The sequence below is a fragment of the Papilio machaon genome, chromosome 9, assembly GCF_912999745.1.
Source record: "Papilio machaon chromosome 9, ilPapMach1.1, whole genome shotgun sequence".
NCBI lineage: Eukaryota > Metazoa > Arthropoda > Insecta > Lepidoptera > Papilionidae > Papilio > Papilio machaon.
This window is the reverse complement of record NC_059994.1, coordinates 221,881-288,725: the sequence shown is the minus strand read 5'-3', so window position 1 is coordinate 288,725 and position 66,845 is coordinate 221,881. Positions and strand designations below refer to the sequence as shown.

Genomic DNA, 66,845 nt, shown 5'->3' with positions numbered 1-66,845 from the left:
TGTACTCATTAAAGGCACATTATAGTTACGAATTAGTAGTAAAAATTTAAAAGCAAAAAAAAAAAACAGATTAATATTTTTCTACTAAAAAGTTTCATTGTAGATATGGCCAGTATAGATTATGCGTTTCACTGTTACGTTGCAAAATAAAAAAAGTAAAGTATTTTCACTTCTTTGTTATTTTGTAATTTTCTTTTTGTTTCTTTGTAAATCCATCGAATATCAAAGACAAAGTCAAAGCATGCGAGACTGATGCTGTAAAAGTGAAGGATGATTCCTTTAAAAGGAAATATTTGTGATACTAAGACGGATTTTGAATTCTGCTATTTTTATAAACACTAAGCTTAGCTTGTGAATGTTGTAAATCCGGATATTTTTTATCACTATTTGTTACCAACGAATGTTTTGTAGTTTATATAAATATATACTACATCTAGTCTTATCAAATCTATTTATTAATATTTTTATAATTTATCAATACTGCAAAAAAGCCATTTTCGTAAAAATATTGTTTATTTTGTTTTGTGTGTTCTTACCTTTATTTTTGTTTAGCTTAAGTGAGCTTTTAATTCAAAAATTCTTTTCTAAATTAAAATATTCACAATGCGAGCTTAGATTTGACGCATCTAATATGAATTTAGTTCATTAGGCAATAATTGTATTTTTTATAAGAGCTTAGTATATTTCTGCATTTTATAAATTATGGCAATATGTAAGCTAAGTTGACTTTGTTTTTATCTGATAATGTACAATAAAAAAAAAAACACCAATAAACCGATTACATAACATATTTGTAGTTTTCTAACGAACATTTAAACTTACATATTTAATAGGAATGTTGGTTTGTATACAAAATATATACATATACTCTTCGTGTTTTTTGTAATATAATATTTTTTTAAATATATGTAAAATAGAACAATAAATGTAGATGTTAACTTTTCTTCAGTTGAAGTAGACGCGTTCTTGTAAATTGCTACCTTAAGTTGCCGTGTTTGGTGTTAGAATTTAAGTATATAAATATGACATTTATAAAACTAGTTTTAAATACATAAATAAATACTATATACACATATATAACTGTGTCATTATGTATTTAATAAATGTCAGAAATGTTTTCAAAAAAATAATTTTAACACGGAGTGCAAATTTTTGTCTTGCGCTAAATTAACTTAAAATTACATTATTGTACATAATAAAGTGTTTGATGTTCATTATGTAATATATTAATATATGTTATATATATAATATATAGCGCTTGTAGTTATCGCTATAGTTCTAGGTTGTAAAAAGACGATGTAATATTACCGCGGACTTTGATTGCTGTCACACTTGTTTTCATATATATTGTGGGCTTTTTTGTCAAAGAAGCGATGACAATATCTATTAAATCAATTGTCACAGCAGTGAAATTCTACGGTTATATTAATAATTATGTAAATTAGCTCTCGAGTAATGTGCAGCGTGATTTGACAGGATTTTGCAATAGATATTTTTACTTTTTGATAAATCGTATTTCTTTTTTTGTACTTATGTTATAAATCATTAAACTTTATTTTTCAACAATGTATTTTGTTTTCTTTTTTTTTTTGCTTTAATTATATTGTTTGTTAGTTGAAGCAACGTTTTTACTAGTCGTATTATTAATCAAGTTAACTTTTTTTATTATATAAATAATCTCTATTTAAATACTGTTAACAATAGTTAATCTACTGTATTAAATCTAACTTGTAACTTCTCGACTGTGAAATTAACTGAAGCAATTTAAACATAATCAGATTTCTCTAATTCCGTACAATTTACTGACATATCAATATTTAAAAAACGTTTTCGGAACTTTCTTTTTGACATCGAAGTTTTAATATAGATCATTTGGTAAGAAAATATTCTTCTTTGTATATTTTTTTTAATTAATAATATATAATTAATAATTAATAAATAATTTCATTAAAAAATATATGTACGAAGTTGCTTTTTAACACAATCAGTTGAAAATCAATAGCAATAATTCACTTTACCTCATGAAAATGAGATATTTATTGTTTATTATGGAATTGAATGGAATGGACGTAAGTTACAAATTGTACTAAAACTTTTATACAATATGAAAGCACAAATTTTTATAGCTTTTTTAATCGTTGTTAATGTTTGCAATAGAAGTATTCGCCTGTTTTATTTTTTTACATTTTTATTACATTAATTCAATGCGGACGATTAGTGTTGTAAAGATAATTTACGGTTGTTTTCTGAGATCAAAATATCTGTATAAAACATATCGTCATCCCTGTCATTATCTTTGACAAAACAGAGATGACAATATGTTTTAAACGGGTATTTAGGTTTTAGAAACACATGTTAAGTTCGTAATAAATTTGTTTATAATATTTTATAATCTTTAACCTGTATAATTTTTAATTCCTATTTGATTCGTATTATAACTGAGAATATAATGTATGAGGTGAACCCACAGTATGGTCGTAGTCAACTTTTTCATTGGAGTTGCTTAGAAAAAATGTTAATATCTATGTACAAGACATTAAAGTTAAATAAATTAATGTAAAATAAAAATTAGTGTTTTCTTTTATATTTGTTGTAGAAAGGTAACAGTTATCGTACATTTGATGGTGTATAAAAGATTTTATTCTACTTGAGATATCTAAATATATAACAATACCTTAGTTAAACAAAATAACATTTAAAATATGTCAGAAATAACCTATAATCCATATTAGAAAACAAGTCGAAATAGACAGCGGCCTCGATTCTTTCTTAATAACGCCGGAGCCTAAATAAATGATGGAAATCGATCCAACGTAATACACATCATACGATGTTGTGGCAGCTCCGAAAATAACACCATGATGATGTAATAATTGTAGAAATTTTGAAAACACAACCAATTTAAAGAGAATTTACGTAAGCAATTTACTAACTTAATTATAACAGGCGTCAATAAACTAATCAATACGAGAACGGCCTACGGGTAAAAATAAAAAATAATCAATTATTTTACAATCTAGTCTAATAATCTGGTTACAGTTATTCCGCCTGAGAAACCTTTTTAATAGATAAAACTACAAGTGCCTCATTATCTATTCTAAATGGTATTTAACGCATAATAAAAATATGAGTAATACAATTGACTTAAATTGAAGAAGAGTTTATTACTTTCAGACGTTACGATATTTTGACGTCACATTTTGTGATTCGGTCATCGCCCCCGTGTAAACGGTGACGTAGACGTTAAGTGCCCACTCTAAGAAATAAAGGTCTGTGTGACAGGGTAACGAACTCTATATAAACTCTGCAAATGCGACTACGAAATCTTATTGTAATTGCCTTTCCAAACAAGTAATAGATTATTAAAAGATTTTAATACATAACTATTATATAATTACTAGTATATAAACCTGATTTATAATAATTCCTATGAAATCTTACCACAAACTAATGCTTTAGCTAGATCCGATTTCTAAAATGCCCTAAGTTAAATTGCGCGTAATTCGGCCTCTTTCTGCCGATGAAATATGTTCACATATCATAAGGAATAAAAACGCCTCCGTACAGGATGTATCTCCCGAGCTGTGTCCCCCCCCCACTCTTCTGCGCCACTCCCGCTTTGATAAACATAATTATGTTATGATAAATCAAATTTATATACAACATAAAATATAAATATATGCTTTTGAGAGTCTGGAAGATAGATAAATTTTGGTTATTTCAATTTAATTTCATACCTAATAATATGAAACTTGTGGTTGTGGACGTAGCTCAGGGGTTAAGCACTTGACTTGCAATCTGCAGGTTCTGGGTTCGAATCCCGCCATGTCCCGCAATGTGTTTTTCGATTCTCGATTTACAAATGTACATTTTTCCGACGTTCTTACGGTGAAGGAAAACATCACAATAAATTTTATTTTGGTTTTATTTCTGTTACCAGTACTCAAAATGATTAAATTGACAAAATGTCAGTAAGCATTCAATTCTAGAATTACTTTGCTCATTCAAGTGTAATATGATAATATGTTTTAAATATAAAATAATAAATCCAAAAGAAAACTAAACCTCTATTAATCTCACGAGCGAAGCAATCAACAAAAGTAACACGACCATGAAATACCCAGCGCACGGCGCACAGCGTAGGGTTGCCGCATTTACTTCTAATCAATGTCTGACAATTAAATGACATTTTAATATTTCTTCTAACTGTTATTATCATTAATCAGCGAATAAATCATATGTATACATGTAAGTTGACATATTTTATATCAAATTTTAGATTTATTGCAAACATAGAAGATAAGCAACACAGAAAGTATTGTCCTATGTTAGACTTTCCCGAATCAAGGCTTTGGTGAACGCGTAAATAAATATAATTTCCAGAAGTGATAGACATAGACCGAAAACATGCGTTCTAATATCTAATTCCATTTAAAATATTATTATTTCATCAAACATTAACTCTAAACAAACAAAACATTAAAATAAATCATGTAAATTAGGCAAGGCATTTAAGTAATTGTCATATTCCTGTTACTTAAAACTAAAAAAAAGAACTCGAATAATTAATTTAACACGACAATATATTTCAATAGTGTGACAACCCTAGCGATCGCCGAGTGCAGCCTACCTCGCTGCAGCCTCGCACCGGTGACCCAAAAAGCTCGGTTCACGGCCTCCTCAGGGACGCGCGATAAGGCTTTAAACTCATTAGTTAGGGCTCTAGGTCACATTTCTCATTCCCTAGATATAACGTAATTATGCAACGTCGCTTCCTCTCCGCTGATCTCTAGCGATAACTTGAAGCATAAACGTCAAGGCTGCATTCCCATGCAAATATATACAACACTCATATCTCAACGCCAATATTAAATAATATTCTTTAGACATTTATTCCACCGGGCGAGCCGATCATTCGTGCAAATACTGCTGTGTGCTCTTCAGCTGTTAAAACAATTATGATTAGTTCGTTTATTTTGTTTCTATTAATATTACAGACTGTTTACAGAAATATTTATACGCCTACTTACATGTGTAGTAAAAATTTGTTATTTATATGTATGAAATACATAAAAATATTAACACCTTCTAATTACGAAAGTTGACTAAATTATCACAACAAACGTGGGCGAAGTGTACGCGTAATAAAAATGTTATTATACCTAGAATTGAACGCCTCAGTAGTTGGGAAGTCGAAAGGGTTTCCCACGTTCCTAGTTCCTATCACATGTTATATACTACGGCAGGGATGGCGAACCTTTACTTCTCAATGTGCCATCAATTCATTTTTACTTTGTAATTCTTCGAAACGTTCGCATCTTATTCAATACACACTTTTTTGAAGTGCATATGAATTTTGTATTCATTGACGTACCTAAAATTTCGTGCCCGTACTCTGTGTCGTACACTTCAGTTATTATGAAAGGAAAAAAAAATTGTTCTTTTACTATTTAATCGTTTAATTAATAATATAAAATTTAAAATATTAACTAACTTAAAATAATTATAATTTGTACAATGTAACCTTCAAGCGGAACTATCAAAAGCCCGATCAGTCCCGCGATGTGGGGCTGTCGTTCCTGACCCGAATACCAGTTCAAGGTGCACGCATCCCCTGTGCCCGATGCATTCAGTGCCGTTCTACCGCAACGGATAATTTCTACAATGTCTTCCTAGTAATAACATCTGCTTCAATATTCTTTCTGATAAATTCTGTTCATTATGAATAGTGTACGTGGCACTTATTAGGCCAGCGAATTTTAGTAGAAGATTTTAACAGCTTAGTTTTTTAATAAGATCGTCTTACTAATAAATATAAATAACTAAACTTATAATACGTCTAGTCTGTAGTGGCGTGCTGTGATTTTCGAAGCCAGAAGAACTACTGTATGGACAGGTTTCATGGTAACTTGATGTTTGCATCGTAATGTATTAAGGTATGTTTAAAATTCAGGTGGCAAGGCATTAGCCAGATATGGTAGTTGCTTATATGTTGTTTTATCCTATAGAAAATAGAGGTAGTGTAGCGTGGCGGGGCTCGATTAGGGGCAGGTCGGTAGGGGTAGGTCTCGCTGACCTATATCCGGCGGGTCGCGGTTCAAGGGCGCTGCACTCCGGGCGACCTCAGATCGATACCGTCGTGCCCCAGGTAACCGCATTTGATTGCATAAACATTCCAACATTGTTTTTATTTCTTTTTAATACAATTACTAACATACAATTAAAAAAATATTTTTAATAGCCTTGCGCAATATAGTGTTATCTAAAGCTGTGAAATACGATACATAAATAAGGTAATATATATAATGGAAATAAGTAATCGCCAGTGCCGCCTGACCTGCGCCATTTCCTGCCTGCTTGGATTACCTTATTCGTTATTGGTTGTAAAAACTGATATGTGGAACCAATCACTATAAAACAAACTTAATGTTTAAGAAAAACAGCTAACGCGTAAGATTTATAAACTTACTTTTTTTAACAGTGGTAGAGACCAGAAACAACAACATCTGTTGCACGAATTGGTCGGCTCGCCCGGTGAAATACCACGACCACACAGAAGACAGGCGTGCAATGGAAGTAATTCCGCGTTTCGTCTGATGAGTGTGGTGCCGGAGGCCTAATCTTAGTCCTCTTTCCCTTCCCACCTTTTTCTTATAAGGATAGGAAGGGAAAGGGAAGTGGATTAGATGGAGGAGGAGATGCATAGGACGGTTAAATGTTCTCTTTTTGTGCGTCTCCTCCTTCGTCGATTGAGGGTAGGCAACTCATCTGCAATTGCGAACCTCTATGGGCAGGGGTCGCTTCGCCATGTCGGCGAATTCATGTGACCGCTTGCTCGTTTGCCACCTAGTTATATAAAAAAAAAACCTTAGTATATCGTGGTCGTCAAAGCATTTATTAGTTAATTATATTTTTGTGTATTCAGATGTTGCGAGAGGTAAGGCTCTACCTTATTTAAAGTACAAACCAGGAAGTGACTCTTCCCCGTTGTTTCAGCATAATATCTAATACTGGAGAGAGGTTCGGAGTCTTCTCTAAGCCAGGGATGTCTAGGCCATAGTCAACAACGCTGGCCCAGTGCGGGTTGGCTGACTTCACGCATATCTTTGAATTTCTTTACAGATATGTGCAGGTTGCATTACGATGTTTTCCTTCATCGTATGAACGTCGGATATTTATTATGCATACATGTGATTTGTATAATGTACATATGTAAATTCAAAAGTCGAAACACACATGGCGGAAATCGAATATGAAGTCGTAGCTTTATCGCTTAACAACAGCGCCACCAACGCTCTAAGTGGTGCCAAGTAAAGCTTATGAAAACTTAATCTCTTTTAAAAGATGACTTGAAACAAACATGAGAAAGATGTTCAGGGCAGATTGTATGGCGACTTGCCCCGGAGCCCCGCACCCTCTGCGCACTTGACCCGCTTTGCGGCTCGCCGCCTGTGATGGAATGCTCTCATGATCTCTTTAAATGTCAATCTATTTTCTGTTCGCATGTACCTTCAGGGTTGGTAACAATCACTTGAGAGGTTGTAAAATTACCAAAATTAAAAAATAATTTAAGATTTGAACCATTGCAATGTAACACTACAGAAATCTATATAAATAATAGAATTGCATTTTATAAACTGATAAGAAAGCAATATATATAATGTAATATATAGAAGATATACAACATCATATAGGAAAAGAAGTTATAGATCACATAAGTTTATGTTTACGCTCGAGCTCAGATAAAACTTCCGCTATAGAAACACCTCGATATATCCTTTTCATAATTAATTGTAGTTTTTCATACATAATATTAGAAAGATTAATAAATAATGATCTAAATTATCGAATATCTAAATTCATTACAATATCTAACAACGAAATGGAAACGACACGAAGGATATGAAGAAAGTATAAACAATTGCTGCTATTGTCATAGATGTTATTAATTCCAATCATAAGAATATTGTATACATTTTAAAATGAAAACATTTTCGGGCAACCGAAAATGTTTTCATTTTAAATTGTGACAGCAATGTCGCAAAAGCTTAAATTAAACCAATGCCTTTCACTTCCTAAATAAGTTTACTAAATGTCATCCATAAAATAGAAAACTTTATATTGGTAATTCTAATATCTTGTAAAATATGAGAACTGTCAGTGATATAATTCCTGCAGGAAGACGAAGAGTAAATAAAATGGAGAGGCTGAGACAAGGCCTTCCAGATCTAGGTAATCAGGTCACGAGCTAGGGTCCGCCTGCAGTCTGAATGACATTTAAATACTGTCTCTTAGAACTCGAGTTTAATGTCATGTGATTTGACTTCAATTGGAATGAACATCACCCGATCTAGGCACAGGGTTAAAGCACATATTTTAGGTTACAAGAAAAAAAAATACAAATGATTTTTAAAATTTTACGACTACAGGTAATATCAAACATCGTTAGATAGAAGCTGAATCTGTTAAACAAATGCAAATAAAAGAAACTCTTTTATGAGCTTCCTATGGAGTTACTTCCATTCTACTTTATCAATAATCTTATCTGTATTCCGTTCCGCAGTAAGACGTAGCCTTGCCATCAACCATAACCTCAACCTTCACTAACATTCAGCAGATCAAATGAAACGACAATGTTTACGACAATCTCCATAAAAGTTTACTGCCATAGGCGCTACTCTGTGGCTACCTTTGATGATGTGTCTCAGCAAATCTTACGAATTATTTAGTAAATTTTATCGACTGGAAGCAGGTCAATGTCAACTTATGAACATCACAACATAGATAATTTGCGTAGAGTATTCGTCTGCTTACAATACTGACTTAAAAAAAACATGACAATTTTGGACATTATAAACACTATACGAAGTGTTCCGAAATTATTAATATAAGTAAAATTGTCATAACATATGCTATAAGTCTCTTTGTTTTATAACCACGTTGTTGTTGGAGTTTTTTATTATATGCACATAAAAAAGAATGTTTATTTGTTTGTTTGTCACTATATAACTTAACTCTAATTGACTCAGATATTTTGATTTTGATACTTATTTCTACCTTCTATTTGTTTATAGTAACATCACTACTTAACAATCTAATGATTTTTTTTGGCTGCTTGTTGCGTCTACAGCAAATTACTTTTATTTAGCCATTCAATTAAACTATGAATAATTTAGCAATTTTTGTTAATCTCATAAGTACATAAGCACGTATTATGTAGGAATTAATTCTAGAATTTCTTTTCAATGTATTATTGTCCTAACTAGGTTACCTAAGATCGAGCGGTTGTAGCATAATGCCACGCTTGAACAGATGTGCGGAGTCGGCTATTGAGAGGAAACTGAGATACTAGCAGAAGTGGGTCGGCAGGAAACCGCCCTGAGCCAACTGACAACTATTCTACATTCGACATATCTATGTTTCATCACATTCTTTCATTTATATACTTTGTTATTAACTAAAAAACCAAACGTAGCCAGATATTAAGGATTTCCCTTTAGGATGAAATTCCACTCAACTCTTTTACAAAATTACATTTTCATGGACAAAAATTACGACAAGTGTAACTTACAATCATGTAGGCGTATGAACATAAATTCAGATTATATCGAGATCAGTTTCACGTGTAAATAAATATTTAAGTGTCAGATCGTTTGTTGAATCGCATTACAAAGGCAAATTTCAGTAACCTTTTTGAAAAGAAATAATAGTCTTTCAGGCCTTTGTCAACTACTTACACTGACAATTTATCATAGCTTTTTAGTCTTGAACAAGACGAGAAAATTAAAAAAATTGTATTTTTACATAAGTCCACTAACCTACACACGTCATTCGAAGACTGTGAACTGACGTGTACTTCAAAAGTCAATTACTGCAATGATTTAAATATGTATTAATTGGAAGATAATGTACCATCTAAAAGATATATATAAATATTGCAGTTGAAATTCTAATGATCTTTAAAGGATTAAACGTCTAAGATGCATTCATTCGTACTTTAAATGTAAACTATAGGACTTAGGAAGTTTATATGAGTCGTAAAATAGTACATATACTAAAATTTAAGAGAAAGACGTAAATCAAATGAAGCGTGCGTATATTTAAGAAATAAAACAAAAGAATGTGTCTAACTTAACAGAAAACGTATTAATACGCCATTTGTAATCATTCTAGAAAGCTCTTAATTAAGAAATTACGTAGTTAAATAACAAATAATTATATATTTAATAATAATTTCCCAAAGGTATGATGAGTACTTTAATATAATATTTATTATCTTAAATCTTTTTAAGCCATCACTTTATAATTTCAGTTTTTTGGCTACGAGAAAATTTATGTTGAAAGCGGATAAAAAAATTCTTGAACTAAAGGATTTCCCTTCCTCGAAATGTTTGTTGAAATAAATAAAATTCCTTAATGTAGATTTCATTAATTTACCGTTTCTTTTTATCATTGTATCGGTTATGTAAATAAGCAAAATTATTATCAATTAATATCACTTAATATCAGAGCAAAATAAAACTATTTATATGTAATTGCATAGTTCAAAATGCTTTAAGTTATTCATTACATCAATTAATTTATTCAAATTCAATACCTCATATGTTTATAAAATACTAGCTTTTACCCGCGACTCCGTCCGCGCGGAATAAAAAATAGAAAACGGGGTAAAAATTATCCTATGTCCGTTTCCTGGTTCTAAGCTACCTGCCCACCAATTTTCAGTCAAATCGATTCAGCCGTTCTTGAGTTATAAATAGTGTAACTAACACGACTTTCTTTTATATATATATAAATAATAGGTACCTAATGGTTGTATTCACTCATTTGATAAAGCAGCAATTTTTTATCATTTTGCACAAAACAACAAAGTAAACAAGATTTTGTCTAGTCTATCGTCATAAAGTAGAAATTACAAGTGCTATGTTGTCTTATCTCAGTCCTTAACTCATTAGTTGTTGCAAACATCTCCAACAATCACTATCACTCGTTTACGTCTCATCTGACAACATTTTATATGAATTTATTTATTCTTTGTCATTCAAATAATCTTTATATTCCGTTCATTTTTGTAAATAGAACAATAAAAGTATTTTTATACCTTACATGAAAAACTGTAGCTTCGTAAAACAAGGCCTTTGTCATAGATCTATGGAATATGGTTTATGTTAATTGCTTTCTTATAGTTCTATATACTTATGAACAATTAACTTGTTCAGCTATATATAATTTAACTAAAAACCTATGTGAAATAATTTTCAAAGCTATGAACCCCATAGATAATGATTGAAATAAATTTAATAATTTGTTGAAAGATTTATTAATCTCACATTGAAATGCACAGCAGTGACACATTCTCTATTTGATTGTAATTAAGGCTGGGAACACACCACGCGCAAAATGTACGAAAAAAATTACCTAACAATGTTTTCAATAGCAGATATCAAAATGATAGAAATTAAAAAAACGAACAATTCTCACACAAATTTGAACCTGTGTTTCACACTTGTTTAACCATGATGTTAATTTTTACATTATTATTTGTTGAAATTGTGTGTCTCAGCCTTAAAGAGTTAAGAACAAAGTACGTTGACTCTGTGAGCAGAGTTTGCCGACCGCCGCAGAGTGCGGGCCTCGATGTGCTGTCAATATTGGTGTAACAGCTCCACGCTACTCGTCAGATGGAACACCGAAGATCCTCTGTTACCAATCGTTTAAACATAAAAGAATACTGCTACAGGTACGGTGTGGGAAACATTATGGACGTATCGCTTTTGGTAAAATTATTCTATAGGTTTTCTTAGTAGGTTTGCATTGCGTCTTCTCGATCCTTTAGTAATCAGACACTTTTCGTCGAGTAAACAAACTCTTAGCGCATGGGAACACCCTTCAAATTCTGACATGAAGCTATGAAAATATAGCGGTATACAAGTAAAATAATAATTGAAATGTTCGGAATTTACAATGATAAAATATAGATAGTATTGATCACGACAACTGGTTAAATACTAGGAAAAAAGTTAACATGCATAAGTTATTTGCATTTTTATTTAATGTTGAAATAAAAAAAAATAAACTGGATTGAATTGTTTATTATATATAAGAATAATTAAGTGATTATTTATGGATTGAGTAGTAATGAGAATGTTTTTGTTTTCTTGTGTAGTTTACTATCTAACGATGTTTCTTGTTAAATCACTGAGCTGGGTCCTCGCGATACAGGCTGCGCCTAGTGCGAGGATCCTGGATAATTCACTGTATTTTTTTGGATGTCAATAAATATTTTTTCATTTTTCATTTCATTACAACAAAGCCTTACACTTAAAAAAAAAGATATCAAACAGAATCCGTATAAAATTCTATTTGCTTGCTGTCAACTCAAAGAGGTGCGCGAAGATTTCTCCTTCGTGGTAACAAGTTTAAACAAAAACATACTCCCCCGGGTCGTTGGCTCCGTCATCGAATATCCTTTAGGAACACAACTTGTGTACCTTTGAGTTATAAACATAGAACAACAGTGCGTATGTGTTAAAGACCTTTTGTTATACGAGTATGATCGTTGTGTTATGTGGAACGAACTCCGCAAATAACTAACAATGGATAAAAACATCTACTATTGTATCATGTACGCCACATTTAGCAATCTCTACAATAGTTGCGGCCAAATATTTGTAGAGAAATGTAACCATATTTTTCTCATCGTTTTATTAAGAATTGTACTAGTTTCTAAAACTCTAGTCTGCTGGAATTGAATAATAGATTTGCTAAAGTTACTGGTATGTTGGTAACAATATTATAAAGCGCATTTATCCTTATAATAAAAGAGGTAATTACCAAAAACATCTTTCTATCTCTAAGTTGGTCCCTTACTAAAATATAACTTAACCGATGGTATTTCAAAGAATTTAATTTAAGAAAATATTTAATATCGTGTCAGGCAACTAGTCATACATCATAGAGGCTTTACTACCATAGGTGTGTGGTATAGGCATCTGACGGACGTGCACAAGCCTACGAACTGGGCGGGTCGTTAACCCCGTGACATATGCCGTTCATAATGCGACGTTTTATTGTTTTCTGATATATTTGGTCTTTCTTGATACTTTCTCTAAAGAATTATAGCTATTTATCATCAATGGAGCTACATTTTATTGATGATTAAATTGTTGTGTACGAAACAACACAATTTTCTAACTAGTATCTTAATAGGAAAAAGTACTATTTTAACGTTTTCGTAAGCATGATTACGTGCGATATTATCATTGACTAATATAGAAAACGGCTAAAACACTCAGGTATTTTTGTCGGCACCGACTAGTGAGCGAAGGGCCGCGTCCGCGAAATAATACCAGTCCCACTCACACTGATGAAGGCCCCCGATGGACTCGATTTTTTTTTATATTATAACGTGTTTTCGCCGTTTTCTATATTAGTTAATGATTAAATGTGTTGGTTTCTCGCTACCCACATGCACCACAATCCAGGGTACCTTAGTCTCTTTGAAATAAACTGAGAAAATAGAAATGTTTGAGCAATGGAAACCCAGAATAACACAAGCTCGGCACATCGCACGCGAGACTGCGGCAAACGTGATGTTCAGCCAGTTACACGGATTTAAACACATGGAGCTGTATGAGAGGGACTTTATTTAACGTGAAACTTGAATTTTAACAAATTCGCATACGTCACGTATCATTATTACTATTGACAGTATTCCGAAGTTTTGTATTTAAGTAAAAACGATACCTAATTTATAGGGATTTCTTACTCATTTTAATATTTCTATAAAATATATAACGACCATTATTGTAATCTTACTTCGTACTAATATTATAAATGCGAATGCTTAGATGGATCGATGTTTGTTGGATGGTATATCCAAAGTGGTTCAATGGATCTTGCTTAAATTTGGCACAGATGTAGACCATAGTCTGGAAAAACATTGGACACTAATTAAGTTTTTCTTTTTTTATTTCCGCAAGGACCGAGTCTAGTAATTAAATAATTTTACTTCTGTATGAAAAATTTACGTATTTGCGACAATATTATATGTTTTTATAAAATAAAAGACTACTAATTCGTACTTTTCCGTCGGTTCAACACACAAGTCAATAAATCAGTTTTAATCCTAAGTTATAGTATGTGTGGTGCGATAGTACAACTAAGTGAGCCATTAGAGTTAGCCGAGGCCCAGTTTACGAGTAACACAGCTTAACTTAATCCCCCATTTTATATTAAGCGCTTAACATATCTGTATAGGACGATAATCGTATTGAGAACGTCTTATGTACTTAATAAGTAGAATTCTAAGACGCTGCCCTCTGATATTGACTCAACAATTTATTACGTTAATATTGGATTAAGTTAATTTCTGTGATTTGTTTGATTTAAATGTTATGTTCATTTAAAATAAGGATTTTTGTACATTTGTAATGCTAACTTTACCAAAATGTATATACTTTTTTTAAAGTAAAATAAGTTCTAAAATAAGTTCTAGATTAAAAATATCCTTCCACGTTTAACAAAAAGCATGAGATGGTCAATGCAATGAGTGGATGTGACAGTTTATAGGACAGAGTAAAATTGTTACTCTCCTCGCTTACGTAGACAATAATATTATTTTTTGCAATAAAATTTCGAATCACAGCTTCAGTCAGCATTCTACCAGCACTGGCACGACACTTTAAAATCGTAGAGGTTTAAAAACAACTTGGGTTTTATTAAAATATGTAAATTCGTAGTAAGTACTTTTTGATTTCGATTCTTCTATTCTTTCTTTCGGATTAAAAAGTTAGTCTTTCCTTATTAATTATATCACAAAGTATAAACTTTATGTTATAAAAATTAATTTCATTACGACACTAAAATAAACCAATTTTCTTTAAATTAAATATTTCTTCATCTTGAATTTAATAATTTAACAAAGATAATATCAAATATAATAAATTTTACTTCACAATTAAGGAGATAAGTGACATTTTCGGGCCGGAAATTTTATTATCATGCGAAAAACTGAGATTCAATTGACTAATGCTTAAATTGTTTGGCAAAGTTCGCACATATAAGGCTTAGCATACACTACAGTAATGAGCGCGCTATACTTAATTGAGGCTTACATAGATTTTTCATTACAGAATAGACGATGCAGTATAGTTTTAGCGGGAAAGAGTATTAAAAAAATGACCTATCATTAGTATTGTAAATATAGATCACATCACAGATAACTTAGTTTTTGTCTATGCAATCACTTTAATGTATCCATACCCTAACATCTTATACAAAGTTCGTTCAACCCTTTGCAAGTGTGTTGTAAAAGTTTTGATTGAAAAACCTCGGGATAAGAGGTTGTTTTTCACTCGTACCGATATCTCTTTGTATTTATCGGCCAATACCGCACGATGGCGATAGGAAAGCTAACATATACTTACAAGTTAAATGGTAAGAAGTTTTCGGTTAAGTTTGTAATGCCAAATGACTGGGAACAATTTCTACTGCACTTTAATTTTTTTTAATATTAGCTAAAGTTTTGTTGATGAGTAGTTGTAGTTTTTTTTAGATTACATTACCTTCCAGACATAGAGGTGTGCATTAGGTCACAGCCAGTGCTTGCCTCCTCTCGGCCGCGATATACGCCTATGTATTTCTCGCCCCGTAAAAATGTCGTAAACCCAAAAAAGGCTCAGTAAATGAATGGCCGAGTCCGGTATTATCGTCCATTAATTTTTACCGCCATCTTAAAAGGACCCGTTTACGATCATAGACTGATGGAGACAACAACCACTTTCAGGCTACATCTCCTGAAAATTTCTTATGATTGAGTACTTAGTTGGTATTGATTTTTTAAATTGTGGCTTCAGAAAATTTTTATTGTAAGCCAAATTCTAGACTTCCTCCACTTTCCATAATTTTTTATAAGAAACCTATATAGTAAATGGAAGAAGATTTAGCACAAATGGGGATATACAGAAAAACACCCTTTTTCTGTAAACCACCTTTCCTGCCTATTTAAAACATCTGCAACTTTCAGATGTTTATGATTACTGATGGCCATTTGCCACCGTGTACGAAAAAAATCAATTTCTGTTACTGGGATGTCTTTGTGCTTTCACTGAACAAATCGCATCTACATCATGACCAGTCCCAAGCCACTTTTTAAACCCTTTGCAGTATTAACTGCGGCACGGATTAATCCCTTTAAACTTACCTTCTAATTACTCGTTGAACTTAAAAGGACCAAAGAAATCGTTGTCTGAATAGAGCTGGATAATTCGGATTCAATTTGCGGCTCGTTCAATATAATTTTAGGGACTTCGTTTCCAATTAAGGTTCGTAGACGGCAATCAGGGATTTCACGATTTTCACGTAGAATTTTAGATAGCTTTTTTTCTCTAATTAACATGAGGATTTAAGTCAATAAGAAATCAATTATTTGGTATGTTAAATGAAAAAGAAACTTGTCTAATACCTAAATTTTCGATCTTTCTGTTTCACTACTATACTTGTCTATGGTTTAAGGACTGGTTTAATCATTCAATTATTTACGCAGTCATTTCGTAAGTCTACAATCTATATTATAGATTAAACACGTGTAAGAACTTAATTCGCAAAACCAAATCGTTCATTGAAGACTTAATTTGAAGCCTAAAATGTTACAAGCTAATGTTACAAGCTTTAAGGACAAAGTTCAGTGACCAGTGAAAATATTGATCCTATTTCTTCTATATCAATATTTATCGAACATGAGACAAGAAATGGACAATATAAATGGACAAAAAACCTTCTCCACAAGTTTTTTATGGACTGTATTGGACCGGATCGAAGGGGTTTTGTTTATTCTCCCTCATAACTCAACAGCGGTACAATATTGTTCATATTAATCAAATTGCGGCATGTTTTTGACTTCGTACGTGTAGACAGATCGTGATATTGTGCTGATTTAGTCGTGGGAACATAAATATGTTGTCAATTTTCTGTGCGTGACGTGCTGCATTGTGACGTCATGCTCATTGAAGCAGAAATTTAATCACACTGATACGTACGTGGACGTGGAGGTTGACATTTTACCCGTGAAATGGAAAATCTGACTTTCAATCGAGACGGTACTGACTCACCTGATTCATGATATTTGTTAGTTACAATCCTTAACTTTTCTAAAACCACTACTTTATTAAATACAAAATAAAGTCTATTTTTAAATTATTTTAATTTCTTTCTATCGTTTAATAATTGTCTAATTTTGATAGTTGAATTTAAAATGCAAAAAATCTTCTGTGGAAATTAGTTCGGTCTGTATAATTTTACTCTAAAAGGAGGTTGTTAAGCCGTTACTGGAGCTATTAAGAAATAAATAGACAAGTTCATGGTTTATATTTAACGAATATTTATATATTTTTCATATATTATTTACAACGATTTACAATAAACACATTTTATACATAAATATTAAAACAGATTTATACAAATTATACCTAAAAAGGTGGTTAAAGTTAAAAGATCTTACTGTATGAAGATCTATCCCAAATGGCACTTACTTAGATAAGCACTACATACAAAATGTTTCTCTTTGGATTCATTTTATTCCAAAGAAAATACTTACAAGTTATTTACAATTTACATATGTCTTATAAAAACTTAGAACTTAACATAGACATCATGGTAACATTTCAATAACGATTTGAAATTTTTAATCAAAACAAAAAAGTACAAACGTAATTAGAATCGAAATAACAACTCAAAATATAACATCAAAAAATATTGGAACTGAGATCCAACAAATATGTCACACGGATAACGTGACGTCAGTTTCAATGATATGTTAAAACGTTTGTATCGATAAAAAGTGAATTGAATAAAGCAATTATTTACTCAGTAACACACTATTTATGTTCATCCTATATTAGACGGAAACATAATAGTTTCTCATTATTAATTAGAGTGGTACAGAATTCGAAAACATCGATAAAAAGAATTTCTTGAGTTTAAATGCCCTCATAAAATTTTTATGTCATCAACTTATCATTCTGTTTCTATAAAGATAATATAAATTAAAGCCTCATCTGTACATTTCTTTTTCACTTAACTGCTATAAAGGTCTCGCGAACATCAGTCGTTCACTTCCCTGTCGTCTCATGATCTCCGCTGCTGCGGGAGTCGCGACAAACACCGCAGTTTGACCATTCAACTCCATAAAACTCGCTCTCTTGCGATTCTGTCCACTTAATCTTCTATCTAGTCTTGTATCAAAATGGTCTTCCGCTTCACTTTGATCGTAATCAACAACTGGTTCTTTAACTGCCTCTATTCTTCGCAAATTCTTCTTACCACCCATAAAATATGTTTGTGACACATTGACATTTGGAGTAGATATTTGTCGTGTTAGTCTGCCCCCGGGCCCCATCTTCTCGACTGGAGGAAAGTGCCTTTGAATATTTTCAGAAAATGATTGTCTTCGAGCGTTAAATCTTCGCACGTCCAATGGTTGGTGACCGAAGGAAGCTCGTCGAAGGAAACGGGTTTCAGGTTCAGTTCTATACAATTTCGGATGCGGTTCCAGGTTGTGGTTCGATTTCAAGGAATCCTCGTAACTGCAACTAAAATATTATAATTAGGCTTCTTTTGAATATTTTACCTTTGTCTATAGGTAATATACCGCAAATATTGACCGAGAGAAAGTACTACAAAGGAATTTTGTTATCCCCTTAAATAGCATTTACCAGAAATAATTTACAAAACGACCAGATACAATATTACAGTTAGCTACAATTAAATCCTATCGTTCGTGTTAGGCTGATGTAGAAATTTTAAATATTTATAAGAGCGATTATTAATTTCAAATCGAATTCTTAGTTATACTAATAATTGTGTATGGGTATACTGACCCGCTGCTTTCCTCTGAGGTGTGCGTGGTGGAGTGACCGCATGGGCAGCGGCCGGCCTCCGCTATCCCCGAGTCCTGTCCACTGGAATTCACTGACGTTATCGAAGTGTCCTGTCCTTTCCTAGTGCGGAACGTGTTCGTGTGTCAGTCAATGTTGGTTTGTTCATTGAGTTAATGGTTAGTGTTAAAGTTATGAAGAATCACCGACATCGTCATTATTAGAAGATTAAATTCTAATCTTTAGTCCATGCAATACACCAAATACCAATTAGCTTTTTTCATTATGATTTTCATAATTATCAAATGTTGGTGAATTTAAGGCGAAGTGTGACTTGGGATAGTTTATGTGTCATTTGTTAGAGTAGTTTCTTGGTTAGAGTAAGAAAAGTGTAGTTTGTAAAAATAAAATGTTTGGTAAATAAAATAACCATTTGTAAGTTTGTAGTCAACAGAGTCAAAAGGTTAGGCGCAAGTCTCTTAATATTGTTTATGAGAAATACTGATATCAGTTTCCAAATAATTTACAAAAGTAAGTGAGAAGAAAGCCCCAAGCCCTTTGACTCAGTTATATCAAAGCACTAGAACATGGTCTCACCTCTTCTGCAATGGGCGTTGATTGTACTTTATGCATATTCTCTCATGTTTCTGACCGAACACATCGGAGCTTTCACCGAACTGGTTTTTAACGCACTTCTGATGGGCCTTGCCGAACTCCTCGACCGTGTTACCATGAGGACACGTGTTCTTCAACGTGCTATGGTTGAGCACGTCGATATAGGAATCGGCCTCGCTATACGACTGGTTAATCTCCTGGCACTGGTTGCCTCCGGATGGAAAGAGGCCGCTGAATTTTGTAAGGTGCTCAGTGGAGAAAGCATTAAGGCGTTGTTGGGAATATGATTTGTGGCGTTTTCTGTTAGGGCAAAAGATAGAATGGGAGTCAATCATCTAGAGTTATAGACCGGGGCTAAGTGATCATTGAAAGAAAACTCTTTTGGATTGAAATTATAATTTATTTAAAGTTACAATTTAACAACGAAATTTAAATAAATAAATAATTAAAATTAATTTATTAGTACGTGCTTTTGGCTGGTTTAAATGAAATAATGATGGGCATGCTTTCTTTTGTGATGATGGTGGTGTCTGAAAAGCAATGGTAAAAAAATTGTTACTTACCTCATAACTAGTAAATTATCTATAAAACCTTTTTAAACTTAATTTCATGGGACAAAGTTAGTTAATAATTTGTTTTCCGCCAAAACTATTTTTGGGATTTTTAGAGATTGACATTTAGAATCATATTATTTTTAAGAGAATTGTTAAACTGATTTGAAATCTCTTTAAATTAAATTATGACCAAGAAACGTAAAGACCAATTGTTAAAAACTTATCTATTGTATAGGGTAAAATATTATAAACACCATGTATATAAAAGTATTTTTTCCATAAAATTTAATCCATTAAATCATGACTTTGGTACATCTCGATAGTTTCAAGGAGAATTTAAAGATGCAAATATAGAATTGAATATTAGTCGAATGAAAGGCGACCAGCGAGCGACTACAAAGTTCCAAAGGAGCAATAAACGGAACTCCAAAGAATCTGTATAATGCGAACTCTTAATGGCCCTCACTGAGATTGCAGTGTCTACGATACTTTGTTGACTTTCATTTTATGATCTTGGAAATAACGTTTATTGTATGCAATTGAATATGTATTTAATTGTCTTTTGAAGCTCACGATCACTCTCGACTTCATGGATATTATTCAATTAACGAGAAGTTTTCTTTTTGTAAGAGAAGGGGGCAAGTAATTTTACATCCAGAATTCTAATAAAAAAGTAAGATGAATTGTTGTAAAGTTAGAAGGAAAAAGTAAAAAAATAAAAAATGTCTATTAGATAAAAGTGATTATTAGATATTAAAAAATTGTGTACAGTAAAAATAGAGAGGAATATTTTACCTTATTCTTCGATATTTTGTACATATAATTTGTTTAAGGCCGCCGTACATGGACAGCTTTTGTAGCTTACAAGCAGTCGGCGTTCTTGTACAGCGACCTTAACCATTAGTAATGTGGTAATCGTGTCATGCGATGAGTGATGTGTAAATAAGTAAATAAATGTTGGTAATGGCGTAATATTTAGAGTTCAGTTTGTGTTACCTCTTGTTGGTCCTGACGCAGAGTATGCAGACGGCGGTGGTGCAGGCACCGATGAAGACTAAGCAGCCGAGTGCGACCACACCGATCTCCATGGTGCTGAGCAGCTTGCCGCTGCGCGCCTGCACTGTGCTCGTGTCGCCCACACTCAGCAACTTGAAGCCACCAACCTCGCGACGCTCAGACGCCTCTCGTTTCATTATCAACCTAATGCGAGGAAACGTAAAGTTAGTGAATGTGGAATATTGTTACTTGAAATAGAATCGAATAATTAAAAAAATACTCACTTTTGTAAAACATCCATATCGATGATGGCGTTTGACAAAGGATCAACGCCATAAATATACAGATCGGTTCTGTAACAAAAAACGTTATTTTAAATATGCATTCGTCACATAATTCTTGGTCACTAAAGTTAGCACTAACTAAGGAAACGTAAAATAAAAACTTACGCGTGTCCATCCATGGAGCCTTTGAAGCTAGGCTCGAGTCTTCGCACTCGGATGTCGTAGCCCGTCATATTAGAAAGGGATCTCGTTATATTTTCCATTTCTTTTTCCACTTCAGTCGGTTTCGCACCAACCACAAGTATCAACTGTTTACTTTCATCCAGTACGTATACCTGTTGTTATTAAAGTCAATAAATGTTGTAAGCATTTTACCGCTATACAGAAAAATAGAAACTCTATTTAAAGAAACTAAAGAAAAGAAAGAAAAGAAAAAAAGAAGAAACATACGAAGACGTTAGCGATAGCAGATCGACCGTCATCAGCACCGCCGCGGTCAGTGGCCTTCACATCGAAGCCGAACACTTTGCCGGCGTCGTGCGCAAAGCTGCCCGCGGTCCGCACCGCGCCGCTGCGGGGGGACACCGCGAAACGTCCACCAGCCGAGTTCATCACCTGGTAGCGGATGTCCGAGTTCAGCCCGGTGTCAGCGTCGATAGCCTACAGAAAGATTTACCAATACAAAATTAAATGTGTTTAAACGCTATAACAAATATTAAAAAAATAATTAGATAATACCTGCAATTGAATCACTTCATATCCAAAAGGAGCAGTAGTCGGAATAGCTGTAACCATCGGTCGACCTCCATTAAGGAACTTTGGTGCATTATCATTGACATCCTTTATTCTCACTACTATTTTAACATCATATTTCGTCATTCCCTCCAGTACGTCATCTGACACCGGATAGATCATGTGCGGCAGTTCTCGGCTGATCTTTTGTCTTTCCGCTCTAACCAAAACCTCATAAACATCTTTCACTTCTCTATCTGGACTTCGGACTAAATATAATGTTCCATTGCGTGGATCTATTACAAAAGTTCTTTTTATGTCTGTATCATTTTCATTTAATATGAAATACCTCATTTTAAAGTTTTCGTAATGTTCCGTCAAATTTAGAGTAACAAGTTCCACGGGAGTGTGAACATTTTCTTCGATCTCGAGTTCATAATACCTTGATATGAAAACTGGTTTATCTGATACTTCAATTTCGTCTGGTACGTCTTTTACTGTCAACATAACTATGGCGGTGGAACTTAAACTCGGTGAACCTAAATCTGATGCGACAACTGTCACGTTATATACGGATTGGGATTCATAGTCCAACCTTCCCGTTGTTGTGATTATTCCTTCTTTTGAATCTATTGAAAATATATTCATTTGATTTTTTCTTTGCGGCAAGCTATAAAGTATTAATCCATTTCCATTGCTTATTAAGTCGGAATCATTTGCATAGACTCGTGTTACTACGCTTCCAATAGGAGTATTTTCTTCTAAGGTAGTTTTATACACAGGAATCATCATGACTGATTCAAAGTTGTGATTAGAAATATTATCAGCTTCTGGGTGTTTCCATTCTAATAATTCGTCGTAGGCGTAAAACTTAGGCGAATTGTCATTCACATCTAAAACCTCTATTTCTACACTGACCGATGAAGTTAGCTTTTTTTCATATCCGTTATCTCTGGCTACTACAGTAAGAATATACTTATCTTCTTTTTCTCTATCTAATTCACCATTTATACTTAAAACTCCGTTTAATGGAGAAATTTCAAACGGTAAATCTTTACTGTCTGGTTGTAAGAAGTAGGTTAAATTCGCATTTTGTGCAAAATCAGCATCTGTAGCGTCAACTTTGCCAAGAACTCGTCTACTATATTGAGCTTCATCAACATTAAAAGAATACCACGATTTTTTAAACATTGGAAAATGATCATTGATATCTTTGACAAATATTCGTATTGTAATATGATCACTAAGCCCTCCGCCGTCTATGGCGGATACATTTAGCCTAAATTCAGCTTCTGGAGGTAATGCTCTAGCCACAACAATATGTCCATGGCGCTCATTGATAACAAAATATCTTCGTACTTGCAACGCATTTCCAGACAATGCAGTTGGTGGTATAAAAACTTCAGACATAAATTCATAGCGAATTTGACCATTTGATCCACTATCCATATCTATAGCATTCAATTTCAATATTGTTGATCCAATCGCTATATTTTCGGGAACTAAAAATAAAGGCCCTGCTGCATCGACAGCTGTTGAAAACTTGTTCTTTGGTTTAACTTCTATTTTTGCAACTCCACTATTAACGTCATTTTTCTTTTCTTTAAATATTTTCACGTCTGTTCTGCCATGCGTCTCTAATAAATCTACACTCTCTCCTAATGGAATAATGATTTGGTTGTACTTTGGTTCATTATCGTTTTCATCGAGAACTGTAATAGTTAACTTTGCCTCAGATTTAAGACTTCCCTTATCTCTGGCAACAACTTTTAATAAATATGAACCCCTTTCCTCTCGGTCAAGTTTATTGCCAACATATGTAACAACACCACTCAATTCATTTACAGCAAATAGATCGTGACCATCTCCAAACAAGGTATACGAAAAAATTGCATTTTGACCAAGGTCAGCATCAGTTGCTCTAATTTTGTTTGTCATTTTCACTTCCGTCCCCTTTTTAGCGTTCTCGGTAATAACGCCTTCATAAATGGGGTTGTCAAATATTGGAGGATTGTCATTTTCATCATCAACAAATATATTCACTTGATAAATTCCTGCGCCTGATACGATTCCTTTGTTAAATTCGGCAATAACTGTCATTCTGTAAGAGTCACGCTTTTCTCGATCAAGCGGCTTTTGCGCATAAATGGTGCCATCTTGACCTGTACAAAACGCAAAATATTAATACATAAACATTTCATCATAATATAGACTTTCTAAAAATAACTATAGGTCCATACCAATTGCGATATCATCTGTGACATCTTGTTGATTGGCTATGATATATCTTATATTTGTAGGTTTATTCATTGTAGTACTGCTACTATTTATGTTGAAAATTTGTCCAATCATAGCTCCTGCTAGATTTTCTTTAACATGAAATGTGATCGGTGATTGGCTGCCCCTAAAATGATAACTTATTTGTCAAAAATCATATATTTACTTTACCAGCTATTAACCTTTAACTGTGGACATCAAAATATTGTAACACTACCATGGACGCGAGGTCTCACGGACCGCTATAACTTCAAGTAATATTTTTAAGAAAACTGCCATTTTATTTGATTTTTTTATTTTTGACGTACCTAAAGATTATCAAATTAAAAGACATACATACATATTATAATGTAATTTAGCTTATATTCATTTATTTTCTTAATAATGATGTAAATCACATTTAGGGCACTTTTCAGTCTTAAATTGCCTTAGATCAAATTAAAGACTACAACTTAAAAAAAAAATAACTTCTTGAAAAAAAACCACATTAATCTGTAAGTATATACTATACCAAACATAAAAAACAAAAAATCAACTTCTAAACTTGAAACATAAAAATTCTGACAAAGGCCCAATATCAGTAAAATTATTGACAGTCATTATACAAAGGCTTAGAACACTGAAGGCATATAGCCTTTTTACAGCCAACACAAGTGTAGTTAGTCTTCCTCTTTAGTTTAGGTGGACAGATTCGGTAGGTCTTTCGTTTCGAACACTCGATTTCTAAAGTAGGGGGCTCCGTAATAGGCAGGTCTGCTCCTAAAACGCGCTTCAATGTCATTTGCAATTCCTTTGGAAAATTTAAGGTTTAAATGGATTACACATCTTTGCATATGTGGTACGACCAAGGAGGCTAATTTCTTGAGAAAATTCCCTCTTTCTATTGCTTTGCGCCGATGCTGATTATATAGAATGTGAGTATTCACTGCACACAAGTCCAGTGTCCTATAGAAAATGACCATAGGCCACCTTCTTGTTCTACGGCTACTACTATATAAAGAACATTTCTTGTCAGTCTCGTCTACTCCTCCTTTAGTGGAGTTATAGTAGTGAATCATTTCAGGTTTGATGTCTACAGCAAATGCTAAACAAGCGGCAACGTTGTTTTCATCTTCGGATTGATCTGACTCGAAAAGCATTTGATTAATTTCATCTTCAAATGAAGGATCGTCAACGCGTATTTTTTTTGACATCTGTTGGGCCGTCCCACGTTGACCTTGAAGTTAGTTTAGCCGCAGAAGTACTCGGTTTTATGTTTTTTGATATTTTTTTTGCTTATAACCTATAAAAAATATAATCGCAGTCAATAAATGTTTGTATTGAAAACGTGGACCCGCGGTCTCACAGACCGCAGGCGAAATTTAAAACAAAATTTCTCACCCAAATTGCAGCCAGCGATGCAACTTCTCCTCTTCGCAGTCGTTTCGCCACTAAAGTCGAAGCTACTAAACGTCACAAGAGCGAGGAGTGAGGGGAAGTAGGGTAAATACAATTTTCAGAAACGAGAGCGGTCTGTCAGACCGCGCGTCCATAGTTAAAGGTTAACATTGTTTAGATAAGAATAAAATCACATGTGCCTTATGTAGTAGCTAAACTTACTTCAACAGGAAACCTCTCTCGTCGTCCGCATCCACAACATGTATGGTCGCGTTAGTGGCTATGCTCAAATTGATTCCTTCCTGCATAGCGACCGCCTCAAAGTCGTACATAAGACGATTGAACTTTGATAGATCGTGAATAACAGTTATCACTCCAGATCTTTCTTCTACGGCAAATGGCACTGAAAAATCGAAAACCATACATTATTTGAAATAAAAAGTTTAATGTTTCATTAGTAAATACGGAACAATTTATTAAAAAATTCAATATAGTAATTAAAATTACCTCCTTCTTCATATCCATGTAAGAGATCATATGAGACATCAGACTTTTCCATTGCTTCGTTGACTCTAATTTGACCAACACTAGTTCCAATGCCGACGTTTGAACCGACCCAAAACTCATATGGTGCGCCGATGAAATCTGGTTTATCTGTAATTTTAAGTACTGAAATCATGATGTGTTGTTAATTTGTACGAGACAAAAATCAGATTCCTTAAACTGAAAGCTAGACAAGAAAAGAAACGATGTTCGTATTTCTTACCTGTATTAGACCTAGTTACATCAACCGTCACCACAGCTAAAGAATATCTTCTCTCGCTAGGATTAGCGGGCTGATCAGATGCCTCTACAAACAAAGCATGCCTCCCTTCTAGTATAGGAGATTGAGCCACAGTAACCTCACCAGAATTAGCATCGACTTGAAATGGGGAAGTAATCGTCAGATTACTCGTTCTTTGTAAATCGTAGGAAACAATTCCATTTCTCCCCAGATCTGGATCAACAGCTTTAACATTACCGATGAAAGTTCCGATTTTAGCATTCGATTTCACTGTGAACTCGTAGAGATTGTTCGGAACAAACACGGGATTATTATCATTAGCATCGAGAAGTGTCACTTCAACTGTTACAAAGGACATCAGCTGATTTATATCTTCAAAGTACTCGATATTTTCACTCTTGGTTCCAATTTTATCTGGATAAACATAAGTAGTTTTTTCTTTTAATGGCAGAGCAGGAACCGGTGAGTTGCGGCGGAATTTGGATAATCTTTGCTTGTCCAGATAAGTGCCGACCACGCTGGGATTTTTTTCTTTTGCGTAAACTTTCATTCTTAAAGAAGAATGTTGCTCTCTGTCTAAAACAGTCTAGAAAGAAGTTACGTTTAATTAAGTTTACATTTTTGCGACTTCAATATATTAAAAGCTTGAATTATTAAAACCTTACAACATCCAAAACTTTGCAATACTTCATATTTACTCGGTAAATAGGATATTAACCACCTAAACTGTTAAAATGAGGTTGTACTGTTGTTTTCGGGTCAAGGATTACTGTATTTAAGCATTTCTGAGTTCGCAAGTACAGAAGTTGTTGTTTAATGGAATGTTTTGTGAGATGTAGGCAAAAGTATTAGGTACAACTTAACGAATTATGCTTGTATACAAAAGATAATATTAAAGATTAATAAAAGATTCTTTGAAACTTTTTTGTTCTTGAGATATTTTCAGGAAACTTTAGTATTTTTTCTTTTGACAATTTTAGTATATTCGTGTCATAAAGTAAACACTTGTTTTATTGACGTTTTTTTTTTGCATTTGCGACAAGAGACTACTAGATATAGTTAAAGATATTAATATATTTGAAGTGATCTAAATGTCTCTTCTCTAATTTATTACCAAAACTTTACTATTTTTAGTCCGTCAAATTCTGATTTCAGTTGATCGGATATGGGAATAGCATCGTGTCTTTTGTTAAGTACAAAAATAAGAAGCATGATTGTATTAATATGGCAATATAAAATTCTGTTGGCGCTTATAAATTTTTTCTATACCTAAATTGTTAACTTTACTTGTTGCTCTGTGCGTACCTGATTCCGGACAGTGAGCCATCCGCTTTTGGGGTCGATAGAGAACGCGCCTTGGGGGTCGCGCAGCTGGTACGTGAACTCTGCATTGTCCCCCTGGTCCTTGTCCGTGGCCATCACTTGGAGAACACTGAAGCCTGGATTATAGAATTCTTATTACTGCTTGAACATCACAGAAGTTGTATTATGGAAAAGATATGAGGAATATATAAAATTGGAGGATTCGGTATTCAAAACTTAAATAGCCAGAGATATCATGACATGGGCGAAGTGGCTGCAAATTATTTCAGCGTAATCGGGGTCATTGATTTGGTAAATAATAGTGAAAAGAAGTAAAACATGACTAGTAGATTTGTAACAAGATAAGGCAGAAAACGGGACATTAGAGAGAGTAACAAAAAAGTCGTCAGAGCAACATTAATAACCGTTGGGCAAGTTTTCGACGATGCTGATGTTGTAGAAGTCGACCTCGAACTCGGGCAAGTTGTCGTTGAGATCCAGCACCTCGACCTCGATGCGCGCGCGCGCCGCACGCTGCGGGTCGTCCACTTGCACCGCCTGCACGCCCAGCACGAATGTGTTGCCTGACGACACACACATAAAACTGGTAACTTTAAACTATCCCCATATGAACAACATGTAGTAGTAATTTTTATAGTCAGTGTTTGTCACCAAAAATAAGTGGGTCAAAGATAATAATTTCTCCTTCACAAATGTGATCTTACCAGGCAGCGACTCAGCGTCCAGATCGATCTCAGCGTCAAGGAATAGAGTGGCGTTGAGTGGACCGAGTGAGAAGCGCCGCGTGTCGCCGGAGATCAGCTCGTAGCGCAGCGGTGCGCCCACGCCCGCGTCCTGGTCGAACGCCCGCACCGCCTGCTCGAACACCAGCTCCTTGTGGATACGCTTGCCCTGACATAAACAGGAACATTATTAGTAGAAACTTAGTTATGTGCGACGTCAATGCGTCAATAACTAGACCGCACACCCTTCCAAGCTTTGCTTTTTGTGCTCACCAGTAGAGGATAGAACTCTGGTATCTTGGTTCTATAGACGTCGAGCGTGAACTTCGGCGGCAGGTCGTCATTATCCGCCACTATGACGTGAACCGTAGCGTTGGTGGTGCGCGGTGGTGACCCGCGGTCCTGAAACATAGGTCATAATTAATAAGTAAACACTGCTCCTACAAGATATACATCTAATTGTTACATTGTATACTAACAGAGGCAGTGATAGTGAGTAGAAACTCGCGGTCGCCGGCATCGTAGTCTATAGGCTTGGCGAGCACGAGGCCGGGTTTGTGCGGCCCCTCCAGGCCGAATCTGCCCGCCGGGTCACCCCCCGTGATGCTATACTCCACCTCGGAGTTAGGAGTATTGGGCTTGTCGCGATCGAACGCGCGGATGCCTTTGAAGATCGTCAGACCTGGAATAATAACATACTCATGATGATCGATTGCCCGTTTACCACCTGTGACTATAAAAAAAGGAAAATTGGATAAGTACCGGGCGGTGTGAGTTCGTCGACGGTCACCCTGTAGGGCAGGTCAAGGAAGCGCGGCGCGTTGTCGTTCACGTCCTCTATGTACACGGTCACCGACAGGTACGCCGAGATCTGAACAACAAGAAAAAAAACGACCAAATAATTAGTAAAAGTTTCAAATCAAATTACTTATTGTGTTCAGTCAAAAATAAAATCGATTATATTATTAAACTTTAAAGTCATCGACATTACATATTATAATAAGTTTTGTAAACTTGTACCCGAACATAGAGATGATAATTCGAAACTTTAACTGGAAATCCCGCACCGAAAATCTTTTAGTTAAATTGGCCATCCTCTATAGATATTAAAAGTAAACATTGTTTAAGATTTAAAGGCGTGTAAATATCGGTATGATTGAGCAGTGGAATGCACAAGGCAACTGGAGTGGAACAGAAGGCTTCAGCGGCGAGCAAATAATTCAACAAAGGGAAATGGGTGAAGGCCGGCGGCCGTATGCGAGCAATGCCGATTTACACACCATTATTAAATTTATTACACGCTCCAATAGACTTTTTATTTAATATTAATAAACTCTACTTCAAAGAGGCCTTTCTCCGATCCACGAATTCATAAAATATCTAACATTTACAAAGGATGGATATAGTGACGGATTAGAAAGGAACTAGCGTAAACAGAAGAAAGATAATTTAAGTAGTACAATAAAATATTTTGTCAGTTGAGCTGAAAAGGTTCAAAATTAAATATTTTTTTTTATTCGCCTACCTTTCAATAAAAATAATTAATTGTGTTATCTTGGCATTTACAAAGTTAACGCGTACCATCTTTAAACCACATCATCACTTCATCGGGTGAGATCATGGTCGTGCGCTAGCTTTTTCAATATATATAAAAAAAAAAACAAGACTCTATCAGAAGACCCTTGCATGGAGAAGTAAGCAATAAATATTAAATTTCCGGTTCCGGTAATTACTCGGTTGCTGAAAAGATTCTATGTCATTTTAAATTTTATTCGTGGTGTAGTGAGGTGAGGCATTAAACTTTGTCGCCAGCCGGTAGAGTTCGTTGGCATCGCTCAATCATCTCCCAGTTTACGAGGCGAGGTAGTGATCGTAGAATTTGTCAGTGTTTTGTGTACAGTCAGCTTCATAAATATAGTGGCAGTCAAGATATCCAAATATATAGGAACACCTAAAGTGATCAATTATATAAGTACAACCAAAGTCATCAAATTAATTGAAGCATCCACTCTGCTCAAAAACACCGGAGCGTTCACATCGTCATATATATGAGTACATTCAAAGTGACCATAATTATAGTTACAGACAGAGCGTCAATAGTAACGAAGCATCGAAAGTATGCAAAAATATCGTAACATTTGACAAAATTGAACTCTATCTCTATTTACTTAAGATACACTTTGAAATATACTACTTCTGTTAAATTCATTTGACGCTTTGTATCAACATAATAGGTTGTCCAATAAGTTCGTTCCGATTTTCAATAGGTATCTTAGAATAGACCCGAATATATTATAGGTACAATTATTGAAAACATATGACATGTTTACATAACACATACTCGTACATACTGAAAAGCTTAACTTCAGCCATATTTTGACAAATGGTAGGACACGATTCGTTTTTTTCTATCAGTTTTATAAAAACTGATTGACTTAATTTTTGCCGAAATACATAAGACTTTTTGCTATAAAATCGAACAAATATAATTTAAAAGACGTATGCCAAAACTTAAGGGCCTTTAAAATTTCCCTTAAAAATGGGCACGAACTTATCGGACAACCCAACATTTTTCTTCTTATTATTATAACGCTTAAAATTTATAAATTTACGATACATGACAGATACCTAATCTACCTATCTATATATATAAAAGAAAGTCGTGTTAGTTACACTGTTTATAACTCAAGTTCGGTCGAACTGATTTAGCTGAAAATTGATGGGGAGGTAGCTTAGAACTAGGAGACGGACATAGGAACTTTTTATCTTGTAAGCATTTTTTTTATTCCGCGCGGACGAAGTCGCGGGTAAAAGCTAGTAAGTAATATCAAATTTTATTCTGTCACAATATGTGCTAGTTTCAGTGTTTTACTATTTTCGCCGCAGTACGTAAGTTTAATGGTTCGAATCCCAGGCTTACAAGGTTTTTATTTTTCAATATTATCAATATATGTATAGAGCTTGATTTATTTTTAATGAAAAGGAAAAATCTAGTAATTTACTTAGAATATGTTTTTTACTTAACAAAAACAATTTTAAATTTTTATTTTTGGGGTATTAAATATTTAAATAAAATTAATAACGATTAGGTTCGGCCATCTATACAACTTCTGTTAAATTAATTGACAATTTGTATCAAAATATTTTTCTCTTCCTGCTAGGTATCTTCAGTCCGGTTGCAGTAGAATTTTCCAAGCATAGATTTATTACACGTATTCGATGTCGCCAGTGACAGTCCGCGCGGAATTTAATGACGAAACTTACAATAATAAACGTGAACAATAAAAAAACATGCTAATGACGTCTCGGTTAAAAAAAGGGACAAGGAATATTGTTCCTTAATTTTTAAAGATGTCGAATAGTAACCAATAATTGTTGCGAAAAAGTTCAATTTTATATAACGCTTTGATAATAAAATTAAAAACCTTAAAAATGTAAAAATAAGTTTGGGATTCGAATCGCCAAAACTGCGTATTACAGCGAGCAGTTAAACCGTAAGGCCAAACTGGCATATATGGTGACAAATTAAAATTTGATATTGCTTATCTATCTCGTACCTATCTGTCATGCGGGACGTAAACTTGAAGTAAATAGCAAAAAAATGTTTTGATATAAAATGTCAAACGAATTTAACAGAAGTAGTATATTTCAAAGTGTATCTTAAGTAAATAGAGATAGAGTTCAATTTTGTCAAATGTTACGATATTTTTGCATACTTTCGATGCTTCGTTACTATTGACGCTCTGTCTGTAACTATAATTATGGTCACTTTGAATGTACTCATATATATGACGATGTGAACGCTCCGGTGTTTTTGAGCAGAGTGGATGCTTCAATTAATTTGATAACTTTGGTTGTACTTATATAATTGATCACTTTAGGTGTTCCTATATATTTGGATATCTTGACTGCCACTATATTTATGAAGCTGACTGTACAGCGCCATAGCAGTCAGTGATGCTGCTAGGCAACGGAATTTGACAGGATAATAATAAAATACAGGAAACAACGTGAACGGATAAATATGAATTGTATCCACCTATTGAAAAGAGATAAGCAATTTATAACAGAAAGGTGCTCTATGAACTCTGAGCATAAAATCAAGTAGGTAAAATCATCTCTTTTCTGGTTACTCAAAAATAAAAATAAACTATTTATCTTTGCCACGTTGACTATTGGAACTAAGTTCCTTATCGCGCGTTGTGAAAGGAGGCTAGACGAAAAAAATTCTTACGAAAAGTTGTCACGACACTTTTTGCTATAGTAAGCTATTGTAAGCTGTGCGGCGTCGCATGTTTCTCTGTCTGTCTCTCTCTCTCTTATAGAAAGCAAGCCAGATATTTGCATTTCTATTTCGCATTGAAAAGTGTGGTGTCGCGACTTAAAAAAAAAATAAAAAACAATTTATTACAATTCCTTCACTAATTAATCGAAAGGAACTTCGTTCCATCTGGGTGTCCCTTGACACCTCTCAAGTTTTTTATTTCTAGAAAACACATCGTACCTCTTTAAAATTCAGTCGAATTACCTATAAGTCGGATATAGTCCAGTCGGATAACCTCCTTCTTTTTGAAGTCGGCTAAAAATTCAAAAAAGCTTAAGAAGTGTTTTGTCTTTATAAACTTAAATAGTGCCATCTAGTAGCAATTAAAAGAATCGTTTCTTGAACAACAACTTAACATTTGAAGTAAGGTTTACCTAGATGACAGCACTCATTACATTTTGAGCGCCATCTTGTAGCGAGTAGGAAAATCGAAAACTTTGAAAACTTACTAGTTACAGAAGTAAAGTGTAGATGGCAGTACAAAATGACAATTTGAAAGAATTAAACTACTCTTTTTTTTCCTGTTGCTGAAAAAAATTCCGTGTTTTCTTCTTTGCAATTTTTACATAGCCAATCAACGTTATTGAAATGTAGTTACTAATTGATAGATTTTCACTGGAACAATAATGTTAATTGCGTTGCACTCACGAGGTCGTCTCCCGTGTGGAAGTCGCAGCCGAGGCGGAACTTGACGACATTCTGGGGAGCCTCGCGGTCAACCAACTGGTCTACGCTTTGAGCCAGCAACACCGCCACGTGCGTCCTGTTAACATCGCGGTATGTGAACAGATGAGCGTCTTCCTCTCTGTCCACTGCTTGCAGCACCAGATTCTTCCTGAAACAGTAATAGACAAAATTATCAACAACAATAAATGTAGCACATTCCCGTAAATTTTTATAAGAATACCACAACGATCCTACGTAAACAATCATAATCCATATTTGAGCCATTAGCACAAATTTTAACGTTTTTTGTGCTTAATATTAATGTGTGTTATCATGGACGATAGCTTCTCAGATGTGTTACAACAATCTCTTAAATATCCATCAACCATATTTAGAACATAATAACTTCGTAAGCTGAATCTCTAATGATAACTATACAAAAGACTCAAGAATTTTACGGATTATTATGACGTAATAGGTTCCGCTTCCGGAGTTGGCAGTGCGTGGGAATTCTGTCAACTGACAAAGAATTTAGTTGTAGCTATTAGACATGATCTATAGCCATCTCATGGTAAGTCGATTGCTGTAAATTTAGTGTTTCAAACTATCAGATGCGGAGATCAATAGATATCGCTATAGGAACAAATTGTGACGTCAGAATTTACATAAAGTTTTTATTGGACTTCGATTTCATAATTTTCAGTTTTGATTTATATCAACATACAAGGTTAGTTATTTTATTGACATATTGTAGAAATTTTTCTAAATTGCCATTTCTAATTAGAAGCTCTTTGAATCATGTTAGAAAGTAAAATTTTGTAATGTAGCCGATAGCGGGCGATGGTCGATGGCTGCTGTAATTATTGCAAGAAACGTTATAAAAGTGAAACTAAAGTCACCGTCTTTTTACTGAATAAAAACCGGTCTCAATTAAATTACAATGCAAATTTGTTATAAAAATAGATATAAAATTTAAACTTACAAACATACTTTTACGACTGAAATCAATATTCGACCTTTGAGGTCCATCCGAAAATGATTCCAATTGAAAGAATGAAAGCATTTTTGGGTTTTCTATTACAATCTCTAACCGTTGGTTTCTGAGACAAATTTCTCTGTCATTATCTTTTACAAAACAGATATAATACTATGTTTTAATAAAGGGATTTTAATTGCAGAAACCCAATTACAGCGAATGAGCAAAAATGCTTTGAGATAGATTTTAATTTTGATCGTAAGTAAATAAAAACAAACAATAGTAATAAAACATTCTAAGAGATTCATAAAATTTAGATTAAAAAACTCGCGTGATATTTTGATATGTAACAAGGCCGAAAGTGTTTCATCAGCCTGTGTGCATATTTTGATAAGTAGTCCGGCCGACACATCTTGAGTGGCAATTGTCGAGTCATTCGCTAACACGTTCGTAATTACCTGTCAATGGATACCATGTCAATTGATGTGACGTATAATCCAGCGATCGGAACGTCGCGTTTTATAAACTTACTCACTTATTAATGACGCGTGATACATTGTAGAAATGAATATTTGATTATTTTTGCTTTTCTTTAGTATTTAGAATTAATATTTTAAATTCATTTGGATGACATTTAAAAGATCTGAGTATTGCGTTATGGAATACCACAAAGTATCGAGGTACGAATATTGATTAATAACTTTTGTGACTTCATGCAACCTTAGAGCGTTTTTAAACCGTCTGCTTGTACAGGCCAATGAATAGATGCGTTGCACTTTTACTGTAAGCATTGCACAATGATGTATTCAGCCTTGTTCTAAGTATTCTATTAATATGAACTGTACTCATACTTCATTTTAGTATTATTATAAATAGGAATGTTTGAATGAATGGATGGATGTTTTTTAGAAGGTATCTTCAGAATGGATTAACAGATCTATTATTAAAATTATTAAAATTCCGCGCTAACGGTATCGCGGGCTATAACTAGTTTACTATACTTTAGCAATATAGACGGACGAGGGTCATCGACATTGTTTAAACTAAATTAATTTCGTAATATATTTATAATAAACACATTTCAAATCAATGTTTATTTATATGAGTTATAGTGTTAATTGGGGCATTTCTTCACGCTCAGTGCGAATAATACCACTTCATAATCATTATCGCACTGTTACTATAATTTTTGATTTATTTTGTTTAATTCTTACTTAATGCATGTCTGTTTATAGACTTATATAACAATTAATTATTTCCCTTATATTCTACAGTCTTTTTAGTTAACACATTGTATTAAATAAATTCTTCGACGTTCACATTTACGACTAAATCAATTTATGATGTAACATAATCAAAATTATGCACACATGTAAGAAGTTACGATAGATCTCAAGAGATCTTTATTTAGCTAATCGTAGCTCAAATTTTTAATAAAGATGTTAATATGTTTGAATACAAAGTGGGTTATGTTGCAATGGTATAACGATGCAGTTGCACATTTATTGCAACTGTTTTGCAATACCAGAAGAAATGTTTCGGTTATAATGGTGGGAGTTGTGGAATTACTTCCTCTGGACTCCTGTAAGAGCGGGCCATCCGCCAGTAGCGACAGTATGTGCCAGTTTTTCAAACACGATGACATGATATAGTTACGATCCAAAGTTCAGGTCACTTAAACTTGAACCTTTGAGCTGCTGCTCAACAATTAAATTGGCAGCTCACAGTTCATCGCGATGTGAGCCGAGGAGCCGAAAGCCGGTGATCCCGCAGTTCGCAATTTGAAACGCAAATCACAACTCTATGCAAGTACAAATTGTGCTGAGCTGCGTGCCGGTTCACATGTTAACCGTGAGGTGATCTACAGGTTATAAATTTTAGTCCAGTTGCCCATGACTAGTGATTACTGTCAGATGTCGCATTAATGCATGTTGCGTCCTGCCATTTTCTGTCACTAAGTGATCTTGTATTAAAACACTGGACACTGGAGGCGGAGTCAAAGAACATCAGTGTAAAAATCAATTAACCTGAATTACTAACCCCCATTTAAATGTGACATTATTATCAGCACCTCCATCTGGTTATGATTTAATGCCATTCTTTACATAACTAGTCCTTTTAAGCAGCAGTACTTTAAAAAGTAAAATTTTATTTATTTAATTTAGTTTATTATACGTAATTATTACGCGGTTATATTACGTATACGGTATTATTCTTTGCAAATATCTTGGCAGCCCAGTCATCGGTGCGCTGCGCAGTGTCCTCCCCCCGAATCCCGCACACCCCGCTACACTTAACAGCTTTTGCGCAGTAAGCAGCGACTGGCGCGAAGTTTAAATCCGCCAAGATGTCTGAAATTAGATACGGTTACAGCGAATTATTAGTTTTTTATCAAAACGCCCGGGTAATTAAATCAAATGAAAAGTAAATCTATATATATAAAAGAAAGTCGTGTTAGTTACACTATTTATAACTCAAGAACGGCTGAATCGATTTAACTGAAAATTGGTGGGCAGGTAGCTTAGAACCAGGAAACGGACATAGGATAATTTTTACCCCGTTTTCTATTTTTTATTCCGCGCAGACGGAGTCGCGGGTAAAAGCTAGTTTAAAAATAAATGTGATTAACACTCTAAAATTAAATTACCTAGGTATTATGATAAATACCCGTATGGATTACTTTGACCGCAACATAAAGAATTATATGTAAATGGCAAACACTTTTTCCCTTTGAAATATTCTGATACAACTGAGTAAATAAAAACTAACAACGTAATAAAACAACGCGTTTTCCCTTTCTGTTGTATTTAAGTTCAGTTTAATTGTAGTCTAATCTACTTGAGAGCCATAAGAATTTAAAAAAAGAAAACAGAAAAAGATCATGTAATATTACGCATTCAGGTTAACGAGGCGTCAGCAATGTGTAAAAGATAAGTGTTATTTTTAAATTCTATTGAATTTAAATTTAGTGACAATCTACTAACGATGTTGTTTGTAGCATTAATTGTTCAAGTATTGTAAAATAAATATTTTATATGATCAACTAACAAAAAGAAAAAAATAACTTGAATTAATACTTGTGTCAATGAGAAGTCAAAAATCGTATCAAAGAACAATGTTAGAATAATTAAAAAGTTTTAAATTAATTCGTTGTAAAATTTAAATTGCTTCCTTGATCACGACAATGACTGGAGAAATGGAAGATTTACAAAACAAAGTGATTGATCGTGAGTTGAACGAAGAATTTCTTGAGTTGTCAAATACCGAAAACTATAAAATACCTTGGAAATATGTTTTACGACAGGTGAGTACAAATAGATACTTATCCCACTATAATTTTTTTTTTACATTATATGGTGCTAAACGTTCGAGCGACCTCTTGAATTCGTCGAAATAGCGAACTGCTCGTCCACATTTAAAATTGAAGATGCATCGTCTACCTTTAATCAACGCGAGGGACGCGCAGAAAGGGTCTTCCTTCTTATGTCTCATCCTTCGTCACATATACCTTCCCATTATTTCAAATAAGGGTGAACTTTGAAAAGTGTGGGAGTGGAACGAAGATTAAATTAGCATGCACACTCATCAGACGAAATGCGGAATTACTTCCACTTGATTTCTCTCTTCTGTGTGATCGTGGTATATTACGGTAGATCCAGCGCATTCATTCACCTAACATATATTGTTTGTGCGGGATCTACCACAGTTTTTTAGAAACGTAAGTAGCAGCAGTTGGATGTGGTCAAAGGTCACTTAATATTTTGTTTGTTCGCTGGATTGTCACCTAATATTAAAAATATTTTCAGGTTTTAATATCATCTGGTGTATGGGCGAACTTCTTCACGCTGGGCTTGTGCTTGGGCGCGCCCACTGTGATCGTACCCCAGCTGAGGCGAGACGCCAACTCCACTGATGTCGTCAGCGATGAAATGCTCTCTTGGTTGTGTAAGAATTACGGTTTCATTTCAAACTTTGGTTAAAATACACGCCATACACCAATATGTTTTTAGGTTTTCGATTTACATATGTACATTTAGGCACATACCTGCGTGGTTGATTATAGCTTAGTTAGCCCTGACTTAGGGTAGGCTCCGAGGCCCTCAGCGGGGACGTATAGTCGGCTGATGATGAATGATTATCTTCAAAGTCTAATTGATACTCTAGTTTATAAGATTTAGTTATTTTTTATGGTAATTATTTTAAATTGTAATATTGTGGTTTATGTTTGCAGCATCCTCATCCAGCTATAGTGGCATTCTGCAAGTTATAATTCTGACCATTCTGCCAAGCTGTTTGGGAAGAAAACATTGTTTCCTCTTAGTATCTACAGTGGCTATGATCGGATTCGTGCTCCTCTATGTATCCACGACAATAACTCAAATATTAATAAGTACGATAATTCACGGGATCCTCAGCGCAAGTCATATAACCATCAGCATCATGGTTATTACAGAATACTCTTCGCCACAATATCGTGGGATATTTTTAACAACGAAATCCGCGTCGTTCCTGTGGGGAGTTTGGATATCGAATATCACAGGCACCTTCTTTCACTGGAAGTACATCGCTATGGTTGGAATTGTTACCACTGCTTATATCTTGCTTACAGTATTAGTTTGGCCGGAATCACCTCTTTGGTTAGCTAGCAAAAGGAGGTTCGGAGAATGTGCAACAGCGCACTATTGGCTGAAAGGCGCCAGTTCCACCTCAAGGAAAGAATTAAAAGATTTGATAGCGTTTTACAAAGACGATCCAAGTTTTAGTTCCGATAAAAGAAGTTCCACAAAAACTGACAACGAGATAATTTGGAAGAAAGGTTTTTACAAGCCGTTATTGTTGACAATATTAGTCAATCTGCTGTACAATTCTTTGGGTAAAATGACTTGCACAGTTTATGCTTTTGATATTTTAAACAAAATGACAAAATCAGAATCTGCAGCGTACACAGGTATGCTTATACTAGATGGAGTCACTTTAATTGGCGCCTATATTGGAAGTGGCGTTTCGAAGATAGTAAAAAGACGACCGTTTATATTAATAATGACTGTCGTCGGAATTATTTTTCTTTATTTTTTAGCTTTCTTTATATATCTTGTGCATTTAAATGTCGTAGCTGAAAATATTTTCGTATGTCTCGCTCTCTTATCTTTATATTCGTTAGCAGTAAGCAGTGGTCCATTAATTATGTCTTCTTCATTGATCAGTGAGTTTATTCCGGTGACACATAGAAACATATTTACTTTGATTATTGGAATGTTTGGCAATTTCTGTTTTGCAACTTTCTTAAAAGTAACGCCATATCTGTTTTCTTTATGGGGCTTTGCTGGATTGTTTTTGTGTTACGCAGTACTCTCTACAATTTTTATAATTTCACTTTACGTCCTTTTACCAGAAACCAAAGATAAAACTTTATTGGAAATTGAAAGATTAATAACTAAAAGATAACGTATAACCGTGTGTTTCTGAGACGAAAGTCAACGTTTAATACATGTTGCTATTTCTGTTGTCATTGTCAAAGATAATGACAGGGATGAAGATATGTTTTATTCAGAGATTTTGTTCTCAGAAACCAACGGTAAGTCGACTTTGTTTTTAAGACAACATTTTATTCATATTTATAACCTCTTCAAGATAAAGAAAACAAGAGATGTACTGAAAATAAAATTTGCAATTGTAAACGGCATTTTCTTTTTATATCACATAGCATACTCGTACGTTAAGCAAGGACCAGCTTTATACAAATAAACTAAAAGGCATTCTGCAAATTTAGACTATTGCACTACAAATATCATATGTCAAGTTTACTGTAAAAGTCTTCCTACAAGAAAGACTGCCTGCGCGACTGCTAAATCTATTTTGAGCATTAATTTCATAAGAGCAACTTTGGTACCATTTTCAATGTCGCGCCCCCTACTGATCATATGAAATGGCTTTAGGGTTGCGAGGTCACCAAACTTACTAGCAGGACAGACCAGCTAGTTTGGCCGGACATTTGGATAGAAAGGTCGGGCACCCTATATTATTTAGAATATTGTGTGTCAGTATTAATAGGTACACTCTCGTTTGGGAAATGTATTTAAAAAGCCTAACAAAAGCCGGAAAACTCGGACACCGTTTATTTTGGCCGGACACGCAATCAAAAAGCCTACCTATGTCCGAACCCCTGGCAACGCTAAATGGCTTGGAGCCACTTCGTGCCTCTTAGTTGAAAGTTTTCTTCGTTTGTTTAATGTGAACATTTAATCAGATCGCCAATGTTAGCGACTCTTCTGATGATCCAGTAGATATGTATGTCATCATAACAGTTTTGTCATCTGCGTATTAACTACGTAATTTTATAAAATTTTAGAGAAAAATTGTGACAGAAGGATGAATAAACAGATAAGTCAAAAAGCGGATATTTACACGATGTAGTGTGTATAATACTCAATTTAATGTTCCTCGTTGTTAATAGTTATTTTAACTAGTTAACTTGCTTTTAAAGTAACTCTGGCTATGTAGGTAAGGATTAATTTTCTTGGTTAAATTATGATATTTACAAATTAAAACTTTTTTATATTTGATACGAGGAGTTCTTATTTCAATAACAACAAAAAAGCCAAATCTATGATAAGGAAAAACAATTTGACAAACGTTTGATATTATGGTAGTCAAAATAACTACTCTTGTGTAAACGTAATTACTGAAATCATTCGTTACTTTTTTAACAATGACAAAAAATGTACAAATTTCAAGATAAGATATGAAATATAATTAAATGGATAAAAATTATAGACTAAGTTAAAGAGAATATACTGTATTTTGTGAAGAAAAAAGATTCATACTGTAAATAAACACATCATTACACAACCCAATAACAAAACAATATTTCTATAGAAGAACACTTTAACTAATATACATTTACAATGCATTTTAGTGATTGCAATGGAGAGCTACTCGTATAAAGAAGTTGTCGAAGCTGAAGCAGATCACAAGAACATTGAAGGAAATAAGATTAATAGAACTTCTTTGCTGCGCCAGGTGATAACACAGTCCATATTTGTAAAATAATCGTTCGTAGCTAAAATTTTTAAAGTTCTATAGTAACTTAAACATGTTTTTTATTAATGTAGGAATCTGTTCAACCTTCTTGAAATAATACGATGGTCTAAGCTCACGATAATGTAAAGTATTATGAATATTCTAGATAATGGTTTGCAATGCAATTTGGTCCAGTTGTTTCTCAATAGGCCTTTGTCTCGGATCGCCCACAGTAATCATTCCGCAAATCCGCCAAGAGTTTAATTCGTCAGATGCAACAAGTCAAGAAATAGCTTCATGGTTGTGTAAGGACAATATTGTAGAAGAATTTTTTTATATTACATGTTTACAAAATACTAAAAGGCTTAACTTTTTCAGCTTCAGGAATTGCGTACAGTGCAACAATACAAGTGATCACATTTTCCATTCTGCCTAAATTCATGGGACGCAAAGCGTGTTTCCTACTTGCTTCATTTATAGCTATGATCGGTTTTGTGGTGTTATATTTTTCAAGAACTGCGACACATCTTATTATTTTTGAATCCATTGAAGGCGTTCTTTTCGCCTGTCAAATTACTATCTGCATCATGATCATTACCGAATATACATCACCGAGATATCGAGGTATTTTCTTGACTATGAAATCTGCATCATTAATGTGTGGAGTGTGGGTATCCAAGGCCATAGGGACATACTTCCACTGGAGCAATATTGCTGTGGTGGGATGTGTTGTGACAGTCTATATCATAATTACGACTTTGAATTGGCCCGAGTCGCCATACTGGCTTGCGACCAGAGGTCGACTGAATGAGTGCAGAGTTGCACATCATTGGCTTAAAGGAAATAGTGAAGAATCTCAGAAGGAACTCGAAAATCTTATCGAGCGACAAACAGCTTTATCACGAACCGAAGAAAACGATCGAGAAAATTTAATAATGTTTTGTGCAGTTATTCAGAAAAATACATTTTATAAACCTATCTTATTATCCATGTTAATTTTAACACTCTATAACTCATTGGGCAAAATAGCTTCTACAATCTATGCTATAGATATAATTCAACAGTTCACAGGCAGTGAATCCAGGGCGTATACTATTATGTTAGTACTCGACGGAGTAACTATTGTGGGTGTGTATATGGGCTGTGCTATTTCCAGATATGCTCGAAGGAGATCCTTCCTAATTATTACTTCGGGTTTTGGCGTAATGTTTTTATATTTATTATCTTTGTTTTTATACTTGGTTTCAAGTGGTCTTGTTGAAAATAACGTACATATTTCTCTATTTTTGTTGTTTTGTTACACAGTGACAGTCAGCAGCGGCCCTATGATAATGAGCACGTCTCTGGTCAGTGAACTAATGCCGTTATCGAATAGAAATATGTTTGCTTTTCTTATCGGAACATTTTCAAATTTCATTTTTGCAACTTTTATAAAAATAACTCCTTTCCTATTTTCATCTTATGGTTTTTCAGCAACTTTCTTCATTTATGCTTCCACAGCTTTTTGTTCTCTTATTTTGATTTTCATTTATTTGCCAGAAACAAAAGATAAAACACTTATTGAAATTGAAAAGTTACATACAAAAAATGAACCGAAGAGCAAGAAACGTAGCGAACTGTAAGAAGTAAAATTATTTTTTGGATTGAGCCTATATATTGACATCAAGGTAGTCAAAGATTTATTTACCACATATAAATACATTTAATCATAAAATTGTGTTTTTTATCTGTATTTGACAAATTAGGGCCCATCTTAAATCTACGGAAACAATATTTAGCTACTATTGTACAATTTAAGACAATTTTTTTTAAAATTCTATGTTACAACTAATGACTTGCTTCAGCTTCGCCCGGTTGGCAAATAATGTACGTCTACGTTTACGTTTTCTTTCATATCAGTACCCTTTCCGTTGATGCGCTTTTTTATTAATAGTAATAAAAACTTGTTTGTGGTTATGATATCTTCTAAGCTATTTGTCAGATTTATAAATATACTGTCCTACTTAATTTTAGTCAACAATTAAATGTTCTGATAATTCGCTTTTATTATCGATGTTAGCTATAGCGCTTTATAATTCTTTAGGTAAGATAACGATTTCGGTCTATGCATTAGATATTATTAAAAAAATAACCGGCAGTGAATCTTCAGCTTACACGGGAATGTTAGTTTTGGACGGGGTCACTATTGTGGGGATGCATATTGGTTGTTTCATATCCAAAATTGCGAGAAGAAGGTCATTTGCTTCTTTAGCTTTAATTTGTTTAATATTATTGTATTATTACTTACCAGAGACAAAGGACAAAACACTCCTTGAAATAGAAAATTTATTTGTTAATTCTTCAAAAGAAGGCTTTTAGGATGATAGTAGCTGTCACCCGCTGACTCCATCCTCACGTTATTACAAAAAAAACCTAGTAACCTATGTGTTCTTCCAGACTATGTTAGAACCTGACATTTTTGGCAAATTTAATCGAGATCCTTACAACCGTTCTAGAGACTTCTTCGAACAAACATCCAAACAACTTTCGCGTAATATTAGTAGATTTGTTTTATTTTAATTTCTTTCAGTCAACTTAATAAAAGTATAGACATTTTATTGCGGATGTCTGCCTTAAATTATCTTTGTATTCGTAAATGAACACACTGTTCTATCTTTTAACCACAAAGGACAATGGGCATTTTGGGCCAACATCTCAACAGTGATGAAACCCATGCCATTTGAAAGATTATGGGGTGTTATTTAATTCATACTATGGCAGCCATGTCGAAATCGAGTGCGAACATGGTGTTTTCGAGCATTCAAAAATATAATAATTACTATGGGAGTTAGTAGCATTAGCGTGTTGTGTTTTATATTTAAGAGAAAAAAAACATGTTTGTTTGTTTATTGCTTTATTATCATTTATTACATAGATTTAAACATTTTTTTCGAACTACAATAATATTTGTTACATTTAATAAAATCTGTTACATTTTTGTTTTTTTACTGAAACAAAAATGTAACAGATTTTATTTTATGTTCTCATTGATGTATATATGTAAATATCTATAAGGCATTTTTCATGCAAAGAAAATACGTCAAAAATATAACATAGTACATACCACATTTATTTTTCCTCTCACACTCTGAGATTGTTTGGATGCTCTTTTTGTTTGTATATTATTAAAATATTATTGTAGTTCGAAAAAAATGTTTAAATCTATGTATTAAATGATAATAAAGCAATAAACAAACAAACATGTTGTTTTTTTTCTCTTAAATATAAAACACAACACGCTAATGCTATTAATTCCCATAGTAATTATTATATTTTTGAATGCTCGAAAACACCATGTTCGCACTCGATTTCGACATGGCTGCCATAGTATGAATTAAATAACTCCCCATAATCTTTCAAATGGCATGGGTTTCATCACTGTTGAGCATTTGGCCCAGACTCCATACAAATTTGCCCATTGTCCTTTAATCCATATCAAATACAATATTTTTTTACCAATTAATTATTAGAGCATCAATCTACTTCGCATATGACCTTTCTGGCAATTTATAACTCTTAATGTACAAAAAAACAGCTATTATTGTGTTAAAACAACAATTTGCACAAGTTGTTTTTTACATAATGTTTCGCAGGTTTTAAACTGCATTTGCGGCTTCTATTAATAAAATGTTTATAATTTTAATTAGAACATTGCAATAAAATCTGATTCTAAATGATCGCAGTCTGTCTTATAGTTTTATTTGAACAGTTAGATAATGACTTAGTTAAAACCTGGAGGATTTTAGTTGTTTACCTGGGATGGACTTCAACTTGTAAAACTTCTTCGCCGACCTTCAAGTTCTCCGGTATTCTGACAAACTTCAGGTATTCCCCGACAGGGTAGAAATTACAACCTGAAAATAACACAATTATTATTAAAGTTAAATGCATTGTAAAGTAACATTTTATTAAACCCTAAGGGTAAATAAATGCACAAAAGTGATCGTCGTGTATAACAAATTAGGACGGGTCTCTAAACTTAATTGGTTAAATTGCAAAATGAAAATGTATATGCCATTCAAATTGGCTCGTAGTTCGCGCACAATTATATCTATAGTTAAGGCAGATGATTTCCTTCGCCTGCGGTTGGCACACCTGGTACTCGCCACGAATTAGCTTAAGGTTTGAATCTTACAGTACCGTACAACTTAGATAGCGAGAATATAGCCATTACAATGCAACACCAAAAACTTATATGTCTTTCAGTAAGACAATACCGCAATACTCCCATACAAATGAGTCCGGTCCTATACCTCAATAGAGTAGAATCATTCATTGTTTCTCAATCGTCGATTGTCTCAGTGTTATACCGCTCCAACTCTAGCATAGCTCCCATTCTGCTGTCAGTGAACTAAAAAATATGTTTGTAGTGATGGATTGGCTCATGTTCCCACTGTACGTAAATTAACTATAACAACCAGCATGAATCATAGTTATATGTTTCATAAATATATAGATAAATATTTGGTCTAATAATTAACTCATTAAGGATAGTAACATTACATCAATCCTACTTTTAACAGAACAGTAGATACATATGTGTACTGTCTAAGTTTATAATCAATTTGAACTTCAGACTCTCTCAAATATATATAAAACAACACTATATTAATATTCGAACTAGAAACTAGAAATTGAAAATAAACCGGTTCTAATCGCCGCGACTAATTGATGTTCAAATAATTCAACAGAAAAGTATTGAAAAACAGCGTGAATAATTGACATTATTTGTTGTTTTTTGAAAGCAGATATTATAAACGAGAAAAAAATCTGATCAGAACGATGACCAAAGTTAACTCAATCATTGTGTGCTTATTCTACTGTGACAACAAATTAACAGAAAAAAGTGTGCATAACTTTATTGTTAGTGAAATATAATTAATTGTGTTTCGTTGTGTAAATAAAAAAAAAACAAATTTTTATATACGACCTGACATAAATCACAATAAAGAATGGCGTATAGCAACAACCCGTGACAAGTTTACACAACGCGAGCAATTGACAGAAAAAACTAAAGTTACCTTAATAATTTTATTCGCAGATCACTGGTAATGGTCATTGTTAACAAGAATTTTCTTATCCAATGCCCGAAAATTTCGTAACAAATCGAAAACTAATGAGCCGATGAAGCAATTGTCCGGTTAACTTTATCGTTTAACATCTTTCGATATCAATTTATTTTTATAGAAGTGTAGTAAATCGAAGCAATAACTGTGTCTTTATTTAAATTTAGCAAAAGTAAGTTTACCACATACAACAGTAATGTTAACCGAGACTTAAATGATGTCATATTACGTAGACGACGTCGTTTATTCTTTGATATGAGATCGTGCGCTTATAAAAACCGACTCATCTACAGGCGGTGATGTAAATGCTACGGATACCGTAAGCTATGGGATCGTACTCGGGGCTAATCTAGCGGGACATATCCGACATGACAATAAAGAGATGCGGAAATTATGTGCCATGAGACATATTCACATTGTTTGTGATCTATATATTTACAGTCATAAACGATTGAGCCAAGTACACCTTCTTGTCATTTAATAAAAAAATAGACAAACTGCTGGCATGTTGAATTGCTATTTAAAAAAATCTTGTAGTCATTCTGTTTTTTTAACAATTTTTCGAGGAATTACGCTTAAGATAATTACAATAGAACTAATAAGCAATGAATTAATGTCTTAATATCAACAGACCAAAATTATTATTTGGATCTCACGTGTAACAATCAGTACATTAAAGTGGTAAATATATTCGATGTAGGTGATAAGCGAAATAATAGTTACTGTACAGTTTTAGCGAAGGTTCGAGAATGGCGGACCACGGATAGCAGATCATATAAACAGATATTTCAGAAGGTCAGTTCAGAAGGAATGTACTCTGCAGCCTGATCCTTTCATTATTTTGATTCCTGAAGGCAAAATTTCCTTTGCACGAAACTGTTAAGGTGACTAAAGATAACTACACGAATGGACGATCTAAAAATTCTTTTTAAGCTGCAAAGTTCACTCAAATTAAACAAAAAAGAAAGCGGATAATTCCTGTTAATGAGTACCTTCTGAATAATTTATTCAAGTTATCATTAATTAAAGCCAGAGTACAAGTTACCAGTCGGTTGTTTACGTCACGGGGACCACTTTCTACTAGCGACATCTGTCGACCTGACGATTGTCACTTTATCACCTTCATGTTACTACTGTTTATTGCTACGTGGGAATACGTAATACGCGGTCAAATAACGTAGTTTGTTATGTAACATAAATGACGATGAATTAACGTTTTAACTTGTGACCTTTTCTTATGAGCACTTTCTATATGTAATAAACTTTATAAAATTACGAATTCGAACCCACAATCATGTTTATAAAACATGCTCTAACATGTGGAAACCCAATTGCTTAAATATTAATTGGTGTTAAAAAAATCGTTAAGACATTTTACAATTAAATATAGCTTTTTTAATATTTTATATATTTAGTTACAGCCATGTCTAACCCTATGTTACCTACAACCGTTAGACCAATCTCGACGGCTATCGATGACGGCTTTCGTTTTAAATTGTTACTTTGCGTCTATTATTTTGTCTACATTGAGTGGAGAAGTTCCTGGAAGTTGTAATAGGTTATATAAATATAGGATGTCAAGAAACCTTATCTCCTACCATGCAAAAATGTGCACTTTTTACAAAACGGTTTCAGTTTTATTACATGAAATTTGACTGTATTTTCTAGATTTTTTTATAGATTCATATCGAAAGGCTTGGCGTAAATAAGAATTAGAACAGTTAAGTTACACAATACTATTTGTTTTATTTTATTTTGTTTTATTATATTTTATAGTATTCTTTAGAAATGCGAATTTTAAAGAAGCTACATAAATTAATAATATAACAAAAGAATAATTACGATTCTATCTTACCTATGTTTTATTACACCTGAGTGTTATGATACTAAGGGATTTCAAGTGACACATATATACGAGTATGTGCGCAGTTGATAGTTTAGAGCGTTAATTTCTTCTTGAACAATATAATGTTTTTGTTTATTATATGCTACAGATATAATATTACGCAAGAAATGAAATCAAGTAAAAGTTATGCGATTTGTATTTTACATAAATGGATCATTGGTTACACAATTTTACATAATATATGTTAATACAAAAAATATTTTGATCGCTTCGACGTGTTGTTTTAAATAGGGATTTTTTTAAGTTTTAAACATGGTTAAACTTTTATACTGTTCGTAAGAAACGGGATTCTTACCTCGATTAAGCTGTTTGAGTTCCCGATATTTCGACTCAGTTGTATGTGACATGATCACGGGTTGACAGCTTAATCGTGGTAAGAATCTCATATGAACAGTACATTAATAAAACCAGGAAAGTTTAAAGTTTGGTTAAACTTTGCTCAAATATTTAAAAGTTAATTTTACTTATCACACGATTTGCGTGTATCATTTAATGTTATTGCGGAGGACGTTGATGATGTGACCAACTATTCGATAGCCTTATAGGATAATTTCTTGATGAAGAGAAAAAGGACATTGACTAAAAGAATTAAAGTTGTTGACAGGCATTTCAGATGATATTATTAGACTGCAGAACCGAATACAAGAATTCTAGAAAATTCGTAGGCAACAATTGTAAACAAATTATTTGATATATAAATGTTATGTGCTAATGTGTTCCAGGTGTTATATTGTTGTTGCATTAAGGTAATGCAGATTTAATGCGGACTGAATATTTGAATTTAACTTCAATTTAATTTGAACCTTAACCCACGGCCGCTGCTCGTAAGCCGAGTGTAACAAATTAACAATCACGATCAAACCTTAGTGGAACTTTGAATTAGTAAAATATTAACCAATGCTTATTTTGTTACTAGCTGTCGCACTCGACTCTGTCCACGCAGACTTAAAAAAAGTTAATAGGGGTATGAAAAATAGATAGTAGGTTCTCAGACCTACTGAATATGCATATAAAACTTCATAAAATCGGTCAAGCCATTTCTGAGGAGTATGGTAACTAACATTGTAACACTAGAATATTATGTAAAAGATATTGTCGGCGACAAGTTACGGTCACGATTTTAAGAAAATTGCTCACATCTGAATAAATCTTACTAATACAAGAAATTGCGAATGTTTAGATGAATGGATGTTTGTTAGAAGGTATGTTTAGAACGACTCAACGGATCTCAAGCTTGTATATTTTATTTTATAGTAATTGTATTTATTGTTTTTGGAGTCTTTCAAATAGATGCCTAAAATATTTTAAAGTCGTAATTATTTTATTTCAATTTACACTTTTTTATTCCGAAAATCATTTGGTTGATGTTGGTATGTTATCAAAAATAGAAAGCAGTGTTGTCCCACTGCTTCATTATTGAACAAAATAAGTTAAGTTTATCTCCAAATTATCCGTATTTGAACCCGCATTCAAAGTCACCATTTGTTCAAATTTAAATTCACGTAAATATTTAATTTAACCCATGGAGAAATTTATTCATTAATCCCGCATTTCAGTTATTTGGTTGACATTTAAAAACATCACTATAGAAAATATATTGTACAAAATATGATAATAATAATAAAAATATATCTTTATTATACATTTATTTTATGTTATTTATTTTATTGTATATTTTTTATTATGATGTGAGTGAGGTCGAATATTTTTATAATATTAAAATGATGTAAGGTCAACGACTTTAGTCTCATTATGTTAACGACTTACGCGTGATAATGACCTGTAATTGTAAAGTAGGAAGATATGAAAGTGCGCTTTTGATGAACGTCGAGGTAATACTTGATATCATCTCACCTCGTCTGATGAGTATGCAAATTATGTAATCCTGGCATCAAAGAATACATTCCGACAGCGGTCAGATGGCTTGCGACTTTTCCTAAAGTGTGAAGTCATTTATGTAACTCCATTATGAACGTAGTAATGCATTATCTCGCCTGTATTTTTTGTTATAGTTAGCTTTAAGTGGTTATGTGCAGACAGAAAAAGAAAGGCTATTTTACAATCACACGATTTTACTACGAAATAAAATAATATTTGATTTCGTTCATTTATAGCATTCAATGTGACTTAAGTACTTTTGAACGTTATTTTTTTTTTACTTAATTTTAATTCAGATTTTTACCTTGAAAATAAAGAAATAAACTAGTTTAAATAGAATTACATCCCGAGACATGTTCCGTAAACAACCTAAGACTTCTGAATCCATGATATAGTCATATTATTATTTGCTGGGTGAAGAATGTCAAAACGATATCCCATAGTTGTTGTTATGACCAATTACACGCAGAACCTAAGAACATGGACTAGATCGGAATGCGGAGTGTTACGCGTTAAAGCGCACTCTGCAGTATCTTTTTGTATCCGACACAATCAGGCGGAACTATCGCTTCCCACCGCGAGAGGTCGCGGGGGACGCACCACACGTCAATTCTCAACAACAGTTTCCCGCCTTTTTGTCGATGTCAATGACCTAGCCTGGTATAGCGGTCTGGGCTTGTAAAGATTGTTGGCTTCTAAGATATTGTTCTTAATTCGGTCCAAATTAATAGATTTTAAGATTTATGACTTGATTACTTATTTATTACATGATAAATTTCAACAAGCAAGCAACATTAAGTTTGAGTTGTTTTTATAAGATAATTGATAGAAATAATAAAGTGTGTGTGTGTGTTAATAAGATTTTTTACAAGGAAGATAAATATAAAACAAGTTAACGGTCAAAAATAATATTCACAACCGTTTGTTAGGAAATTGTTTTTCGATTCAATATTTCCTTTTTGCATAGGTAGTAAAAGTATGTAACTTGAATCAAAAACTCTCACTTACCATGCTTATAAAATTCCAAATGTAACTGATCTACGGCGCTTTCTGTGTATTAGAACCTAGGTCATGAGCGAGGTACCTACGCAACGTGATAGGCATGCGGGGGACGGGGAAAGGGGCGCGGGGTCGCGGGATGGCAGCGGGCAATGCCAGCGAAAGTGGTGTGTCATGACTGGCCAAGCTAGGATTACACCTAGGGCTATCAACTTTCAATTAACATCCACAAGTACATTAGAAAATAAAACGACTTGTGTACACTTGAAACCTTGGCTTTGAGTCTTTGGTGCGGACGAAAAACCGAAAAGATGACAGCCCTAATTAGAACTGGTTATTGATTATCAAGGATTGACGTATAGAAACATTTTTACTTCCAAATTTTATTTCTTTCTTTCTTATTTCCAATTAACAGTCAAGTTTTTTTTATTCATCTTCAATTTATAGTTCGATAATTTATAGCTTTGTTTGTTGTATGTAATCATTAACAAAATAAATGTTGCGATTTTATCGTCTTTATTTAGAACTAGCTTTTACCCGCGACTCCGTCCGCGCGGAATAAAAAATAGAAAACGGGGTAAAAATTATCCTATGTCCGTTTCCTGGTTCTAAGCTATCTGCCCACCAATTTTCAGTCAAATCGATTCAGCCGTTCTTGAGTTATAAATAGTGTAACTAACACGACTTTCTTTTATATATATAGATTTCAGAAAAAAAGAGACGTATTAAAAATAACTTAAAATTAGCTTGCAATACTTTTGGATGGATGGATGTTCGAATGTTTATTATACAGAATCTCCAGAATGATTCAAACGGAGCTTAATGAAATTTGGCATAGATGTAGAACATAATACGAAATAATACATAGACAATAATTAAGTTATTCTTTTTGATTTCGCACCAACGGAGCATGTCATACAGTGTGAATTTCCGTAGTTAAGAAACTTTGGTCGTTCAATGTAACGAGTTTTACAGGAAAGCTGCTAACTCCTTTTCCGGTTTTGCCATAGCTTATGTCACATGCTACGATACAACATAACTAAGAAAATTAACTTATGTTTTATTAAAATTAAATAATCATTTAATTTTGATACAGTACCTTGGCCAAAATTATTGCTTTTACTCAAAAGTAGGTTAAAAAAGTATATAACACGAAGACTTCAATCAATTCCATAAGTATTGTTCCAAACGCTAAGTAAGGCATCCCACGATCGACTTAACAATACAAGAAATTTATACCATCAGAAACATCTTTATTACAGCCCAATAAAGTTGTAAGTAGCGTATCATAGTTGTAAAGATAAGTATGTTTGGCATACATGTAATGTATGTGGGCAACACAGCAGTTCTCTAGTGTTAATTGAATGTCTCAGTGCAGAGAAACCCATGGGAGTTGTCAGCTATCTTATATGGTAACTTAGTGTAAGGTCACGCTATCAGGCCATCAGTTAGTCTTGATACTGCGAATGTCACATGTCACGTCTGCCCTAGAAAGTTTACGTGTAATAAAGCTAGATGGAAGTTAATTCGTGTAATTGCTTGATACTCAAGTTTTAAGCTCTGGTTGTTACTAATTTTAAAAGTTCTACAATAAGTGGTAATTTGTGGAGTAAACAATAGACTAAAGTATTATAAACCTTAGGCTATTGTTCACTCTATTGAGTCATTAGACTCATAGGTTTGATCTGATAATGTTATCGGTTCTCTATATCCTTAATGGAGAACCGATCACATTCGTCTAAGGTTCGCATCCCGCTACTTCAATATTGTCTTGATCCATACCTCAACACAAACTTATAGTTTAGTGGAAATGGTTGAAATGTAACATCAAGACAGATTACTGTAGTTGTACCAAACAAAAATCGACATAAGTACATAGTACACATATGAAAAACAGTAAAAATTCCTTTAAAATGAATTCATACAACTAGTAGTAATCCGTCGTGTACATGTCAGAAAGTTTACATATCTTTTGTATGTTAATTGATGCGATTATGACAATAATGGACAGGAACTCAAGTAACATTTTTAGTTCGGAAACAATGGAAGAGAAAACTGGTCGAATATCACGACGTCATGTCTGGTATATGTTAATGTAAGAGCAATAGTGTCTGCAGGACACGAGGCGTGAGACACGACTGAGCTGAGCTGTCGGTGAATATCCAACTGTTTGCCACTATATTGTCATCCCTTTCATTGTATTTGAAAATAACAGAGATAGCAATTGTGTTTGTTCACAAGTATCACGACATTTGAAATTCACGTGACGTCAGCTCCTTACTAAACTCACTAAGAGTACTTTCTTTCTTTTTAAATGTTGCCCATATCTTGCTTTATAATTATTTATATTCGGATGAATGTCGTATGTTACGACCATAGGTTAAAGGTTGTTAATCTTCAAGTAGTAGAAAATAGACAGAGAAAGTTTTAATTTAAATTATATATTTTCTAGGTTTGATCCTTATCTTTTCCATAATAATTATTCATTGAAATTTTGAATCTTATTTCCAACGGTTAACAGCGCGTTTACCCGTTAATAAAGTAACTGTAGTAAGAAACATCTTCTCAAGAAAAATTAAAAGTGGGTTAACTATGTTTTTGGGGGAACCGTTCCGTATCGTTTCTGAGAACAACACCATGAACATGATTTTGAAATAGCCGCAGAGAAGCGAATAATTTAAATAAAATTAAAGCTTGCGTAAAAGTTTGTACAAATACTAACAGCGGTAGTTAAGTACCAACCACGGGTTTCCATAGATTATCAGCTTATGTCCTCACAGAGGGGTCCGAACCTACTGTAGTTAGGCCACAGTCAACTTCGCTGCCTCAGTACTCAGTGCTTGGTTGATTTAACACACATCTTTGAATATCTACTCAAATATGCGCAACTCTATATATGCTTATTAATTATTACAAGATAGAAAAGAAAATTTGTACATTTAACTTTACAAATTGTTACAGAGTTATTTAGTAATTGCGTTACCGTGATATTTAAATCTTGGTGGCAATTAACATGACTTTCCTCGTCAGTCACAGTTCAGTTAAATACCATACCGCGCACTTGACGTACGGGATTTAGCTCGTGAGATGCGCTCCACATATTTCTCAACTGTGTCGCACGATAAAAGTAATTTGAAGTATGTGGCTCTTGGTCATGGTGAATTTTTATCATCTTTTTTTATAAGATAAGTGGGCAAACTGGCAGCGGGAACACCGAGGTGTTCAACGCCGCTCATGAACTTCTGCAATACCAGAGGAACCGTAGATGTGTTGCCGTTCTTGAAAGATCCATATCTTACAATTTAAATTCCGACATATCTTACGACTATGTCTTATTATTATAAGAGAAATTGTGCGCAAAGTAGTGCAATTGTCTTGCTGTGAGCCAGAATTTTTAAAATATATGAACGATGTTAAAGCTAAGTTAACGTTCACTGCGTCATTGACCGCGGTTAAGTTAATGCTTAACTTGAGCCATCGACGGCTAAGTGAGGGTCATAAATATACAGCACCATTGCGGTAATCCGCACATGTGTAATGACATATAATCAAGTTGAAACAAAGACTAACTTAGATGATTATCATAACTTATTTACATTTATTTCCCACTGTCGAAGTCACGATAGCGTAGGAACTGAAACTATTATTTCAATATTACAAGTTAGTGAATTTGAATTTGTGATTGCGGTTTCTTTTTATTCAAATTATTACGTAAAAAAAGAAACTTTAAATTAAATTGGTTACCGGCGACTACTTAACTTGTATGGGAAAATATTAAAATATTTATTTTACAAGGTTGTCATTTTCCTTAGATAATGTTGTTACATTCAATGGTTTAAATGGATATAGTTCCGCTCCGGTGAAAGTTTTGAAACCACATAATGTAATGAACTCTTGATCATAATTAAAGTCATAGTAAACAACACGCGTTGCGCATTATAAAGTGTAATGGAAGCCTAATTTTTTCATTAATACTTAGGATAGAGTACATGTCAAAGTAGAACAAAAAATTACACTTCGATCGTCCGATGAGTTTGTAATCAAATGATATTTGTCAAGAAACCGCAGATAACGAAGAAAGTAATTTCGGAACGGTTTAAAATCAGCGACGCGAGAAATTTGTAAAACCAAGTCAAGAAAGTGTATCAAAAATCATGTTCGCTCGTTTCTACAGATTTCGTATAATTATTAATAAGATTAATATTTAATGTAAATATCTTGTTGCCGCATTAAAATTGCATAATTCGCCTTTTTTATACAATTTATTTATTTTTCCTGACATTATATTTATTACTAAACATATAAGTGTACCTATATAATCTATAGTAGTTAAATAAAAAGAATTTAAATGACATACCACTGGTGTGCCCCGTAGCAGACGTCAGTATCAACAACACCAATACTTTGACCGCCGCCATCGTCACCACAGTTCAGCGGCCGCCACACGCATGCCACTACAACCCACTACACAACACACGCACTGTCACCACACGAGCACTCTTTCTAATGTCATAGCGCGCAGTCCGATGGTATTATTGATCTGAAACAAATGACATGGTTTTAGTTTTAGGGGAAGGGAGTTACAGAAGAGGAGAGATGCATCAACAAAACACTGTCGACATGTTACGTGAGTACGACATGTATCGACATGTTAATATTATTTAAAATATCGTAGTTAATGCAAAACATGGTTTTGAATACGCCAATCGAGGTCATATTTTTGAAATCAATTATATGATATGGTTCATAGTAATAATAAAATTATTATTATTATTAAATGAACCATACATCGTTATAGCATAAGCTTGGGCATAGGTCGAATAACTCAGGCTCAGAATGTACAAAACACAAATTATTGTTTTAATTGAATTGTAGAACTGGTTTTTAATGGATGACTAATTTATTCATATTTTTCAGTCTACTTATTAAAGAACAAGTCACGGATTAGGTTTGTTTTGTTTCTATTAATCCTTCAAAAATAACTACATGTTTTTACGAGTATCATTGACGGAGGAAAACTTTTTGCTGAACACGTAACACATGCGGAATGCAAGTGTTCACGATTGAACAGTAAAAACTGGCTCAGACTGTACACGGAGATGTTACGACTGACCACTGACCGTGCACCACGCATCTAACAATTAAAAGGCACGCGATATTTTAACGGCAATTTTAACGTTTAGGTTATGTTTACATCCATTTCGTATTTATAAATCTATCTATTGTTATCTATTGTTCCGATCTTGATTACAATATTTCATAAGCATCTTTATTTTTTGAAATTTCTAGATTGTAAATGTACTTATACAATCTTAGCTATGATTTAATGTCATGGCTACATTTTGAGAGGCTTTTATTAGAGAAGACTTTTTACAGCAAAATTCCGCCAATAAGTTAAGCTTTGAATAAACACAATAAATAAACATGTTTCCAACATAAGGTAAAAATATTTCACCTTTTCATTACTATTTTTTAGTTTTTAGGCAGTCTTGGACTGTCTTTTATCACATTTAGCTTGCAATTTTATGCTAACCACCAAGTGTATCAGATACTATTGTATAATTTCTTAAATCCACAATTGCTATTAAATCCACAAGCTCAAGGTACAACATCCTCGGAATAGAAGAGTCATGTTGAGCAGAATAATTAACTAGCCCGATGAACCGTGCGCGTAACGGAGCGCGCCCGGTACCGCTGGATGGCAGCACCGTGCCGCTCCTCCGCCCCCCCTGCCCCATGCCGCCCCATGTCATCCGCGATGCATCTCGTTATACGCAAACTATTTATACATAGTACTCGTAATATTGTTTTTTTGTTTGTTTTTTTTGGTATATATTGAAGTAAAATATTTGTCTGTTTAATTTACCAGATCATAGTTACATCATTTTAATAAATGTAGACAAAGTAATTTAAATTCATGAAACTAACTCTTAAATAATTTGCTGAGAAAATTAGCTACAAACAATTTTAATACATTAGAAATATCTATTTCATTTAAAGGTACAAGAAAACAACATATTAAAAAAACTTTATAGAATTGCATGTTTCGTGATATATTTTGCATACGCATATCGTAATTCAGAAGAGAACATTTTTAGCACAGATTCGCTGCTCTGTTACATCTAAAAGTGCTAGGTAACGCCGCAGAATGACCAATCTTTTCCGCTAGTCTTCATTTAATTGAACAGGTCGTATTACGTTATATTATAAATTAGTTGCTTTTGAAGCGTAATTTGAAATAAAATAAAACGAAAGCGTGATAGAGTACTGCCGTAATACAATTTGATTTGATTACGCAAATATTTATTATAAAAAGCATTACTTCTGCCTTAAATCTTTTCTAGTCTAGTTTTATTACACTAGAAATTAACTAGTTATGTGATATTTTGAGGAGGAATTGCCGCCTATTGATTACTTTTTGCCTAAGTTTATTTAGTCAAGGCAAAATTTAATCGTGTTTGGGAATAATCTTAATTAAAAATGACTATTTGCCCCTGTAGAGTATTTTTAATAAAGTTATTGTAACTGTAATTATATTATAAAGCTATAAAATTTCGGTATTATTAAAGCTAATCAAAGCCTTATTACCGAAAATAATAAAAATTAAAACTTTAAGTAACTATAGCAAAGTTAGTATTTACAACTTAGGAAATTATCTCTAATTAGATTTATAACGAAAAAAGTTTATTAATTCTATACAAGTTCTACGTCTATTTCCAAATTATTTTAAGACTTTCACTTTAACTTATAATTATGTAATAAGTTGTCGTATTAACAGAACCCGGTATTTAAATTCAGTTCCGTTACGATCTAATCGATTTGCCATTTATTAAAAAATCCATAAAAATGTAACTTTGTTCACTTTCGTTAGACAGTTAGAGACTTTTAAGCCATCACAAAGTCTTACGTAATATTTTATATTATATCGAGTTTCCAAATAAGAATTAAATTTGCATTTTTTGAAATTCGAATACATTTTGAATTTCGAATAGGATGTTGCTAAAGATGTCAAAATATATTTGTCTCCGTTTAGTTTTTTAATTACGAAATTCGAGATATTACAATAACTATTAATATATATAACATCTTGTTAGCCTTGTTTGTAGCCTGTCTGTGTGGAATTAAAAAAACTTTATTAGTAGCCTATGAGTTCTTCCAGAGTATGCTCTACAGCCAAATTTTATCAAGATCCGTTGAGTCATACCGGAGATATCTTCAAACAAACATCCATCCATCTATCCATCGAAACATTCGCATTTATATTAGTAAGATGGATTAATCACGTTCCGATATACATAATATGTTAGTTATGGTATTTGCAGGATTAATGAATGTAAAATAACAGGTATTATTAAATTCTAACTTAATTAAAATCTTGTAACAAAAAGCTCTTTTCTTCTTAGGGCCTGTTTCACAATGTTCAAGTAAGTCCTGAATAATTACTTATTTGTCAAATAAAGTCGTCGTTAACCTTTCACAATATCAAGATAAGCATAGCGCGAACTATTTTGACAGGAAGTTTTATGTGACGGGTAATTTAATTGTTAGTTAGTTATCCTATACTTTACTTAGACATAGTGCAACAGACCCTTAATGTAATACACTTGTCACACGAATAGTTATGTACTGTATATAGATAAAAAAATAAAATAAAATAGATTTTATAGATCCACAATAATTTTACATACCAGGGTGAATCAAAAAGTTCTTAGAAGTGCATGTATATGAAACCTTTTTGGATCAAGTTCGATATTCAAATTAAAGAGTGTCTATCACACTATATTTATACAGACTGTCACTTGTTTTTGTCAGTTCGTTCGCATGTAATAAATTTTTTTGTGCAACGAGTTGCTAAAAAGTCAAAATTATGGATAAAAGTGAGTTACGTGCGGTGATAAAATATCTCAGTTTGAAAAAAATGTCTACGAAGGAAATTTTTTTGGACATTCAGCAGACATTAGGGGGTGATGCTGTACCCTATTCTACGGTTGCGTACTGGGTGGCTGAATTTAAAAAAGGTAGATCAAGCTGTAAAGATGACCCGCGTTCTGGGCGGCCTTCAACCTCCGTTACAGAAGAAAATGCCAAAAAGGTTGAGAATCTGGTTTTGGAAGACAGAAGAATGACTATAAAACATATAGCTGAGATCCTAAAGATATCTTTTGGTATCGTTCAATCCATTTTAATTGATTCACTGGGGTTCAAAAAAGTGTCTGCAAGATGGGTGCCACGAATGTTAACCGACGAAAACAAAAAGCGACGTTTGGAAATTTCCAAGCGTAATCTCGAAATGTTCCAGCGTGATTCGGATAATTTTTGCCGTCGTCTTGTCACCATGGATGAAACGTGGGTCCACCATTTTGATCCTGAAACTAAAAGACAAAGCATGTCTTGGAAACGACCATCCTCTCCATCCATCAAGAAATTTCGAGTTGCTCCTACCGCTGGCAAAGTTATGGCCTCTGTGTTCTGGGATAGTGAAGGAATCCTTTTTATTGATTACATGCCAAAAGGCCAGACGATTACTGGACCCTATTATGCAAATTTAATCCCGAAAGTGCGTGAAGCGATTAAAGAAAAACGTCGTGGAAAACTGTCGTTGGGCGTGTTGTTCCTTCAAGATAACGCTCCTGCTCATCGATCGGAAGTTGCGCTCAACGCAATTCGCTGTGCTGGCTTCAATCTCCTTGACCACCCACCATATTCTCCGGACTTAGCCCCAAGTGATTTTCACTTATTTCCAAAATTAAAGGAGGAAATTCGTGGAACAAAATTTCACGATAATGACGCGGTTATAGCTGCCGTAGAGGACTTTTTCGAGAGTCAAGAAAATAATTTTTTTTCACAAGGAATAAGGAAGTTAGAAACGCGTTATTCTAAATGCATTGCATTGGAGGGAGATTATGTAGAAAAATAAAATATTATTATTTAAATCTTTGCATTTTTTAATATTGATTCCAAGAATTTTTTGATTCACCCTCGTAGAACCTAGAGTGTCATGCCAATCGTACGCTTCCTGTATCAAAACAAAGTTACAAAAACATATTGTGAGTACTCTAACTCTTAAAAATGTATTGTTTTTTTTAGTAGCCTAGTAGAAAACCCTTAACAAATAAGGTTTTTCAGTTTCCAGTCGACAGTCATACGGTCTCGTCAGTCGGAGCAGAAATATTAACAATTTATATGCAATAAGCTAGTGGAAAATGTTATGCCGTATGCAAATAATGTAACAGGAAGAATATAACAAGCACACGCAAGCCTTCCCAATGATTACTTCAATAGTAGCTAAATTACATCTTTAACAAAAACATATTACATTGTAAAACGAAAGTTTTTGTTTCCATCTGTAGCGATTCAATATTATACACATATAGTTTTGAATGTAAAGAACAACATGATAATAATTATTAACAATTGAATAACGTTATTAAGCTTTTCTTTTATTATAAGTTCTACTATCTCTGTCCAAAATCTCTGTTTCAAATAGAATGAAAGAGTTGGCGACATTTATTCGTACACATGTTTTGACCGCGGTTGTACAAACTTTATTTATATTATGTGCCGTAGAATATATAGGTATGTATTATGATTTTTGGACGATTTATTATTACAAATTCATGTATGTGACGCGTAAGTTTTGGTGGGAAACGAATTGACTATGCGTACGTTACGTCTTTTAGTATATTAAAATAAATAACACATTAAAAAAAAGCGAAAAAACATTATTTCATGTCTCGTTACTTTAACTTGTGACATAGTCGTAGATAACATAAAAATTGCGAATTCTAATGGCCTTTAAAAACTGTAAAATCTTTGATATTAACAGGAAGTCAACTACAGATTAAATTAATGTAAAGAAAGTTTTATAATATGTTCGCATGAATAAAACAATATGAAGTAATATTGAAGTCTTAAGACAATAAAAGTCCGATGAAAGTGTCGGTGAAAACAGACGATTAAATATAAATAACTTACCACAATAAAATAATATTAATATCCACACAACAAACGCGTTAAGTTCAAAGACACGTGCGAGCTGTGACCGATGCACCACTGAATTTGACATAAATTTCTTTTAAATCAGAAAGCGTCAAATGTCTCGTAATAATCGGATTATCCGAAGGCACACAGACCACGCGTAGACGAGACGGCGATCGAATGGCGACTGACTGCAGACGTGCTTCAAGCAGCCTCCTTGGTGGTGGTGCATCACCTGTTACCCTTTCTTCGTGTGTTTACTTGTCTGTTGTTTATCGGCGCCAAGTTTAATGTTAGTTACTGAATTACTTAATTTATGGCGCGAGAAATGTAACATCATCTATTTTGTACGATGTGTGCGGTCGTGTGCATTACTCGGAGTTGACTCAAATCTTTACATTACTTTCTTTGTACGTAGTTATGTGTAATTTAATTTTATCTCCGTAACGGCTAGGCCAATTTTGACGGGCGCTATCAGATTATAAAATTTAAAGTCTTTGACCTTATAAAGAGTTAATTTTATAAGTATAGACGATGAAACGTTATTAAATGTGGTTGAAAGGAACTCTTGATCTTCAATTTAATAACTAAGCGTTGCAAAGTTAAAATTGTAGTTAAAAAAAATCAATCAAAGAATTATTATAATGATGTAATTGAATGATTACCAAGTTAATTAAAATTTTCCTGTGAGCTAATTTCACGTAACGCATAGCATTTTCGATTTATCGCGTACAAAATCGCAATCGCAATAAACCGAGCGCGGTCAAACTGGTCCAGAGACAACCCTACCGTAGACAATTAGCTGGCGGTACGTAATTAGGGCTGTCGTAGATTTTTAAATATTAAATATAAATTGTAACAAAATAGTCCAAATTATACGAATTGTTATCAAGTTCTAATGAATAATGTGCACATAAAATGAACGTAGAATAAGCTATTGAGTTCGTTATAATCGTTAAACTTTGTATTAGGGGTGAAAGTAAACTAAGAGCTAGACATAAGTTAAAAATAATTTGAAAAAAATAGCTCATTTTTTCTACTTGTCTATTATTATACTCAAGTCTAACTAGTATGTGGAGTAAGTAAATAACGAGGGGTGTGTTTGTAGGACAAGTACTGCGACTGCGATACTAATGTCACTAGAAACAGTGGCTTCTTTATATCATTTATATATGTATATGTTGATTGTTTATGTATGTCAAAACGTTCTCACGTATGCGTTACCAAGTTACTGCGAATCTTCTTAGAATTGCGTTAAAGATGCCACTTACTTACTTTTTATTATGCATTTGTAATGAAAAGTCATCTGTTCTTAAGAATATAAAGTACTAATATTCCTTTATAAACATTGTATTTAAATCGCCAACATGATGAAGTTACTGAATTATTATAACTTAGTTAATTTTGTTTAACGTTGTAGAGTTTAATTAACCGAACTATTTTATTCCAATCAATTTTAATTAACGTTGTCGTAATGATGAAAAGTTTATATATTGTAAATATATACGCTTTCTATTTCTTGATTCTTCAAAAAGGCATAAAAAGTAGGTGATTATCGAACAAGATTTTACTTACATATCCAGTTATTTATAAATGTCTCACATAATAAATTGGATAACGACTGTCTTATGATAGGCTATTTAACTTCTAGTATTATATCTGTTTACATAATCGATTTACATAGTTGTATGATAATTCAATGGCGAGTCGTTTTCTGTATATTTAATTAGATAAATTTCTCCTACACAAACTTTTACAAAATTTGATTCTAAATTGCTTTAAGTTACACATTTGTAGGCCATTAAATGTTGTGTAATAGATCGTGTCCACACCGACGCAACTTGTTACAAATGTATCACATCGAATCATGCCATATGATGATATTTACAAACCAGACCTAAATTATAGTTTCGCAATATTTTTTGACAGATTTATGATAATGTATTTTTTTAAATGATCATTTTTTTCGAAATTCTATCTGATTTTGACCATCACTTTTTTGTTACTTAATCATACCTAATTTGATAGAGCTTTAATAGGCATTCTATTTTTTAGGTTGTAAAAATTATCTCGAATCTTATATAACACAATAGTCCTAATGTGTGGTGGTCCGGAGGTCTAATTTTGAATCTTATTTCCCTTCCTACACTTTTCTTATAAGGATTGGGAAGAGAACAAGGATGATGGAGGAGAGGACTCATAGTAAGAGGAAGTATTCTGTTTCTATGCGTCTCCTCGTCCGTCAATTAAAGATATGAAACACACCGGTCGCACATGGATAGCAGCGGTCCTTCGCCATTTCAAAGAATTCAGATGGCCGCTGGCTCGTTTGCCACCTTATAATTTAGAAATAATTTCGAGGATTTAAAGGAACGACGAGACAATGACAACTAGACACCGCACTCAAAATCTAGTACTAACATAAACTTCAATTTAGAGTGACCTTTCATAGAAAGGCTGACCTACTGTGTTAGATGTTTATGATCAAATCCATTGATTCCTTAAAATATGTATGTAATATATCCTTAATAACAATAGAATAATGAACAATTAAATATGAATAATGAAAAGAGAAAATTCATTGAGTCATACGTGTTTTAATTATAACGTTAGAAAATTTGTTTATACTCTACCAATTGAATCCTCTATCTTTGGTGAACATTTCTGAATATGCAAGCGATATGCAACGGTTTGCTATTAAATTATTCAAACTTTCGTGAGACATTATCATTAACTAATATAGAAAACGGCTAAAACATTTACGTACATTTATCCGGTGTCGGCACCGACTAATTTCGAGCCCATCGGTAGCCCTTCATCAGTGTGAGTGGCACTGGTATTATTTCGCGGTCGCGGCCCGTCGCTCACTGAGTGAGAACATACGCACTTGGAACGCTCAAAAATTTGAATTTATCTTTTCTTACTTCTTACTAATATAATTAATGCGAATATTTATGTGGATGAATGTTTACTAGAAGGTATCTCCAGAACGGCTGCATGGATCTCGATAAAATTTAGGATACCTAGCCTAGATGTAGAGCACAGTCTCGAAGAACTAATAGACTACATAAGACGGTGAATATTTGTAGTTACAGTCCCCGCAGTAAAGGTTTCCGCCGCATTGCATTTTAGTACAGATATAAAATATAGTCTATGTCTATGGTTTAAAATGGAACGAACGTACGTATTAGAAGTAATATTATTGTCACTTGATTTGTAACATTAAAGTGCGGATAATGTTAATTGGAATTAAGTATAAACATTTCATATATCTACGTCACATCTTTATGTTTTAAAGTTTCACAAAAACATGAAAATAAAACGTTATAGTATTAAATTATTAATACTAAATGTTGAATTATTTTAATATCTTAAAAACGAAAGTCATTGCATGTCTAATATAATCTTCTCCAACATAATATTTATTGTGAATAACAAAAATCAGTTTCATTTGTAATTAAAACTGTGTCATTGACTCGGCCACAGCACTGAGCGTTGTTTGTTGTACAGTACCATGCAAACTTTATGGTGGCTCGGTATCGTTTGAGAAACTTGACAGAATATCATTTTCATCATTTCAAACATCACTATTCATCAACATGAGCCATCATAAAGTTTGAATCTTAAACGATTCAAGTATTAGAATACTTGTCTATCTGTGTGATCATGTCAAGTAGTTCCGGCCGGCAGGGGCCGGCGAGGGACGTGGGCATAGCATTGTACCGGTGACGACCACTTTTACTTTCTCATCTCGAGTGGTCGCGCAGTGGGTCGGAGGTTATGTCAGTGTAGCGTAACTCTGACAACTTGAGATTTAATGTTATGTATCCGTAAACTGATTTACTCGTACTTTGTTTGTTTGTTGATTCTGGAGTCAAATTTTGTTGTGCATTAATAAAATTTTACCTACATATTAGCGGCTTTATCAATTAACAATTATGAGTTTTTAAAATCAGTTTTTAACGATTAATAATTAAGACAACACATCTAATACTGATTAATGTTAACCTTTTGACTAAAACTTTGGCAACAGAAATAAATAAACTAAAATTAATAAATACCAAATAGTGCTTACAACATTCCACGATCAGTTTCATCAGATCATTTCTAATCGATTTCAAATCATAACAAAATTAATCGGTCCATTTTTCTTGAGTCCGTTTCGCAATGACATTATTATTGCTAATGTGGTGCGATGCCAGCGCCATCTCGTTTTAATTTATTTTCCATTGCTAAAGTACTAATGACTTAATGAGTGTATTTGATTGATCGTGCTCGCAATATAATTATTTTTATTTATTTTGACAGATCAATATTAACCGAATAGAAAATTGAAGAACATGTTTCGTAACATAAATAAATATTATAATTTTGTAACCCAATGTAGCACATAGCACAAGGTCATATTCTCTTCTCATCCTTTCCCGTGACATTGTTCTTGTTCCCTTTAAAACAAATATTTATAATGTATTTACAACAAACGAATATAACTCGTATTAGTAGGTAAATTTGCAATCCTTGAATCTCACTTATCTGACTATTATTATAAGTTCAAAAGTTTGCATGTCTAAATGGATGGTTCAACGGATCTCGATGAAATTTGACATGGGTGTAAAACATAGTCTAGAAGAACACTTAGGCTACTTATTAAGTTTTTAATTCCGCGCGGACAGAATCGCGGTCGGCAGCTAGTGTGTTTGTATAAATGTTATTCATTTGCTTTATCGATATTTTTTTCTCGTGGTATAAAATTGTCGGCGTGTCTAAAGTTTAACAAGTTGCTCGCCTTTCCACGCTGCGCAGGCGCACATCCGACTTAATGCAAATTTAATTGATCCTCGATCTTAAATCGAGTCGAGATTATCGACAGCGATTACGATATGTTTCGCGTTTCGTTATGTTGTGCTCGGAACTGAAGCCGCGCTGATTGACGGGTGTCGGTCGCGCTGCGGCTTGTGTAAATAGGCCACCAGAATGACGTACAGGCGTACATTACCGTCAAATGTTAACAGATAAAAATATATCTACTTACTTTTGTATAGGAAAAAACTAAAAGCTACTCTACAAACAATGAGTTCTATCAAATTTGCAGCACTAAGAAATGGCTTGTTTTGCGTTGTTGCTTTTAAATTGAGTATATTTTTCTTTGTCTTTTAATACATCTAACAATATATGGCATTATTATTTCAGGAGACTTTAATGAGTGAAATGCATTGGTAGTGTATTTTACGGTAAATTTTTATGTTAGCAAGCAAAAATGTGTTCAAAGGAAAACATCGAGGTTACCAATCATAGATTATGGGTTACGCACATCCAATGCTTTGTAACCGATGGCTGGTCTGCGACTGTCCTCTGCAATCAGTCGCAATATCACACGACCAGTCGCGTGTGTCGGACGCTAGTATAATGTCGCCCGACTGACGCAACTCTTTGCGTAAGTATTGATGCACCTTT

The 66,845-nt window shown here is 33.6% G+C and overlaps 1 protein-coding gene across 4 annotated transcripts; it reads right to left on the bottom strand.

Annotated features, from left to right (window-relative positions):
* Window positions 1-17,941: 17,941 nt before the first annotated feature.
* Window positions 17,942-61,567, bottom strand: LOC106711692 (cadherin-89D). Of its 4 annotated transcripts, none has more exons than XM_014504068.2 (22): window positions 61,389-61,567; window positions 55,771-55,953; window positions 45,319-45,418; window positions 33,512-33,698; window positions 29,302-29,410; window positions 29,019-29,221; window positions 28,813-28,941; window positions 28,522-28,708; window positions 28,222-28,380; window positions 27,800-27,933; window positions 26,477-27,080; window positions 26,218-26,364; window positions 25,933-26,113; window positions 24,297-24,460; window positions 22,063-24,218; window positions 21,775-21,984; window positions 21,490-21,659; window positions 21,325-21,393; window positions 21,041-21,244; window positions 19,473-19,790; window positions 18,879-18,998; window positions 17,942-18,590 (listed from the first exon to the last, which is right to left on the bottom strand). In XM_014504068.2, the coding sequence occupies exons 2-22, from the start codon at window positions 55,829-55,831 to the stop codon at window positions 18,083-18,085; spliced, it is 6,120 nt and encodes a 2,039-aa protein (XP_014359554.2). In that variant the 5' UTR covers window positions 55,832-55,953; window positions 61,389-61,567; the 3' UTR covers window positions 17,942-18,082. The 4 variants fall into 4 exon arrangements, with proteins under 4 accessions (XP_014359554.2, XP_045535148.1, XP_045535149.1 ...); XM_045679192.1 differs by having other exon boundaries at window positions 17,942-18,584; XM_045679193.1 differs by having other exon boundaries at window positions 18,879-18,959.
* Between the last annotated feature and the right edge of the window lie 5,278 nt (window positions 61,568-66,845).

Bases quoted from the DNA above. Each gene is read 5' to 3' on its own strand.
- LOC106711692 (XM_014504068.2), bottom strand. From the start codon at position 55,831: ATGGCGGCGGTCAAAGTATTGGTGTTGTTGATACTGACGTCTGCTACG. The intron at 45,419-55,770 runs GTATGTCATTTA...TGTTATTTTCAG, and splicing joins TGCTACGGGGCACACCAGTG to GTTGTAATTTCTACCCTGTC. The intron at 18,591-18,878 runs GTCAGTATACCC...ATAATATTTTAG, and splicing joins ACCTCAGAGGAAAGCAGCGG to TTGCAGTTACGAGGATTCCT.